The following is a 72,089-nucleotide window of genomic DNA, read 5'->3' as shown; positions in this document are numbered from 1 at the left end:
TTCAAAAGAAGACATTTATGTGGCCAACATACGTATGCAAAAAAGCTCATCATCACTGGTCATTAGAGAAATGCAAATCAAAACCACAGTGGAATATCATCTTAAGCAAGTTAGAATGGTAATCATTAAACAGTCGGGAAACAATAGATGCTGGTGAGGATACAGAGAAATAGGAACACTTTTACACTGTTGTTAGGAGTGTAAATTAGTTCAACCATTGTGGTAAACAGTATGGCGATTCCTCAAGGATCTAAACCAGAAATACCGTTTGACCCAGTAATCCCATTACTGGGTGTATACCCAAAGGATTATAAATCATTCTACCATAAATACATGTGCACGCAATATGTTTATTGCAGCACTATTTGCAATATCAAAGACTTGGAACTAACATGAATGCCCATCAATGATAGACTTGATAAAGAAAATTTGGCACATATACACCATGGAATACTATGCAGTCATAAAAAATAATGAGTTCATGTCCTTTGCAGGGACCTGGATGAAGCTGGAAAACATCATTCTCAGCAAACTAACACAGGAACAGAAAACCGAACACTGCATGTTCTCATTCATAAGTGGGAGCTGAACAATAAGAATACATGGGCAGAAGGAGGGGAACATCACACACCAGGGCCTGTTGGTAGGTGGGGAAAAGCGGGAGGGAGAGTATTAGGAGAAATACCTAATGCATGCAGGGCTTAAAACTTAGATGATGGGTTGATAGGTGCAGAAAATCACCATGGCTCAAGTATACCTATGTAACAAACCTGCCCGTTCTGCACATGTATCCCAGAACTTAAAATTAAAAAAAAAAACAACAACAGAGAAAATTAAAAAAGAAATGGAATGGGGATTCTAGAAATAAACGCTTTATTTATGGCCAATTGATTTTATACAGGGAGTCAAGGTAATCGATAGGGTAAAGAAAATCCTCTTCAACAACTGATTCTGAACATTCTGATAACTGAATATCTACATTTAAATAATGAAAGTATATGCTTACCTAGCATCTCACACAAAACACAACTTAAAGTGGATGCTAGATTCAACATATATGATGTCTAAAACTATAAAACTCTGAGAAGAAAGCATAGAAGTAAACCTTCAAGATGATGCATTAGATGATGTTGTCTTAGATATGACACCAAAAGCAAAAGAAACAGAAGAAAAAAATAGATAAAGTGAACTTCATCACATTAAGGAACCTTTGTACATTAAAGGATACCACCAAGAAAATGAAAAGACAACTCACAAAATGGAACACAATATTTACTAATTATATGTTTGATAAATGACTTGTATCCAGACAGTATATACTATTTTACAACTGAACTTTAAAAATTTGGGCAAAGTATTTGAATGGAAATTTCCTAAGAAAAATACACCAGTAAGCTCATAAAAGATGTTCAACATCATTAGTCATTATGGAAATATGAATTAAAGCCACAATGATACAAGATTCAAGTTCATTAGGATTGCTACAATCAAAAGGTCAGGCAATAACATGTATTACCAAGAATATTGACAAATTGTAACCCTTGCAAATAGTTGGTGGGAAAGTAAAATGTTGCAGTCACTTTGAAAAAGAGTATTACAGTTTTTCAAAGCATTATACATAGAATTAATATATAATGCAAAAGGGGTGCTCATACATATATGCCCATACAAGAACTTGTGCACAAATGTTCATAATAGTATTGTTTATATCAAGGAAGTGTAAAAATCTCAAAATTTCATGGACTGAATAAACAAACAAAACGTGGTTATTCAGATGATGAAACATTACTCAGTTAGAGAAGGGATGCAGTAATAGCACATGCTATGACATGAATTAACCTTGAAAACTTTTATGCTAAGTGAATAAAGCCAGACACAAAAAGTCATATCAAAATGATACATTGATATCAATCAAGAGTATGTAAATAAATAAAAACAATAAAAACAATAATAGATTAAGGGGTTGGTGAAGTGGAGAAAGTAGAGTGACTGTTTGATTTTGGGGTGATAAATGGTCTACAATTAGAAACTGTTGATTGATACACATCTTTGTGAATATACTAAAAATCACTGCATTGTACGTTTTAAGGAGGTGTGTTTTATGAACGTGAATTTTATCTCAATTAAAATAATAGAAAAAATGGCTTCCAAATGATAGTTGTTGAGTTAGCTGATTGAATAATTTGAATTTTAAAAGATGCCGACTGCTATTATCTAAATGTTCATGTCCCTCCAAATTTCATATGTTAAAATCCTAACCCCCAAGATGATGATATCAGGAGGTGGGGTATTTGGGAGGTGATTAGGTCATATTAGGTCATATGGGATCAGAACCCTTACAAAATACACCTGAGCTGATATAATTTGGATGTGTGTCCCTACCCAAATCTCATATTGAAATGTAATCCTCAATGCTGGAGGTGGGTCATGGTGGGAGTTAATTGGATCATGGGGCAGGTTTCTAGTAAGTGGTTTAGCATCATCCTCCTTAATACTGGCCTCATGATAGTGAGTTAGTTCTTGTGAGATGTGGTCATTTAAAAGTTTGCAGCACCTCCCCTTTTGCTCTCTTGCTCACACTTTTACCACGTGAGATGCCTGCCTCCGCTTCACTTTCCACCATGAGTAAAAGCTCCCTGAGGCCTCCTCAGAAGCAGATGCTACCATGCTTCCTGTACCACCTGCAGAACCATGAGTCGATTAAACCTCTTCTCTTTATAACTTACCCAGTTTCAGGGGTTTTTTTAAGGCAATGCGAGAACAGTGTAATACAGGAACTCATTGGTCCCTTCTACAATGTGAGGACAAAGATAGAAGACATTGTGAACCGGAGTATGCCCTCCCCGGCACCAAATCTTCCAGTGCCTGAATCTTGGACTTCCCAGCTTTCAGAACTGTGAGAAATAAGTTTCTGTTGTTTATAAGCCACTCAAATTTTGGTATTTTGTTATAGCAGCCTGAAGAGACTATGACACTTACCTATCTTACAGTTAACATAGGTATGAAGAAACCACCTGAGAATTTGAAAGTCAACACATTCATTAAATTCTTGTACAACCAGAGACTGGGCCAAACTAAGCTATGCAGCATACCTAGGCTTATGCTTGAAGCTGTCTCCAGGTCATCGTACCATATTGACTGCTCTTGCTTTGTTTTGTTTCGTTTTCACAGCATTTTGGATTTGTACTTTAACTATTTGTCTTCTACAAGGGGGGTTGCACCCTAGAGGAGCATAATATAATACAAAATAGAAAGATAAATTTAAAACATATCTTTACATGTGTTTAATTAAAATTTAAAAGTATGGTTTAATAATATTTAACATGTAGTTAGCACTAGCACCTTTCTTATGTCTATATCTGAGAAAACTTATGGGTACTGTGAGAGATTAGTGATATTTCTACAAAGATGAGAAAATGGCAGTTACACTCCCAGGTTTTATTTTGATCTCAGAGTTTTCTGACACGCTGTAACATGTATGTGGATGTTGAGTAGAGTCACGATTTATATTACCTAGTTTTTAATTAAATATTTTCAAGTAGAAAATAGCAAAGAAATAGCTAAACAAAAACACAGATGAAAAAATTGTTAACAATGCAAGCAAAAGAAAACAATGAAAAAGGCAAAACAGAAAGAATCCTTGGTCAACCAAGATTACAATTATAAATGATGAAAACACAACATAACATTTTTTAAAAATTAACAAAATACTTGCAACTGCTCTTCAACATAAATGTGGTATCTTAACAAGAGAGACTGGAAATCATTTTTCAAAAACAGCCCTCATATTTTGAATATAATATTTTGGAAATATTTTGGAAACTGTCATTATCATATGTTAGCATTGGCCAAGGAAATATAAGGAGGTCACCATTTCAGGAAATTTAAAATTAAAAATTTGAAAGATACTAAAAATATTTTCTAATCTTTAAAAAAGTCTCAATTAAGTAGATTATTAGTTTCAAATTATTTTTAATTATAAAAAACAAAAATAGAGAAGTAGGACCTAATTAAACTTAACTAAAGAGCTTCTGCACAGAAAAGAAACTATCAACAGAAAAAAGAGACAACCAAAGAATGAGAGAAGATATTTGCAGACTATGCATCCAACAAAGCCATAATACCCAGAATGTATCAACAAGCAAAAAACAAAACCCTATTTTTTAAAAATGGGCATTTTGCATGAATAAACACTTAAAAGAAGACATACAAGTGGTCAAGAAACATATGAAAAAATGCTCAGCATCATTAATCATGAGATAAATGCAAGTCAACACCATAATGAGATACCACCTCACACCAGTCAGAATGGTTATTATTAAATAGTCAAAAAATAACAGATGCTGGCAAGGCTGTGAAGAAAAGGAAATGCTTATACACTCTTGATGGGAATATAAATTAGTCTAGATACTGTGGAAAGTAGTTGGGAGATGTCTTAAAGAACTTTAAATGGCGTTATCATTTGGTCCAGCAATCCAATAACTGGGTATATAGCTAAAGGAAAATAAACAAAAAGACACATGCACTTGTATGTTCAATGATGTGCTATTTACAACAGCAAAGACATGAAATCAACCCTGGTGACCATCAGTGCTGGATTGGATAAACAAAATGTGGTGCATATACACTATAGAATACTACGCAGCCGTAAAAATAATGAAACCATGACCTTTGCAGCAACATGGATGGAGCTGGAGGCCATTACCCTAAGCAAATTAATGCAGGAATAGAAATACTACTTATTCTCACTTATAAGTGGGAGTTAAATATTGAACACATGTGGACCCAAATATGGAAACAATAGACAGTGCAGGCTACTAGATGGTGAGGGGTGGGTTGAAAAACTACCTATTGGGTACTATGCTCACTATCTAAGTGATAGGATCTGTATCCCAAACTTCATCATCAGGTAAAATTCCCAGGTAACAAGCTTGTACATGTACCTCCTGTTTCCAAAATATAAGTTGAAATTTTAAAATAAATAAGTAAACAAACAAAAGAAAATGCTAAAAAAAAAAACCCAACTCTTATTAATTAGTTTTAAAATATTGCTGATTTACTTTGGAGAAGTAGATAATGACAGCTAAGTTTCAGTAACTACAAAAGTCAGCAACTGTTAGCACAAATGAAAAAGGAAAAAAAAAAAGAGCATCATAAGTACTCAGGAGAATAATGTCCCATAACAATTTGGCCCCCTCTGGAAAAATGTCATTTTCATTTATGACAAATTTAAGAATCAGGTGAATTTAGACTTAAACCTTCTAATTGCTATTGAGTGAAGAGATAAGAAGGGAAACAAAGAAGGGAAATTTATAATTTGCTGTCATCATAACCATTCATAAGCATGGATATTATTCTTGTTTTTCAGGGGGAAATCTAAGCTTCAGGTATCTTGAATAACTTTCCCAAATTAAAACAGAGATTCATTGATTTAGGATTCAAATCCATTCTCCCTGACTCCTCAGTCAGCCTACCTGTACTTCCCTTGGAAGTTATTGTTTCTTTTAGCAGAAAATATTTAACCTTATTATATTAGATAGAATTATTTTTTCCCAATTTGTGATTCATCCTGTAAGAGATGTGTGAATGTCTGTCTCATTTACTTTAGGCTTGGTTATGTGTCATGCTGTATCCAATGAGATGGGAGTACAATAACATTGCCCCATCATAGCAGAAGCTTTAAATAGGATAGTGTGATCCTCTCTGGCTCTCTTGTGCTTCTCTCCTCTACCTCCAGCATGGTACCCTGAACAAGTTGCTCTGGACCCAGCTGGAAAGTCATGGATTCCAGCTGAGTTCAGTGGAACTCCAGCCAATGAGCAGTTCTCATGTAATATGAGCACAAAATAAAAGTTATTTTGTAAAACAACTAGGTTATGTGGGTTATTTAAATTGTTAATATTACTGCAAAAACTGAAAACACATATTCTGTTCAACTTCAACCTTTATTGGGTCCTGCAACTATTTTATCAATATTTTTAAATAATGCACATATAATGAGACCCACTTCCTATTATTCTCAGACAAGGCAGATTCTGCCTTTATAGACAAATAATATGATCTTGCAATTATGCAATAGTAGGAATGAATTTAGGGCACTGCAGAGAGTAATTATCTTATGTTCCTGTTATCTCCTTTTCGTTGTGCAGCAAGATTTTTTCTAAGAAAAATCTCTCCTCTCCGGCAACTCTCAAGAATTGAGTGAGCATGTATCCAAAGAAAACTCTTATATGCACCCGTTGTAACTGAGATGACAAAAAAGAGTAATATCAAAACAGTATTCAAAGAAATTGTTTTTTTTGTTTGTTTTTTGTTTTTTTTTTTTTTTTGAGACGGAGTCTCGCTCTGTCGCCCAGGCTGGAGTGCAGTGGCCAGATCTCAGCTCACTGCAAGCTCCGCCTCCCGGGTTCACGCCATTCTCCTGCCTCAGCCTCCCGAGTAGCTGGGACCACAGGCGCCGCCACCTCGCCCGGCTAATTTTTTGTGTTTTTAGTAGAGACGGGGTTTCGCCGTGTTAGCCAGGATGGTCTCGATCTCCTGACCTTGTGATCCGCCCGTCTCGGCCTCCCAAAGTGCTGGGATTACAGGCTTGAGCCACCGCGCCCGGCCTTCAAAGAAATTGTTTTCCATAAAATATTCTATAGCTGAAATTTACTTACTCATTGATTGCAGTCAAAGTAGGCAAAAGCTGGTTATTCAGATCTCACTGGCCCACTAACAGAACTGTTTACCTAAAATGTAATTCTACATGATATTGCCAATTCATATTAAGTGCCATTATAAAAAAATACAGTCTCGTGGTGCTCATTTCTGAGTCTCTTTTAAGAATAATTTGATAATATTGTTTATTACACAGCAGAGAAATTTCTGTCTGCAATTTGTACAAGAATAATGTATTTTTTATTAGCGAATGTTTGTTTTGATCTTATCTTTGCTGTAAATTTGTCTAAGTAACCAGGTTCCTTTTATTCTTTTCAATATTAAAAAGACAAAGCTAAATTTGACATTTTTCTTACATGTATTTTCCTCTTATATGTATTATATTACCTTCTTGGTTGTTATTTTATTTCAATTTGTATCATTTCATATCCTATGTGCCATTGTAAATCCCCTAAAACTTGTAAATCCCCTAGAACAAATTGTGGCATCATTTTAGAGATACAAATGTTATAAATGTTTTATATATATATATATATATATATATATATATACAAATTATATATACAAATGTTATATATACAATTATATATACAAATGTTATAAATGTTATATATATATATATATAATTATAATTCTTACATGAGTCTATACACATCTTTAACTGCTTTCCCAAAATACCAATGTGATAACACAATATATCTTTGGTTTCTTCATGTAAAAATTACTTTCTGTGTAATATCCAGGATCTGTTTAAGCTCAAATAATATAATTCTATAAACTCGTCCTCTTAAAACTAACACTTAGGCAGTCATTTTCTTCTGCACTGCCAATAAGAGTAATATAGAAATAAACCTCCCCTTTACAATACCTACTTCCTTCACCTGACTCTTAATTAAAAGACCATGGTTCTCACACTTTCATGTGCATGTTAATCACCGTAGAATCTTGTTAAAATGCAGCTTCTGATTTAGTAATTACAGTGAGTCTGAGATTCCGCATTTCTTACAAGATGCTGCTGATGCTGCTTGTATTCAAATAACTAGTGAAAGGGATTAGACTCAGCTAAATGCTGTAGTAAATAATTTGTTAGCCACCTACACAGGAAATATTTTAAGGTGATCTCAAAATTTTAAATTATAGCAGGAACCTGAAAGCACATTTGAGGCCTGATATTCCAAAAACTAGTTAAAACACTATATTTAACCTACCATTGACCTAAAATTTCCCTACTTTCAATAATGTGGATATTTGCATAATGTAATCTATAAAACCAAAACAGTAAGCAGGAAAATGATTTAAAGAATAATAAATGAGTAAACATTCTTCACCTTCAGGAAAAAGCAATTCTCTAACACCAGAATTAAAATTTGAGTTACTGAATTTCAGCATATTACAAAAATAAATTCTGGAATGTAAGTTGTATAGTTAGCTTAGAGAAAATGTGATTGTTTATGCATTTTGTTTTGGTTTAAACAAATCTGTTGGCATTCTGCAGAGAGAAACAGAGACAAATGGTTTAAACAGACCTTCTTTCTGTGTTTCAGTACACTGCCATAAAACAAGCAAGATGGAAAATTTTTGCTGGCGTTATCACAAGTGCTTACCATAAATATATTATAGTACATGCAGAAAGACTGCAGGGAAACTAGTGCTATCAAACTGTGGATTGATTTCATTCCTACTTTTTATACTGACTGCTTTTGTTTGTTTACTTTGATTTGCTTTGTTTTGCGTGATTATCATACACAACTGAAAAATGCAGGAAAACACACCATTGATTTTCTCCATTATTTGCAAAACATTAATGAGGAATTATGTAAACATTGATATTTTTAATGAAGACAGCTTTTGTTTTCATGAACTTATGGGTCTAGGAGGATATGAGTGTTTCATGTTATTAAAAACAAATCTGCTTTGACACTACACTGTGATCTTCTTAGGGGATTTTCATTTATTCATCTTTGGACCCTCAGAACCTATCATAACTGTTGGAAAATAATTATTTGCCAAAACATGGCTTCCTCATGCTGTATCATAAGATAATAAGAAAAATCTTATTAGCTAAAATTAATGCTATATTAAACTCAGGTTTCTGTTACTTAGAATAGCATTTAAGCCTAATTATAGAGGGATATAACAATGATAAAGGAGGTTAGGAGAGACATGTCACCATATGATGTTATTTTATTACAGACAAAAGTAAATAAGGGAAGAATCGAGCTCTTTGTTTCTCTCTTTTTAATTTCATAAAAGATATGGGACCACTTTTGGCTTATAAAAAGTATTTTGTATCATCATTATGCTTGGGTTTAAATTTTGACCTTTTGTTTAATCAACAGAAAGCTTATAGGTATAGGAATCTGAGACTGTCCTAATAGTCATCCACTCAAAAATATTGGCTCCTTCTCTTCAATTTGATCATTTAATTTTCCTTCTCTCTTAATGATTAGTGGTCAGATAGCCACGATATTTCTCGTATTGTACAACTGAATATTTTTTATATATTGAGTACCTATTTGTATCAATTATTTACCAGTGAATAACCTGATTGATGCACACAGGCATGATATCAATATAAAATCATGAGTGACATATGTTTTAACTCTTTTAAAATAAGAAAAACATCATACATATAAAAATGCTCTAGTTAAATTAATAATAATAAAATGACACCCATCGAATGATCATTAAAAAAATAAAACATTATTAATACTTATACCACTTATGTTCTACTCTTTTTTTTTCTTTCTAAGTCCCTATTCCAGATTGAAATGCTAGCTGAGATGTATCATTTGATTTTTAAAATGTAGTTTATTAGCTAACATGTGTGTTATAGGAGTTATTAAGAAATTATTGTAGGCAGGAAGAGAGGAAAAGGGGGTCTTGGGAAGGTTTTGTCTCTTTAAAGCAGCTCCAGAAATGTTTCCTGTCTATCAGGAAAGCCTCAGCTCTTCGAGCCAGGCCAGCACCCTTTGATATGCAAATACTGGCCATTAGAAACTGGGTCCACCCAAACATGGCGATTCCAGACCTCTTCTTCCTTCCCCTCACAGGTGCCTGGCAACATGGCCACCCCCATATAGCCCCACGTGTGTAGAAGATCATGGCACCCTGCATTTGTCTATTTAAAAGCTAGAGTAGGGAGGGCCAGTATTTTCACAAGTCAAGTGATTGACGTGCCTGGTCAAACCAATCCCCTGAGCCCTATGCAAATCAGACACCACCTCCTTCAACCTCCTCGTATAAGCAGCCACATTTCCGCTGCACAAAGGGCTTCATCTCTCAGCTTTGGAGCCCCCAACTCATTCAGTCTCGGTACAGGGGAGCTGTTTTCTTCTTCTGTCCTTTTTTCTTGCCTAATAACTTTTCATTCCTTAAAACCACTCCATGAGTGTCCATGTCATTTTATCCAAACTGGCACAAGGACAAAGAACGCTGGTGTTCCTCCATTTATCGGAGCCATGTCATAGCATATGTATGCCTAAACTAATGTTGTTTAATTTTACATTTTTCAAACTTAAAATTTAATTAAAAAATAAACATTGTATGTGTTTTCTGATTTGCTTCTTTGGTTCAAAATTATTATTTGAGATTTATTTTTGGGAATGCATACATAGTAGTTTATCCGTTGCCACTGCTGCATAAAATTACATTTTATAATTATGCCCTGATCTATAGATTTATTATATTACTTTTGGACGTACAACCTGATTTGAGTATATTTGTGTTAAGGCAAATTTGCTATGGAAGTTATTACACTTGGGCTCCAAAGCACAGGCACATCAAGTTTTTTTAAGGAATATGTCCAGTAGTTGAAATGCTGAGCTGTAGAGCAAGAGAACATACAAATTACTGGAAAATGACAAATTGTCTTCTAAACTGTTATGTTAATTGAACTTCCACCAGCAAACTATAAGAATCATTTTTACTTCATAACTGTGCTGTTAAATGTGTTGATCTCTAGTTACATATTGCTATAAAGTTAATCTTTATAATAGTATAACATTAAAACCTCATTTTCTCGGTCTTATTAGTCACATTGCAAGAATTCAATAAACGCATATAGAATTGGGGAACTGAACTGGTGTTGTACAACATAAGATAGAACATTTGTATCATTGTAGAAAGTTTCTGTTATGTGCACATCTAATTGTAGAGACTACCCAAACAGGCTAAGTGTGAGCAACAAGGCTGTTTATTCACTTGGGTGCCAGCGGGATGAGCTAGAAAAGTCAGCGGAGGGTGGTGGGATTGGAGTTAGTTTTATAAGCAAGGGGTAAGCAGCGGAATGTTACAGTTAGGGGCCATTTATTGCAGGCAGGTGAAGAATGTCACAAAGTACAGTATCACAAGGTGGGGGAGGTCACAGGGCACAATGTTACAAGGTTGACTGATCAGTTAGAGTAAGACAGGAACATGTCACAGTGGTGGAATGTGGCAAAGTCGATTAATCAGTTGAAACAGAACCAATGTCTTTCTTATTTTGTGGCTTTCCTGTCCTACCAGACTTTCTGGCTCCAGGAGGCCTTCTGGTCATGTAAGTGTGGGTCACAGGGGTCACCATGACTTGACCGTGATGCAGCCTGGTCAGAAGACCTTACAGTTTCATCACACAGCTCTGCTCTATGGCCCTGACTAAAGTAGGTATGGATCAAAGTTTGAATTTTGTTTGTGAATTGTTACATAATTATGATATTAATTTGTATTTCTGTAGTATTAATAAACATTTTCTCATGTCAAATATCTATATGTTCATAATTTTTGCCTTTTTTTAGTGAGTGATCTTTATTCCTTATAAATACATAGACATGTTTACATATAATTAGGCTAATAATTATTTGTCAGTCATATGCACAGCAAACATTTGTCACTGTGGCTTCTTTTTTTATTCTCTTTGTGGTATTTTCTGATATGGGGTCCTAATTTGAATGTAATGTATAAACATTTCCTTTATGACTAACATGTTTTATGGCTCAAGAAATTATTTCATACATCAAATTATAGCAATATTTTGCTTATATTTTATTCTTAATTAAAATTTTTATGGAATTAATATTTATTTACATTTAACCTCATAATTACCATTTATTAAAATATCAAATTTCTTCCTTCTGGTATAATATTGTATCTTCTTCAGATATTACTTTAGAGAAGAATTATACATAAACATCTTTCTACTTTTTTATTTTATAAAAATATCTCATTTCCTTCTCATTTAGAAAAAAAAAATTGAATTGACAGTGTTTTGGTTTCCCTCTCCAGGATTTTTGGAAAGCAGAGCATGTTGGCTTATACCCATATTCTTAGCACTTTGGGAGGCTGAGGTGAGAGGATCATGTAAGGCCAGGAATTTGAGGCTGCAATTAGCTATAATTGTGCCACTGCAGTTTAGTATGGGCAACAGAGGGAGATTTTTTATATCTAAAAAATAAATAAACAAACAAATAAATAAATAAATAAGGCATTCCACTGTCTTCTGACTTCCATTGTTAACATTGAGTAGTCTCCTGTAATTTCTAACTAATCTTTCTTTTCACGTGTTTTAAATATTTTCAGTCTTCTTCTTTAATTATGTAACCATATTAAAGAAACTTGTGTTGTGTCCTGCACTTGTAATTTTTGTGTCTTCCTTTTTTGAACATTTCATTGCTGCAGTTTTTTCTGTTTTGACGTAAGAAAGAGGGAGAGAGAGGAAACAGAGAGAGCATGAGAGCACTTTTGTTTTTGGAACATTATCTTGGAGAATATATTGAAATTTTCATATGAAGTAAATTTATCCAGAGGGAGTTTCTTTTAACTCTGTCTACTGTCTAAGGATATATACCTACACTTCAAATCATATTATTTTTCCTTAAAGCTAGAAAGCTGTATGAACTACATATCATAGCTAAAACATGTAAATGTCAATGTTGATGAGGAATTACGAATTTCCAGGAGAAACATTCTCTATAGTTGTCATCAAGTTCAAGATAAGTTTATATACCCAGTGTCTACCCCAGTGGAATATGTTTTATTTTCCCCAGCTGAGAATTTTGCCAGTTAGGCATTCCAGTTTCTAGATTTTTGTTCCCCATAGTATATGTATTTCACATTTCTATCAATGAATTATACACACACACACACACACACACACACACACACACACACGGTCTTTAAAATTTTCATGGTAAATGCATATTATAAAAAAAGAATGAATTTTGAAATATTTTTTGCACCAAAAATAAACTGGTGCTAACTTGTTATAACATTCTAATTTGAGGTGCTAAGAAGGACAAGATATCAGTTTGAAAAAAATTCTTATCATAGCAGCATGAATTCTTCTAAAAGTGAGTCAAGAACAAACATCAAATTTATGGTGAAACTTGCATGGGAGAATGGTGAAATCATTGATACTTTATAAAAAGTTAATGGAGACAATCCCCCCACAAAAAAATTAGCAAATAGTTACAAATGGTTAACTCGTTTTAAGAAGGCAGGAGACTATGTTGAAGATGAAGTCTGCAGTGGCAGACTATCCAGATCAATTTACAAGGAAAAAGTTAGTCTTATTCATGTCCTAATTAAAAAGAACCAATGATTGACAGCACAAGCAACAGCCAACACCATAAACATCACAATTGGTTCAGTTTGCACAATTCTTACTGAATAAAGTTGAGCAGACTTGTAACTCAGATGTCAAAACCTTTGCTCCCAAATCATCTGCAGACAAGAACAGCGCTTTCAATGAAAATTTTAAACAAGTGCAATCAAGATCCTAATGCATTTTTTCAAAGAATTATAACAGAAGATGAAATTGGCTCTACCAGTATGATCCTGAAGATAAAGCAAAATCAAAGCAATGGCTACCAAGAAATGAAAGTGATCCAGTCAAAGGAGTGTACTGGTCAACAGCAAAGGTCATGGCAACAGTTTTTATTTTTTTATTTTTGGTTGGGGGTTGCTCAGGGCATTTTGCTTGTTGACTTTCTGGAAGACCAAATAAAGATAACATCTGCGTATTATAGGCAGAAAAACACTCAGAAAATCTTCACCAGAGAGTCCTTCTCCACTACAGCAATGCCCCTGTTCACTCCTTTCATCCAACAAAGGCAATTTCGCAAGGGTTTTGATGACAAACTATTAGACATCCACATTAACAGCTTGATTTGGGTCTGTCTGATTATGTTTGTTTTTCAATAAAAAAAATCCATAAAGGGTATGCATTTTTCTTCAGGAAATAGTGTAAAAAAGACTACATTGACATGACTAAATTCCCGGTACACTCAGTTCTTGAATAAAGTTAATGACTGATATCATCATTTACAGGAAAATGTTGAACTTTATGTATATAACTTATGTTGAAAAATGAAGTTTATATTTTTTATTTTTATATTTTAATTCCATTTTTCCAGAAACTTTATAATGTCCTCTTGTGTGTATATATATGTGTGAATATATGTTTCTGTATAAATATACATTAAATATATTCAACTTTTTGAGCCAAAATTTTTTGCCAAAGTCATATGCATATGAATATGGTAAGTATATTAACATATATTTAACTATAGAAAAACATTTCTGAGACTATAGTTTACCATATTGTCAAAGTAAATTTCTCCTTTCACAATTTACTAAACTTTTTAATTTTATTAAAATGCCATAGGCCTGTATTAGCACTTTTAACAATCTAATTTAACAAATTTGCACTTAAAAGTGTAACTATTTTTACACTTCTAATTTACACTGGGCTTCAATAGTTATTAGACATTTTGATATTAAGCACAAAATTTGATATAATACAAAAATACAATAAACTGGTGTTTGAGTGTGTTTCATTATAAGCTATAACCAGACTCACTCAGAGAGGATTTAAAATTATGTATACATAACAAACTTAACAAATATCCAAAGTTTATATTAAAACTATAAAACACTTCTGAAAGATAAAAAAGTAGACAGGAAAAGTAAAAAATCTTACTCTCTTCTTGAATAATGATAAATATAAAAGATATTAAAATATTTTATAGCCTTTTTCATCACCTTTTTATGCATTTTTTCATAAACAGAGTAATTTAATACAAATACAAATACAAAAGTATATTCAAGTATATTTAAACATTTTATGTATGATAAGGTACCAAATAAATCAATGGGAAGTGATAAATGATTTGAGAAAGATACTGAGAAAACTGGATAATAAAGCGGAAAAAATAAAATTTGATCAGGTTCTGATGCCATGTATAAGAAAATAGGATATTTATAAGTGAATTAGAGATTTACAAATGAAAGTAAAAATTTTATTATGGTTAGAAAAATTTGAGCAACTTCATTTTATAAAGACTAAAGGGAAATGTTCTTAAATAAGGCTCAAATACAGTAGTATTAATACAAATAATTAAAAGATATGACTACATAGAAACAAAAAAATCACGTGTAGAAATATACCATGATAAAAGTACAAAATGAATGGAATATCAAGGTAAATTTGATGCCACACAAAGAATTAATACACTGACGATATTAAACATTTCTAACATGATTTGAAAAAAATCACTTATAATAAATGGATAAGATAAAAACAACTTACAGAAATTATCATTTATAATTAGGAAAAATACACATTAATATTACATAAAATGCTACATCTCACCATTGAGACATTTGACATTTAATAACAAACTCTCTTGAAGAATGAATAGAAAACAAGTATGCTTCTACTTTAATGATAACACAAAATGCTATACCTCTGGAGGTTAATTTGGCTACATCTAACAAAATTGCACCTCTGTTCACCTTTTAACCCGGTAAACTTACCTCTAGGAATTAATTCCCAAAAAATTCAAAATGCTTTATGCCCATTGCACTGCTATTTAAAATAGCGAGAGACTGGAAGTAATACAAATATTCATCAATAGCAGAATTTATAAGAAAGTACTGTACATGCACACCATGGTAACAGTTTTCAAAAACACAATCAATATGCTATGGTGGGTTGATATCTATAAAAATGCAAATAATATCATATATTTTAATCTAAGAAATTGACAGAATGCAAATATATCCAAGTATGTGTATATGAGTTCAAATAATTAAATTGATAAATAAACTCAACATTAATAAATATTAATTAATTGAGGAGGTGGTGAGAACAGTTTGGGTGAGATAGATTGGAAGCTAGACTTCCTGAATATGTCTTATATAATATTGATCTTGGGATCACATAGATATTGTCAATATTAAAATATATTAAGGCAAAATGCAAACAAGAAAAAGAAAAACCACATTAAAATATCATTGTGATTCTGCGCATTCAATTGATGATTTAACCACAGAGAGAATTACTTTCTGTATCTTTAAAGTACTTCTGTATCTTTAAAGTGCTTGAATATCCCTGGTGAGATATATCCTAAGGAAAATTAATAACTGCAAATAATCATAGCCTGTATACAAATTTATATTTAATAATATTACAATTTTGTGTTTATTAATGTATATATATTGTGCATAATATGTAGTAGACATATTCATATATATATACATTGCATATCAAGTATATAAGTAATTATACTTTTTGTAGAACAAAGATTTTGAACATAAAAATTCAAATTTGAATTACAATAAGCACAAACTAGGATTATAAATCATGCTGCTATAAAGAGCACATGCACACGTGTGTTTATTGTGGCACTATTCACAATAGCAAAGACTTGGAATCAACCCAAATGTCCATCAGTGACAGACTGGATTAAGAAAATGTGGCACATATACACCATGGAATACTATGCAGCCATAAAAAGGGATGAGTTCGTGTCCTTTGTAGGGACATGGATGCAGCTGGAAACCATCATTCTCAGCAAACTATTGCAAGAACAGAAAACCAAATACCGCATGTTCTCACTCATAGGTGGGAACTGAACAATGAGATCACTTGGACACAGGAAGGGGAACATTACATACCAGGGCCTGTTGTGGGATGGTAGGAGAGGGGAAGGATAGCATTAGGAGATACACCTAATGTAAATGACGAGTTAATGGGTGCAGCACACCAACACGGCACATGTATACATATGTAACAAACCTGCACTTTGTGTACATGTACCCTAGAACATAAAGTATAATTAAAAAATAATAATAAATAAAAAATAAAATAAAATAAGCACAACTGTAATCCTAAATTAGATTTTGAAATATTAATATGTATTCATGCAATATTATTCTCTTTCAATTTTTTTTTTATTTTTGTTTCCTCTGTAAGGGCTCAGATGCAGCGACTAACCTTTTAGCAATGAACCCCCTTAGTGTTCAGATTACAATCTCTATTTACAATTTATTTATACAACAAACAAGGTTCTATAGAGAAATGGTAGGATATGTACAATATGAAATTGGAAATTTGTATTAAACTAGAAACCAAGAAACTACTAATCACTACTGGTTTTGTGCCATCAGGAGACAGATATCAATGTGAACTGGCTTCCATTAGCCATATGGATGCCACAAAATCATCTATGGAATATTGTTAACAGAAAATAGAATCTAATCTAGTTTCTAGATAATTCACTATAGAGACATCAGTTGGAAAAAATCTTAAATGACACAACAGGGATAAAATCAGCAAAATTAGAATGTGAGAGATGTTCTCTGAGGTGAATAAATGAGAAGAAAAAACAAAGAAAGGGGTTTCTCATAAAGTAAAAGAAAAAATGCATGCAATATATGAAACACGTTTGACTTCTGATTTGAACAAATATACTTTAAAATGTATATCTAAAAAATTCAAGGATAAGTGACATTGATAGAATATTTGAATATTTTGAAAAGTTGTTAAAAGCTTAGGTGCTATGCTATTATGGTAGCTTTAAAATATATTTCAATATATCAATATGTACTAAATTATTTATGGATGAAATGACATCGTTTCTAAGGTTTGCTTTAACTCTTATTTGTGGGAGGGTGATGGGTGGAGAAAGGAGATAAAGATAAAATAATATGATGACGTATTAATGGCTGTTAGAGAGTAGTCCTTGGTGTTACTATACTATTCTTTCTACTCATGTGTGCATGTTTCCACAATGACAAGTTAAAAATAAATAAGCAAACTTCCTATTGAACACTATAAACCAAACACACAAACAAAACAACACAACAACCAATTGAATAAGAATCCTTACAAGTTGAGTCTAAGTGTTTCAGGAGTTCCTTGAGTAATTTAAGTGTTCAGGCAAAGGTAAGGACCACTGCTAAGGAACTACAAGGTGGGCAAAGTTAATATAACCACAAGCAACTCTAAAATATCTATTGATGGAAGCAGTTTCGACACACTTTAGCTTTTTTGTGATTATAGATAGTAAATGAGATTTTTCCTGTTGTGTGAGTTTTAGGAACTCAAAGCTGTTAATAAAGTAATATCTTCTAAGGAAAGCTATTTTTTTTTTTTTTGCATCAATGAAATAACTTAGCCAAAATCAATTTTGTTACACTTAACTCATCATTTTTAGGACTTTTTGAAAGAACTGAAAATTCTATGTAGTAAGGAAAAATTAAAAGTAAGAGCCTTAGAAAGAGTTAATGGGGTATGTGGTGCTTTTCCTTAAAAGTGGGTAGAAAAGAGGTGTGCTTCTTTTCAAAACAACTAAAGGAATCTTTATGGAAAATTAGGAGATACTGCCTGGTGTTATTTGAAGTTTATGGGACATGCGGATTGATTTTCAGATTGTGCATGGACAAGTGTAAATACAAATGACTATGGCTATAATGGCTTCAGGTGGCCAAAATTTAAAGAAAAAAAAAAAAAAAAGGAAAAGAAAGTCACTACTACTAGGAGCTGGTACTGTCCAAGTGGACCAAAGACGTTTCTGTTTACCAGGAACCAGATGTGAACTTGCTGGGAGATATTAAGAGGAATTCTGTTTAGAAGTCTCACTTAGAAGGCAAGGAGATCTCAGTGAAACGGTAAACTGCTGAATTTCCAGGACTAAGGAAGTATTAAAGAGCAATTGGCTAAAGAAAGTATGAAAGCCATATAATTGCAGGTCTCAGGAGCTTTGTCAAGAGCTGTAATAACTAGAAAAAAAAAAAAAAAATCCCACAGACGAAAACTCAGCAACTGAACATCTTCTACCCAGAGACACCAACACCCAGAGTTGGAGACTTCTGCTTCTTTCCTAATTCATCCAAGAGAGACTAAGATCTATGGCTGCCACAGTGTTCTGGAGTGAAGGCATAGCAACCAGTTTATAAAGTCCCCCTATCCAGCTTCGCCTTCCAGCTTAGATTAGGTTTGAGCTGCAGAAGTGTCGGAGGCATCCAATATGAGCGCCACTCCATCTTGGGCGAGGGCTAGGAAAATGAGACCGAGACTTACTGGGCTGCATACCCAGAAAGTCAGGCATTCCTAGCTTCTAAATGTTTAAGGTTAAGGGAACAAATTAATAATATTTACTAAACAGACCCAGACTTTGGAGTGTCCTAATATCCCAATATCTTAAGAACAAAAGAATTCTTAATTTTGGTTTAAAAATAATATTGAATCTTGCAAAATATAGCAATTGAGAAAATTAATCATTTATCACAAACCCTTGTAGCAGAGCACATCTGTCCACGATCTTTTTTTATTCTATATATGCATGCATTATATCTAGGGTGGATGTTCCTCCTCTTACTTTTGGGAAAGCCCCACTCTGTCTGTGGAGTAGCTGTACTTTCACCACTTCACTTTCTTAATAACCTTGCTTTTACTTTGCATTGTGGACTAGCCCTGAATTATTTCTTGCATGAGATCCAAGAACCCTCTCTTGGAGTCTGAATTGGGACCCCTTTCCTATAACAGAAGGAGATAAACCTTAAGATTTTTAAGTGTTTGGAGCATTGAACAATGGACCTAAACAAGATACGTCTTTTTGCTTATTAACCTGAGACTATTTGTGACTCAATAATACCTGAAGAGCAATTGGTCCTGTACAAGATTTCATTCAAGTTTGGAGAAAATGAAGACAAGAAAGAAAATATGTTGTGTTTGCTATCTATTTAGAACAGCTCATTTAAAATTTTTTATAGGAAGTTACAAATATGTAAGAGAAAAAGATACCACATTTATCTAAGATCTATTTATGTAATGTATAAAAGAACTAAAACAATTAAAAAATAGTTTTATTATTATCTTCATTTGCCAAAATATAAAATTGTATATCCACTAAAATGTCTAAAAATTTTCATTATGAAAACATTATATCCACTTCTGTGAGGCTCTCTGTGTGGATATGAGCGAGAGAGAAATAGACTGCATGAGGCTGCATGATTCATTGAAGAAGAGAAAAATGTGGAAGAATATAAAGCACACCTGGACCTGAATCTCATGGAGTTACATAGAATGAGTTTTCGGCCTCTCATCATGAAAATTCACAAAGGGTGATGGTGGGTCCGATCTCATATATATGAATCTCTAAACGACTGTTCCACAAAGACACAGCAAAGGATCAACCAAAGAACAGCAGAGGAGCCATGCTGGCATTCAATGAATGCACTAACTGCTTTTTTACAGTGTTCTTCAATGTGTTACTTCTGTCATGCTGAGACCTGCATAAAAATGAAATGTCATACTTCACTACCCTTCCAGCCAGTGGTACAGTTTATTTTCTTGTCTTCTGATAGAGTTCACAAATTTAATAACTGCCTTTTATCCTGGTCTCTATATTCCCTTTCAGCTTCCTATTCAGTCTTCTCTCTCTCTGCAGGCTTGCAGGAAATGCCTCATTTTAGGTTTTCTATAAGGGACATAATAGACAAGAGAAGCAAAAGCGAAGAGGTTATTATCTATCATTTAGAAATGGACAAGGGGCAATCAGACCATTTTAATGGAGGCAGAGTGGAAAAAAAAAGGAAAAAAAAAAAAAACCTCTTTGCTATTGTGATATGTACCGTGTTCTTTCGGTTGAAACAATTTGTGCCAGAATAAATTGAGTAGTTAATGTTGAAAAGTGTATTATGGTTCTTTTAATCAGTGTCCACTTTGAAAAAAAATTTATACTTAATAAAAAAATAATAATGGAGTTATTTTCAGGGAAATGGCGATAAAATGAGACTGACTTTTTAAGCTAATTAACAAATACAGTGATGAATTTGAGTTTTTCTGCTTTGATGCATGTGTCTATAATTAATAATGACTTTGCAGGTCTCCACATGTTTCCTAAATGACAATGACAATATCATTAATGAGATACATTATTGTACAGGATTTTTGGAAGTTGGAAAATAATAGAGAAAGGTTCAGGCAATATTTCTAAAGAAATATCATCTGCTGGTGGAACCAATAATCCTTCATTTACATTCTCATTAAGGATTGAATAGACAACGCATCACATTCTTCTGAGTTGCTTTTAAACATGCAGGCAAGCACATTACTAGCAACTTGCAAGAGTGAGTTTGTAACTAGACATCTTTGTTCCTGTCCCATGCTCTATAACTCTCACCTCTTTGATTAAAAACACAGCATGTGAGAATGAATCATTGTTAATCTCAGAGAAAATAGTTTCTAACATTGAATTATTTAAATGCTAATTGCAGTGCTTTGCCTACAAATAATCAACCTCAACCGAAACTTTTAACTAGATGATGTTTAATTTTCTTTCAAAATACCAAGTGGCTCTCAATGCTTCGATAGTTCTTGCACCCCAATAAGTAAATATCAAAGGATGTACTTTAGAAGAAGCATGAGATTGAACATGCTTAAATTAATTTTCTATCACATTCTATTCTTACTCTATAGCATTAGCTTGCAGGATCACAGTTATCCTATGTACTTCTAAAAATTCTAGTACTAGATACATTTGGCATGATACTGCTCTAATTATAATCAGAATTTCATCTGAATTCATTTCATGCCATTTTTTTCTTACAACACTAAAGACATAGGAGCTTTGTGAGAAAACTGTGAGCTGATATGTAGTTAAATTATTCTCTCAGTGAAAATTTTCAGAGTTTATAAAAAGAGGTCTTTTTAGGTTAGAACATTCAGGAGTTATTCTTAAATTTTGGAGTGCATAAGAATGATCTGAGGTGTCTATTAAACATATAGTTTCCTGGGCTGTGGCTCTAGAGATTTATAGTAAACACTTTGGGCAGGAGACCTAAGTTTTTGCATATATTGTCATGCCTTGTGTGATTCTTTTAAACTCTATGAAAGCACATTTTGAGAATTTGTTTTTCTCATTATATTATCAACCCTGAGATATCCTTATTATTTTTAATGCCATAATCACATTTCCAATTCTTCTGAATTTGACAAAACACTTTATTGAATTTTATCCTTCTTTCCTCCAGTCTTTCTTAACACTCTTCTTTCTCTCCGTAAAATAAACTTTCTTTGATTTATTGTCTGTTTTCTTTTATATTACTACAACATCTACCTAACTGGCTTTCCTATGCCTTTTTAGTTTATTTTAATACATTACAAATATTGCCATTAAAATAATTCTCAAATTTAGTTATCTGTTGAAATACATTACTGTCAAAGTGATTATACATATACTAAGACAGTAGCTGCAGTAGCTTTCAAAATGTTGTGACTATGACACAAGCAATGCTTTTTACACTGCAATGGTTTGTGCATACATATGTAACTGAAACACACACACACGTGCAAAAGATGTTTTACAAACCAGGACTTATCCTATTGCGTGGAACTCAATTCTTTTCTATAATGTTTTGGTGTATTCTAGTCTACGATTTTTTAAATTATTGATAAAAAGTCACTAAATTGACCCACAAATGGATTCTGACTTGCATTTTGATTATTGGCCCTAGACTTCAGTTATCCACTGTAAGATTCACGCTATTTTGATTATTTTAAATTGCTGCTTATTGTCCAGAAAGTCATCACAGAGAAATGTAAATTTACTTGATGATGAAATAGAAGACATGGAATTGCTCCCATCTTGCTGAAAACTGGACCATTACAAATATGCAATACCAGTTTATACTTCCTAAGATATTATTCTGTAAATACATTACTCATAATAATCACATTTTTAAAAATATGCAGGGTCTTGCTCTATCTCCCAAGCTGGAGTTCAGTGACATGATCATGGCTCATTCCAGCCTCAACCTCCTGGACCCAAGTGATCTTCCTTTCTCAGCCTTCCAAGTAGCTAGGACTGCAGGAGCGCACCACTCTGCCTGGCTAATTTTTATTTTTTATTTTTACAGAGATGGGGTCTAACTATGTTGTATAGGCTGATCTTGAACACTTGGCCTCAGGAGATCTTCCTGCCTTAGCCTACCAAAGTGTTGGGATTACAAGTGTGAATTACAACATCTGGCCCAGATTTAAATCCTCAAATATGGTACTGGCATAAAAACAGACACCTGGATTAATGGAACAGAGTAGGGAACCCTGAAATAAATCCACTCATCTACAGTGAACTTATTTTTGACAAAGTTGCCAAGAACATACACCAGGGGAAAAACAGTCTTTTCAATAAATGATGCTGAAAAAACTGGATATTCACCTGCAAAAGAATGAAACTAGATTCCTATCTCTCACCATATACAAAAACCAAATCAAAAATGGATTAGAGACTTAAATCAAAGACCTCAAACTATGAAACTACTACAAGAAAACACTAAGGAAAACCTTCAGAACACTGGTCTCTGCAAAAATTTCTTGAGCAACGTCCCACAAGCACAGGCAACCAAAGCAAAACTGGATAAATGAGATCACATCAAGTTAACAAGCTTCTGCACAGCAAAGGAAAAAAACAGCAAAGTGAAGAGACAACCCACAGATTCAGAGAAAATATTTGCAAACTACCCCTCTGTAAAAGGAGTAAGAACCAGAATATGTAAGAAACTCAAACAACTCTATGGGAGAAATTCTAATAATCTGATCAAAAGATGGGCAAAATGTTTGAATACACATTTCCCAAAAGAAGAAAAAAAAGGCAAACCATCATGTTAAAAAGTGCTCAACATCATTGATCATCAGATAAATGCAAATCAAAACTACAATGAGATATCATCTCCCTCCTGTTAAAATAGCTTTTGTCCAAAAGACAGGCAATAACAAATCCCGGAGAGATTTGTGGTGAAAAGGAAACCTTTGTACACTTGTGGTGGGAATGTAAATTAGTATAATTACTGTGGAGAACAGTTTGGAGGCTCCTCAAAATGCTGAAAATAGAATTACCATATGATCCAGCAATCCTGCTGCTGGGTATATACCAAAAAGAATAGGTATCAGTATATTGCAGCAATAACTGCAATTTTGTTTGTTGCCACACTGTTCTCAACAGCTAGGATTTTGAAGCAACATGAGTTTCCATCAATAGATTAACGGATAAAGTAAATATGGTACATGTACACAATGGAATACCATTCAGGCAAAAAAAATAGTGAGATTTAGTCATTTTCAACAACATCAGTGAAACTGGAGATCATTGTTTTTACTGAAATAAGCCAGGCATAGAAAGACAAACATCGCCTGTTCTTACTTATTTGTGGGATCTAAAGTTAAAACAACTGAAATTTTGGAGATAAATACTAGAAGTAAGCATACCAGGGGCTGAGAAGGGCAGTGAATGGCTGAGGAGGAAGTGAAGATGGTTAATAGATACAAAAGAAAGAATGAATAAGACCTAGTATTTGCTAGGATATCAGGGTAATTATACTCAATAACTTAACTGTACATTTAAAATAACTGAAAGAGTGTGACTGGATTTTTTGTAACACAAGGGATAAATATTTGAGAGAATGGATGCCCCATTCTTCTTGATGTGATTGTTTGACATTGCATGCCTGCATCAAAATATCTCATATACCTCATTAATATATGTACCCAGAAAAATTAAAAATGTAAATTAAAAAAATTCACAATAAATCTTCAAATAGATTATGATTTTCTTTCTCATCAATAACCCTCAATCCTTTAGTTGTTACTATTCTCACCACCTTACTTTGCCAAAATGAGCACTATTTTTACTAATAAATGCTTAGCCCCAAGAAATCAGTATTATAGATGAACTATAATATATATTTTATATAATATTAGAGTTTGGGGCACCTGAGCAGCTTATTCCTCTGACTCAGGAAATTTCTCAACAATGTCTCTAATAGACATTGATTGGGGTTAGAAAACTTCCAGGAAAAAGGGATACATTGATCATAGCAGGAAAAGAAATGGAAGTTACCTAAAAGAAATTGAAAAGGTAAAATAGAACAACACTTATCTGAAAATAATTAATAATTAAATGTTAAAAGTAGGTTTTAAATAGAAACTACAAATTTAGAAAAATAAATAACAGATAAATGAAAACAATGATGTGGTTTTGGTGTCAATATTCTCCTTTTAATCTTCCCTTGTTGGTTCCCTGGCCTCATCATAGGGTAGAGTTCATATTATTTACCCTTTGGTTAACTTGCAACTTTTATGTTTAAATATGATCCCTTGAAGGACATTGCAGTAATAAATACACTGATCTACTCTTAGTAAAAACACTATCTCTTATGTAAAAATCAGTTTACTCTATCTGCTGAAATACACTAAACTGGCAATAGACTTTACATTTGTAATTCTTGGAATTTGATAGGCATGGTTTACCTTTTGTTTCTTGCTTTTAATTTGTCTTTAAATGCTTTTTAATTTGTGTCAGAAACTGGTGAAATTAGTTTCTTAATGTTGATTCTTTGGGTCTCTTGGGTTTTATTTTGTTTATCTGTTTGTTTATTTTGAGACGATGTCTTACTCGTACTGTCCCCTGGCTAATATTTGTTTTTCAGTAGAGATGGCGTTTCACCATGTTGGCAGGCTAGTCTTAAACTCCTGACCTGAGGTGATCTGTCCACCTCAGCCTTGCAAAGGTCTAGGATTACAGGCATGAGCCACTGTGCCTGGCCATCTCTTGGGCTTTAATGCCTTTCTGTCTTCTACCTGAACTTCCTAGGTTGATCCTTTTTAAACCAGTATTTTCAGGATCTGGATTAACTGTCAATGTTAAGTGTCAACATCACTGTGAATTCGACTGAAGAACTTTTCATATGATGAAGATACTCAGTTCCTTTTCTGTGTAATTTTATCTTTCAGCATTTGAAAATGAATTATAGGACATGATAAGTGCTGGCATTTCCACTGGTTGAAGATATAATTCTTTCCATGTTAATTAGTTTAGGTAATATGTTGTTGACATTTACTTCAGTGAACAAAACAAACAATAAAGAGGCAACGTTAGAAGTATGGAATAAGCCTATATAAAATAATTTGAATATGTCTTAACACAACATTTGCAAATAAATTATTTGTTTACCTTATTATTGTCCTCATAAGGCAAGTATAATTTGTCTGCAATTAAATTAAAATCTATAATTCTTATTAATAAAATAGAGTTGCTAAGAAAAAATGGCTTCTAGAAAATTGTCTAATAAATTATTATCTTTATATTTTGATAATATTATAATTTAACATATTACTCGGCAGCTAGACTGCATTTTTAAAAAGTGATGCCTCAGTGAGTAGTTTGTGAATCAGATATATGGATTCCCTTTGCATTTATATACTGACCTGATATAAAATACATTTTTCCATTAGGCAAAACATTAACAGGGATTTTGATTAACCTACCAATGTGTATTAAGGCGATATAACTAGAATTTGTTTTACATTTTAATATAGGTATTAACAACTGAGTCTTACCACTAAGTAAATTTCTAATAGATCACTACAATTCTTTGCAATATCAAGCCTTCAAATCATCTCTTACAACACACAAAGAAAACACATTTGCATTTCATGCATTAAAAGTTTTAGAATCGTTCATTATTAAAGTTTCAGAAGGCTGAGTAATATTATGAATTTTTCAGATTAATACATATGCATATACGATTGATGAATTATGCTTTCATAACAACCCTTTCAAGTTTAACTTTTTCTTCTAATGGGATGGGTGGACTTCAAGCTCAACAACATTGTGAGCGTAAATAAATATGAATTCATTCTTAATACCACGCATCCAGCACAGTCATTTACATGACGTCTTCTCATTCAGTTAAAAATGTCTCCAGTGAAGAGTAAACAAACAGGATAGCAAACCACTATGAAATAATTCTAAATTGAATTTTTAGTTACTCAGCTGTTACACTCATGGATTTTGATGATTTCAGTTGGAAACTGTATTTATGTGCATATGATTTTCGTTAAGCAAAAATAAATTCAACTTGTAGGCTTTTTCAAAGTAACCATTTTACTTTTTATAAAAAGAAGTCAAAAAGTTTAGTTTCTGTCTGATACTTTAATTGATGTTGGTTTATCATATATTTATCATCTCATTTTTTTTTCCCGCAAAATGGATTGTACTCATCAGTGGTATCTGAGAGAAGAGCAGCAGAAGCAGTCTGCCGGATGCAGTATTTTATCAATGTCATTGTTTAAAATCAACAAGCCAACTGTCTTTTAGTTGGTTTTATCATTGTTTTAAAGATTTTTACCATAAAACACACCCTTTTTACACATATCCTTGGTACTTCTTCACCTCACCTGTATTGCATGATTGTTAAGATTAAGTAAAACTTGTGTGGACCTGGCTATGGACCTGGCTATTTTGATATTGTATGCATTTTCCTCGTCTTAAAAAATAAGTAAGCGGCCAGGTGCAATGGCTCAGGCTTGTAATCCTAGCACTTTGGGGAGGCAGAAGCAGGCAATCACTAGAACTCATGAGTTCGAGACCAGTCTGGACAACATGGTGAAATCCTGTCTCTACAAAAATTAGCTGAATGTGGTGGTGCATACCTGTAGTCCCAGCTACTTGGGAAGCTGAGATGAGAGGATGGCTTGAGCCTAGGAGGTAGATAGAGGCTGCAGTGAACTGAGATCGGGCCACTGCACTCCAGCCTGGGCAATAATGCCAAACATTTTCTCCAAATAATAATAATGATAATAATAAATAATTCTATAAGTAAGTGCAATTTAAATATTTGGAATAGCATTTCTTCTTTTATACATATACGTGTGTGTGTATGTGTGTATATATACACACACATATATGTATATATATACACACATATATATACACACACACACACAAATATATAAAGTAAAATCCCAAGACTGTCTCCATTTATTTTATTTAAGCTATAAAAGTGAAGTGATTATTCAAAACACTTTCACAAGATAACTGAAAATCAAATATATTTGCCAAATTTTTGACATAAAAATACTCTGTTCTAAACTTCCTAGATAATTAGCTCTGAACTAATACATGGGTGGATTATGGTTAGATGATAACTATAGAAGACTACTTCATATTTCAAAATTTTTGAAATATTTCACGTGTATAATCACAAAATTTTTAAATATATAAATTGTAGTAAAATAGTTACATAAAATAGAATTTATTAGTTTATTTTAGATACTTCCTATCTCTACTGAATTATGTAGCATTAGATTATACTTTACATATGGACAGATCATGTGACTAAGTAGTAGATATATAATGCCTAGGTTTTACAAAGGCACCTCTATATCTGCTGATGACTAATCATATTGAGCACGATTTCATATGATTATTGGCAATTTAGTTATTTTCCCCTGCTAAGTGTCAAAAATTAGGTTGTAGCCCAGGGTGGTGGTATATGCTTATACTCCTAGCTACATAGGAGGCTGAAGTGGGAGGATCCCTTGAGCCCAGGAATTCAAATCTAGCCTTGGCAGCATAGTGAGATCTTGTCTCTTAAAAAAAAAAAAAGTTGTTGAAATTCTTATTAATTTATAAAAGTTCTTTATATATGTCCTAGATGTGAGTCCTTTGTCTTAGTTACATATTGAAAATATCTTCTCCCATCTGTTGCCTTGCATCCTTGCTTTCTTAGTGGTGACTTTTGAGGAACATAAATTTTAGCAAAGTACAACGTATCAGTCAATTTCTTGATAATTATGTTTCAAATGTGTTCTTCCAGTGTATCAACAAAAATCTGACTTAGTTCAAAACTACAAAAGTATTCCATTCATCATCAAGAAGCTTGTTTTATAATTCAAATTAATTTTATAATCCATGTGCATTTATTTCTTGTGTATGGTATTAGATAGAGTCAAAGTTACCTTGGTAACTTGGTATCTATTTGATCTAGAAACGTTACCTTTCTCCACAGTTACTTGAGTAAAATCTCAATCAGAATTTAGTGACCATATATGCATCAGACTATTTTTGGCCTCCCCATTTTGCTGAATCAGTTTTTTTTTTTTTTTTTTTGCATCTCCTTGCACCAATATCTCTTGATATTTGCTGTTGTATGACCTCTATACAAGAACCTCCACTGTTCTTCCTCAAATGTGTCTTTGATCTTTTCTTCCTTTTTTGCCTTTCATTTTGGAATCACCTTATTGAATTCAATTAAAAATCTTCTGAGATTTTTATTGGAATTGAATTATATCTATAGATCATTCGGGAGGAAATATTCATCTTAACAATATAGAGACTTCTAATTGATGAACATAGTGTAATTTCCCCATGAATTTGTTACTTTAACTAACACGATTTTTTTTAAAAAATCATTTTATTGTAGAATGTACAACCTGCATTTTGATTAATTGGTATCTAACTTCAAGTAGAATTTTAGGGGACTCCAAGATGACCAAATAGGAAGAGCTTCAGTCTACAGCTCCCAGTCTGATTGATGCAGAAGACAGGTGATTTCTGCATTTCCAGCAAAGGTACCTGGTTCATCTTATTGGGACTGGTTGGACAGTGGTTGCAGCCCATGAAGGGTGAGCTGAAGCAGGGCAGGACATCACTTCACCTGGGAAGCACTAGGGATAAGGGGATTTCCCTTTCCCAGCCAAGGGAAGTAGTGACAGACTGTACCTGGAAAAATGGGACACTCTCACCCAAATACTGTGCTTTTCCCAAGGTCTCAGCTACCAAAAGACCAGGAGATTCTCTCCCATGCCTGGCTTAGCAGGTCCCATGCCCATGGAGCCTTGCTCACTGCTAATGCAGCAGTCTGAGATTGAGTTGCAAGACTGCAGCCTGGCAGAGAGAGGGGTGTCTGCCATTGCTGAGGCTTGAGTAGGTAAATAAAGCAGCCAGGAAGCTTGAACTGGGTGGAGCCCAGCGCAGCTCAGCAAGGCCTACTGCCTCTATAGACTTCATCTCTGTTGGCAGGGCATAGTAGAACAAAATGCAGCAGAAAGTTCTGCAGACTTAAACGTCCCTGTCTGACAGCTCTGAAGAGAACAGTGGTTCTCCCAGCATGGCGTTTGAGCTCTGAGAATGGACAGACTGCCTCCTCAAGTGAGTCCCTGACCCCCATGTAGCCTAACTGGCCCCTACCCTTCCCAGTAGGGGCCGACAGACACCTCATACAGGCAGGTGCCCCTCTGGGATAAAGCTTCCAGAGAAAGGATCAGTCAGCAATATTTGCTGTTCTGTAGCCTCTGCTGGTGATACCTAGGCAAAGAAGATCTGGAGTAGACCTAGAGCAAATATGAACAGACCTGCAGCTGAGGGACATGACTGTTAGAAGAAAAACTAACACACCGAAAGGCATAGCATCAACATCAACAAAAAGGACATCCACACCAAAACCCATTTGTAGGTCACCAACATCAAAGACCAAAGGTAGATAAAACCACTAAGATGGGGAGAAACCAGAGCAGAAAAGCTGAAAATGCTAAAAACCAGAGCACCTCTTCTCCTCCAAAAGATCACAGATCCTCACCAGTAATGGAACAAAGCTGGACAGAGAATGACTTTGACGAATAGACAGAAGTAGGCTTCAGAAGGTTGGTAATAACAAACTTCTCCAAACTAAAAGAGCATGTTTTAACCCATTGCAAGGAAGCTTAAAGCCTTGAAAAAAGGTTAAACGAATGCCTAACTATAATAAACAGTGTAGAGAAGACCGTAAATGACCTGATGGAGCTAAAACCACAGCACAAGAACTTTGTGACACATGCACAAGCTTCAATAGCCAATTCTATCAAGTGGAAGAAAAGATATCAGTGATCAAAGATCAAATTAATAAAATAAAGTGGTAAGACAAGATTAGAGAAAAAAAAGTAAAAAGAAATGAACAAAGCCTCCAAGAAATATGGGACCATATGAAAAGACCAAATGTACGTTTGATTGGTGTACCTGAAAGTGATGGAGAGAATGGAACCAAGATGGAAAACACTCTTCAGGATATTATCCAGGAAAACATCCCCAATCTAGCAAGGCAGGCCAACATTCAAATTCAGGAAATACAGAAACACCACAAAGATATTCCTCGAGAAGAACAACCCCAAGACATATAATTGTCAGATTCACCAAGGTTGAAATGAAGGAAAAAATGTTAAGGGCAGCCAGACAGAAAGGTCGGGTTATGCACAAAGGGGAGCCCATCAGACTAACAGAAGATCTCACAGCAGAAACCCTACAAGCCAGAAGAGAGTGGGGGCCAATATTCACCATTCTTAAGGAAAAGAATTTTCAACCCAGAATTTCATATCCAGCCAAATTAAGCTTCATGAGTGAAGGAGAAATAAAATCCTTTACAGACAAGCAAATGCTGAGAGATTTTGTCACCACCAGGTCTGCCTTAGAAGACCTCCTGAAGGAAGCACTAAACATGGAAAGGAACAACTGGTACCAGCCACTGCAGAAACATGCCAAATTGTAAAGACCATTGACGCTATGAAGAAACTGCATAAATTAATGGGCAAAATAACTAGCTAACATCATAATGACGGGATCGAATTCACACATAACAATATTAACCTTAAATGTAAATGTGCTAAATGCCTCAATTAAAAGACACAGACTGGCAAATTCGGTAAGAGTCAAATGATAAAGGGGATATCAGCACAAATCCAAAAGAAATACAAACTACCTACAGAGAATACTATAAACACCTCTATGCAAATAAACTAGAAAATTTAGAAGAAATGGATAAATTCCTGGACACATATACCCTCCCAAGACTAAACTAGGAAGAAGTTGAATCCCTGAATAGACCAATAAGAGGTTCTGAAATTAAGGCAATAATTAATAGCCTACCAACCAAAAAAAGTCCAGGACCAGACAGATTCACAACCAAATTCTACCAGAGGTACAAAGAAGAGCTAGTACCATTCCTTCTGAAATTATTCCAATCAATAGAAAAAGAGGGAATTGTCCCTAACTCATTTAATGAGGCCAGCATCATCTGGATACCAAAGCCTAATAGAAACACAACAAAGAAAGGAGAATTTTAGACCAATATTCCTGATGAACATCAATGCGAAAATCCTCAATAAAATACTGGCAAACCAAATCCAGCAGCACATCAAAAAGCTTATCTACCACGATCAAGTTGCCTTCATCCCTGGGATGCAAGGCTAGTTCAACATAAGCAAATCAATAAATGTAATCCATCACATAAACAGAACTGATGACAAAAACCACATGATTACCTCAATAGGTGCAGAAAAGACCTTTGACCAAATTCAACAGCCCTTCATACTAAAAACTCTCAATAAACTAGGTATTGATGGAACGTATCTCAAAATAGTAAGAGCTATTTATGATAAACCCACAGCCAATATCACACTGAATGGCCAAAAACTGGAAGCATTCCCTTTGAAAACCTGCACAAGAAAAGGATGTCTTATCTCACCACTCCTATTCAACATAGTGTTGGAATTTCTGGCCAGGGCAATCAGGCAAGAGAAAGAAATAAAGGATATTCAGTTAAGAAAACAGGAAGTCAACTTGTCCCTGTTTGCAGATGACATGATTGTATATAAAGAAAACCACATTGTCTCAGCCCAAAATCTCCTTAAGCTGATAAGCAACTTCAGCAAAGTCTCAGGATACAAAATCAATGTGCAAAAATCACAAGCATGCCTATACACCAGTAATAAACAAACAGAGAGCCAAATTATGAGTGAACTCCTGTTCACAATTGCTACAAAGAGAATAAAATACCTTGGAATCCAAGAGATGTGAAGGACCTCTTCAAAGAGAACTACACATCACTGCTCAACGAAATAAAAGAGAACACAAACAAATGGAAGAACATTCCATGGTCATGGATAGGAAGAATCAATATCGTGAAAAATGGCCATACTACCCAAGGTAATTTACAGATTCAATGCCATCCCCATTAAGCTTCCAATGACTTTCTTCACAGAATTGGAAAAAAAAAAAAAAACTAATTTAAAGTTTATATGGAATGAAAAAAGAGACCACATAGCCAAGACATTCCTAAGCAAAAAGAACAAAGCTGGAGACATCAAGCTACCTGACTTCAAACTATACTACAAGGCTACAGTAACCAAAACAGCATGGTACTGGTACCAGACAGATAAATAGACCAATGAAACAGAACAGAGACCTCAGAAATAACACCATACATCTATAACCATCTGATCTTGGACAAACCTGATAAAAATAAGCAATGGGGAAAGGATTCTCTATTTAATAAATGGTGCTAGCCATATGTAGAAAGCTGAAACTAGATCCTTTCCTTACACCTTATCAAAAATTAATTCAAGATAGATTAGAGACTTAAATGTTAGACCTAAAACCATAAAAACTCTAGAAGAAAACCTAGGCAATACCATTCAGGACATAGGCATGGGCAAAGACTTCATGTCTAAAACAGCAAAAAGCAAAGGCCACAAAAGCCAAAAAAGACAAATTGGATCTAATTAAACTAAAGAGCTTCTGCACAGCAAAAAAAAAATCTACCATCAGAGTGAACAGGCAACCTACAGAACGGGAGAAAATGTTTGCAATCTACCCATCTGACAAAGGGTTAATATCCAGAATCTACAGAGAACTTAAACAAATTTACAAGAAAAAAAAAAACAAGCAACCCCATCAAAAAGGTGGCAAGTGATATGAACAGACACTTCTCAAAAGAAGACATTTATGCAGCCAACAGACACATGAAAAAATGCTCATCGTCACTGGTCATCAGAGAAATGCCAATCAAAACCACAATGAGATACCACCTCAGGTCAGTTCAAATGGCGGTCATTAAAGTCAGGAAACAACAGATGCTGGAGAGGATGTGGAGAAATACAACACTTTTACACTGTTGGTGGGAGTGTAAATTAGTTCAACCATTGTGGAAGACAGTGTGACGATTCCTCAAGGATCTAAAACTAGAAATACCATTTGCCCCAGCGATCCCATTACTGGGTATATACCTAAAGGATTATTAATCATGCTACTATAAAGACACATGCACACGTATGTTTATTGCGGCACTACTCACAGTAGCAAAGACTTGGAACCAACTCATTTGCCCATCAATGATAGACTGGATAAAGAAAATATGGCACATATACACCATGGAATGCTATGCAACCAAAAAAAAGAATGAGTTCATGTCCTTTGTTGGGACATGGATGAAGCTAGAAACCATCATTCTCACCAACTATCACAAAGACAGAAAACCAAACACTGCATGCTCTCACTCATAAGTGGGAATTGAACAATGAGAACACTTGGACACAGGATGGGGACCATCACACACCAGGGCCTGTTGGGGGTGAGGGGCTGGGGGAGGGATAGCATTAGGAGAAATACCTAATGTAAATGACGAGTTAATGGGGGCAGCAAACCAACATGGCACATATATACCTATGTAACAAACCTGCACGTTGTGCACACGTACCCTAGAACTTAAAGTATATTTTTTTAAAAAGTAGAATTTTAAGTTCAGCTTAAAACATTAAAATCGTTTAAAAATTTCCCTCACACTTTCCTTTTGTAGTAGTATCATAAAATATACTTTCACATATATTCTGAATCCCAGAAACAACTAAATCATGTATTTATCGAAATAAATGCTTGTTGATTTGTTTGTTTTTAGATGAAGTCTCACTATGTTGCCCAAGTTTTATTCAAACTCCTGGGCTCAAGTGATCCTGCCACCTCAGCCTCCTGAGTAGCTGAGACTACCAGCATGCATCAGTGTACTCAATTCCATGTTGAATTCTTAATTTCATCCAAGGTCAAAAAATCTAATATACATGTGATTGGAATCTTAGGCAGAGAGAAAATAGAGGACAGAGATGAAAGAGAAAGTACATAAACCATATCAAAAGAAATATTGACCATGTTTGTTCCCAAGTGTCAGAAGACATTAAATTACAGAATCCAAGAGGTCTTCTGAATCCTACTGATATCTTAAAGCTTAATTGAAGTTAAATTCTAGAACTTCCTGTATAAGCCAGTTATATACAAGGTACATACAACATAAACCACACCTATGGCATACCCTAGAAAAACCAGTGACAAAGAGTAATTACTAAATACAGTCAGTAAAATGGACATTTAAACTTTAAAGGACATCTTAAAATAAATATATTTTAATATGTTATGCTTAAAAACAAATATAATAAAATGTCTGAATTCTATATAATTTCCTCATCAATGTTTGAGATATTTAATTTTTTATATATATAAATATATATGTCAATAAATTCTAGAGTAGATAAGGTATCATAAACAAATACATAAAAATATTTTTTAAAAAATATTGTGTGCCAAGATAATCTTTGTTTTGCTACAGTAATAAATACCACTCCTATCTCAAACACTAATGGCTTACAAACAAACGTGTGTGTCGATGGTTCTAGAATGATAGAGAGTACACAATTTGAAGCATTATTGGTCACCATGACAAAGTAAAAGAGAGCATGATGATTTACTTGTTAGACCTTACAATGTCTACCAAGAAGAAATTATGAAATTTTACTGTCAATGGAAATCATATGGTCACATAGTCGGTGAGTTGAGATGTTGTCTAGAGGAAAACCATAGATAACGCAGAACAATGAGCAAAGGCCTCACATTTTTCTTTTCTCTATCTCACTATTGTATGTAGTTGCGGAGGAGAGGGGAGGAGACCACTTGTGTTTTCATTTTATATTGCTTCCATTTTGTTTTTCTGTTTATAAGTATATAAACATTGGAGCTGATTATAATTACTCTGAATATCCTTTTTCTGGGAAAATCATAAGTTTGCATGTTTCTGCTGTATTGGTGCATATCTTGTCAGGAAAACAGTCATCTAAGTATTCTGAATATAAATTACTATAGGAATTGAGGTTCATATGAATGTGAAGGAAAGGGGGAAGCAAAGCACAGGGAAGGCCTTTTGAAAAGGCAGGAAGCTGCCACCATAAGGTTAGAGAAACAGAGTGAACACCTCGGCATGACATATTGAAGAATATGTTTGTCAAAAGCTACCAAGAAATCATTGACTTTTAAAAGGAAATTCTAAACAAGTTTCCTACACTTATCTCAGTAGGCAGCATCATAGCGGTGCTTCTCGATTCTCACCAACGGGCAGCTGTAAATCCCACATCTGCTCACGTGTCTGCTGATAATCACTTCCAGGGAATAATGACTTCTGTTTCTCTCCTGCTTTCTGAGAGAAGATTTTAGGAAATATAGTTCCAAGCTTCTCCACTGTTATATAGAGGAAATTTTAAAAGTGTATGGTGATTATACTGAATTGCTAACAGATAATTCAGACGTCGTACTAATTTGAAGTTAGATATAGTTGTATAACTTCTTTGGGACAATGAAATATGAGAAGTATTGTATCACTTCCTAACAACCTATTATTATAAGAGTACAAGAGTTGTTGCAGGTTTCTCCTACACATAGAGATGATGGAAGCATGTATCTAGATGAATCTCCATCAGCCTGTGTCTCCGAGTGATTATAATGAACAGAATTGCCCTTCAAACCCACCTTGGATGGGTAATAAACTGAAGAAATAAACTTTTGTCACATTAAGTCACTGAAATTTTGTTAGTGCAGCCTGACTATCCTAATGCACAACAACAAAATCACACACATAACACACAAACACAATCTTGCTGGCCTAAAGTAAGACAGTATTATTTCTCTATATATCACATCACATCAATCTAAGGTTTGTACAAGGTCACTGTTTTGGTCATTCTCACTCCAGGACCAAGCTGTTGAAACAGCTATCATATTTGATGCTCCCATCACAGTGACAGAGGGAAAAATAACTAGTTCTTGTTGGTTATTTGCAGAAATGGTCTAATTTACCTAAATTTATTGGGCAAAGCAGATCACAAAAATGTACTTAATTTCTGGAATGCAGGTAAGTACAACCTTTTCATGTGCCTGAATAAAAAAATGAACTAAAATACTTACTAATATTCCTGATGACTGCCTCCTTGGCAAGAAACTCAAAGAGATAATGAAAGACAATTAAAGGTTATGAAAGGATTTTCACAAGCTAAAAATTTAAGTTCAATTACAAGATATAAAATCCAAGAGGAATATAAATAAAATTCTATATTCAAATCCCTAAAAATCAACTCAGAAAGCAAAATCTGTCAGGAGTTATAGTTAAAAATAAACAAATTAAAAACCAAAATACTGATACTATTTTTTTAAAAAAGATTCAATTCCTTGTAGCAAATAATTTTTAAAGAGGGAAATTTATCCCTTAATCTTAAGTATTTCTGGAGCACACTTGTGATTTTTGAGAATCATATTGGAATGAGTATAAAAAATTCCACACTAGTATTAAACTAAAGCTATTCAAATATATTTTAGGGAGAATGAGGGAATGAATTGTTGAAAACTCTGGAAATTATTATTCTTTAGAACAAATGTCATTATTTAATAATATCGATTTTGATATGTTTTGAAGAGAATTATACCAGCTCTTTATTCAAAGAGAGAAAAAAGTGTTGAAATAATAGGAGAGATTTTAATCTAATATAAGGAAGAATTTTATGACATCTTTTGGAGAAAAAACAAGAGACAATAATAGCAATAACAACAACAAAACAATGAATCAGGGAAATACTGTAGAAAATTCCATCCATAAATAACAAAGAATGTATTAAGCACTGTCTTGTTGATGTTGTTAAAATGTTCTTATTGTATGAGAGGTTGGTTATGTTTGAGATGGTTAGAGATTGTATTTCATCATATACTCAAAGAAGGAAATTACAGGTAAAGCAGAATATATAGCAGCATTTTGAAAAACGAGCTAATTTTGAATTTCAGATAATTTCAGTATGATATCCAAAAAAATTACTTTCTTGAAGTAGTTTTATGTAAACTTATTACTTCATCTAGGTAAGAAGCATGGTTATCATGTTTTCAAATAGAAATAATCAGGGTAGGGGGCCAGGCAAGGTGGCTCACGCCTATAATGCTAGCACTTTGGGAGGCCAAGGCAGGCAGATCACCTGAGATCAGGAGTTCAAACCAGCCTGACCAGCATGGCAAAATCCCACCTCTACTAAAAAATACAAAAATTAGCCAGGCATGGTGGCACGTACCTGTAACCTCAGCTACTCGGGAGGCTGAGATAGGAGAATAGCTTGAATCCAGGAGTCCAAGGTTGTGGTGAGCCAAGATTGCGCCACTTCGCTTCAGCCTGGGAGACACAACAAGACTCTGTCTCAAGAAAAAAAAAAAAAAAGAAAGAAAAAGAAAGAAATAATCAGGCTAAAACAAAAATGAATTAGATTTTAAGTAAGTAAAAGTATTGGCAATAGTTTGTGTTCACTTTGGTGTGAGAGTATATGTGAAAATTAGAGATCAATGTTTTAACACTTGTAAATATGTTTTAAAGTTGACATAAACATCTCTTCTCAAATGTGTTTTTAATATGGAATATCAGAAAAACAATCATGAATTTTACATAGAATATACTTTAAACAATGAAAAGTAAATAATGCAGACATACTATTGTCTTAGAAGAAATAAAAAGATTCGTCTTTTATAAAAGTAAAAAAAAGTATTATAATAAGTAGAGTCACACTCACATTGTTGTGTTCTCACATGACAGAATTAATTTTATATTTGCTTTTTAAATAAGAGTGCATGACGGTTTCTGAACATACATCATTGAGAAGTTCCTTAAAAAGGAATTATACTTTTGCTATATAAAAGATCTCTATCCTGTGGGTCAAGGTTGAGGATAATCTATTTCTTTACACAATCACAAAGGAGTTATGGAGTCAGTCTTAAAAAGTCAAATACTCAGGAAATAAATAAAGTCTACACAGCTTATGTAGCATTGATAAAAAGGCTGTTTTTGTTGACAGTTATATGCACAGTACTGAACACAAAACTATTCTTTAGACTCTCTAGCAGATCTGAATTAAGCTAAAAAATGTTTGTTCCAGAATACATTTGTGTCCATTAGAGGGATAATGAAATTTTAAGTTTTGTAATTAGTAAAGGCAATAGACCATACAAAGGTGACTGATTTTATGTTATATCTAGTACCAGTATATACTCTAATTCTAAAAAATAAAACGGAAGAGTATTTGAATATACTCATGATTCAACCTAAAAGTAAACCTTTAATGAGATACTTTGAAAAATACCATTTTATTGTTTAAAAATAAATGCAATTCAAGAAGCCAATACTTACCCAGGCATAACATATGCATAGCATTATAACAATATGGTCAAATTTTTGAAAGTTCAAGAATTCACAGATCACATGATAGTGAAATTTAGACTAAACCTTGTGCCAGATGAATAATTATATCCCATAACTTCAAAACTGGATTTGTGAAGTAAATTAGTAATAGGCTTCTTATCCCAGACTTGCTGTTTGGTGTCTACTAATTAATGAATGAAGTAATTAAAAAACAGAAAAATTGTTTCAGACCCGATGAAGACTTGAAATTATTTAAATGAATATAATCTCATGTCAGTTCTTCAGTTTACAACATTTTTATTCCTTTTCTTTACCTTTATAGTTACTACTTATTTCTAATTTAGACAAAAATCTTTAGATGTGTTTACAAAGTCAACATACAATATATATTTTAAAGTGGAAAACTTTCATTTCTGGTTATAATGAGATCTAAAAAGCCATAATTTGATTTATTAATTAGAAACTGAGTTTTGTTATATATATTGGTGGAATGAAAAAGTGAGATTTGGTTTTCCTCCCTAAGGAGTCTACAATGTAATTAGGGAATAGAGATTTAGCAGGGATCGGGGGCGGTGCAGGGGAGAATATGCGATTTTACCAAAGAATGTTAAATCTGCAAGATTCCTTAAATACAATAGAATTTGTCTCCCTCATACTGCACAATGAATAGGAGCAAAACAAAACAAAACAAAAAAAGTTTAGAATCTTTCTCAAAGCCCTTCAAAAATTAGTGACCAATGCAACGATAGAACTCAGGTGAAAGGCTGAATGGGGTAGGCAATGTTAATGACTTCCTACCCAGAAAATTTCTGAAGCAGCCGCCTGACTTTATGCATATGACTCACCTTTAAACTCACAGAACCTCAGTTCCCTGGTATATAAAACCCTCCTGTTATGGGCTGAATTGTCTCCCCTATAATATTTATATGTTGAAATCCTAACCCCTAGTATCCCAGAATGTGACTGTATTTGAAGGTAGGGCTTTTAGAGAGATAATTAAGGTAAAATGAGGTAATTTGAGTGAGCCATGATTTAATGTGACTGCTGTCTGTGTAATAAGAGGCAATTAGGATACAGACACACAGAAATTCATGCAAAAACCGTGGAAGAAGATAGCCAAGGAGAGAGACTCTCAGAAGAAACCAACCTTGCCAACCCCTTAAACCGTTAACCTCCAAAACTGTGAGGAAATACATTGTTGTTTAAATCACAGTCTGTGGTACTTTGTTAGGGCAGCTCTAACAACTAATATACCTACGAAAGCATAGAGTTCACATAAAGATTAAACAGGATTATATACACAAGTTGTTTTGTGTACAAAAGGTACTCAGTTCTAGTTACTTTTCCTTTTTTAATCCTGCTTTCTCCCTCAGTCAAAGACCAAGATGAAGAATACCCAGCATATCTGAAAAACTCAACACGCAGAACGTTTATAGATGAGATGTTCCACTGATTCAAACCTGTAAAGAAGAAAAATAAGAAAACCAAAAAGGGAATACTTATTATCTCAGAATAAAGTGCTATTATTTCAAAAAGGAGCTGAACTAACATCTCCCAGTTCATCTGGAAATGGCAGAAGTGAACTTAAATATTCTTAAAGATACACTCAAAGAGGCACGAAAGAGTTAAATAAGGATCCACAAAGCTCCTTCTTCTTATTGTCTATAATTACTAGCTAGAAGGAAAGACCATTGTTTGTCAAAACATGTCATGTTTGTGTATAGTTAAGCATCTCCAAAGCATATAAGCTGCAAAAGTGAGCGACAAGTAATCTAATTTTAACTTTTTCTGGTTTCAAAAAGAGTTCACGACTTTTGTCCAATCAATCTACTCATTGACTAATTATTATTGACTAGAGATAATTACCTTTAAAAAATCCTTTATTCCTTATATGCTTATTCTAGGGCCCCTCAAGGAGCTTTGTGAATTAACTAGGCAAACAACTTGAGACATTGCCTTAAGATAGATTTATTTAAAATAAACGAATATCATTAATCTCATTCAGACACTTGGCCAGACAGGCATTTCTGCTTAAGTGTGCAATTGCACACTGCTGAGCTGTCATGCTGGGATGCAGAATAGAACTCTGACATTTGAGTTTAGTAAACTATATCCCCCCAGGTCTCCAAAAGATAAAAAGGTAAAGTTGACATATGGAACACTTTGTCTTTGTGTCCCATTAGCACCTTCAACATCATAGTGCAATGCCTGAGGGTCCATGAAATGTGTTGAGGAACGGTGTCCTTTGTTTATAGCGTGACTTTTTCTTGTGAAAAAACAAAGAGTAAAATAGTACATAATAACAATTTTTAAAGTTGCCTTATTTTTTAAATAAAGCATTTTTTTTTTTTTTATATCGTGTCATACAAATAGACTATAATCAGTTGGCTGTGCTCCTCTCTGGAAAAAATCGATGAAGACGAACCAAATTTTAAAAAATAAACAAAACAAGATCAAACACATAAAGCTATGAAGCTAATTAAAAATTAGACAAACCTTTCTTCACAGACTATTGTACGATGGGATGGAATACTTGGAAAGGACAGGACATTTGATAGCCTTACACTCTGGACCAATGAATACCACCAATTGATTTGTCAGAGTTATCTAGTTCTCTTGGACAAGAACAAACAACAATGACCCGTTACAACTTCACCCTATGTATCTTGAACTTTACGGATACGGCGGTGTTTAATGAGACTAACCTCTCTTGGCTCTTGTCAGTGAAACTGGGAAGAAGAATTTGGAGGTTTCCAAGAAAGATGTCTTATCTAACGGAAAATTAGTGTCTATTTCCCAAATCATGTGTTGATTTTAAACATAAAGAATGTAAAACCTCTTTCTCAATACATTTATATACTTGTTGTTTGTTGTCATTTATATATGTATGTTAAATTATTTCAAAAAATTGTCATGGTAGCTTAAAACAATACTTTTGAAAATGATTTTGATACAAGTATAATAGAAAATCAGAAGCACAAAAATACATTTGCTGACTTAATTCACTGGATACAATTTCTTACTGAGCAATTGACTGTTTTTTTATGGACCTATTACACAAAATAACCAGATATGCATAAAATATAGAGATAATTGCTAATTAAAAATACCATTTCTTGATTCCTGATTATGTGCAAGACATTGTATCCCAAAACCTAAAACTGTATTTTTTGTTAAAATTTCATAGATGAGGAAACTTAGATAGATGAGACTTAGTGGGGATGAATAATTTACCTGCAATTGTACAGATAATAAGTGTTAGGACCTAAATTTCAGGATCCTAATTGGATGCTGATTTGAAAGCTGGGTTTGTCAGACTGCAGAGCTAATGTTCTTAACCAAGATAGTTTAAGTCAAAACCTACAGAAAGAGGGGGAAAAAAGGTTTGAATAAAAATTAGCCAACCTATAATGGACAAAATGGAAATTGTTACTTAGTGAAAGGTATTTTTCTTGAATGTCCTCAAACTCTTCTTTTCATTATATTTATAAAGGCCAAGAAAAGTTAGTGTAAGTAGTGGTTTATATATATGATTATTCTTAATTTAGCAATATGTGCACGCACACACACACGTATTCACACGTGTGTGTGTGTGTGTGTGTGTATATATATATATATATATACACACACAATGAACAGGTGGATAAATAGGTAATAAGCATTAGAATTCTCCAGAGAAATCAATGGAAAAATAGACCAGTTGGAAATCTATAGCTCTAGTTATAGCTGTATCAATTATAGAGGCTGAAAAGTCCCAAGACCTGCAATTGTAAGTTGGAGATGCAGGGTTGTCAATCATGTAGCTCTAGTTCAAAGGCTAGCAGGCTGGAGACTCAGTGAAAGCTGATGTTTCAGTTTGTGTTCTAAGGCAGGGAAAAAAAAAACCGAGCCTAGCTAAAAGACAGGCAAGAGAAATTATCTCTTAATTTTAGCAAGGTAGGCATGTTGTTCTATTCAGGCCTTGATTGATTGGATGAGGCTTACTCAAATAAGGGGAGAGCAATATCCCATACTCAATTGATTTAATATTAAAGTCACCCCAAATCACTCTCACAGAAACACACAGAATATTGGTTGACCAAATATCTGAGTGCCTTCTATCCCGCTTAAATTAGCACATAAAATTCACCAGCACAAGTCCATCTTTTGTTAATTTGTCATACATGGGCATCTCCTTAAATCATACTTAATCTCCAAATGAAGATAATACACAAGGTCATAATTCCACCTAACATGATACAATTATCCTGCATACAACTGAATAGACATTAATTCCATTCCCGGAAAGGGAAGTAAAATCCTTGAGAGAGGTTACTCTTTTCATTGATACAATTATGACATAAAATTAACCACTGTTAAATTATATGATGTAGAGTTAATACATCTTATGGTACATTATAAGAAAATGAGAAGAAGGAAGAAAAAGATATTTGATGTACACACACAAATATATATTTTAACAAAATGAGAAAATACTCATGACAGTTATAGTCCTCATTTCTATAAGTGGTTATGTTATCATAGCTCATACTTATAAGTACATTCTTCCACTATCCATTCTGTATTACCTTTGATTTCAGCAAAAAACTTTGCTGGCTGTCATTATTTACCTAATGATAAGTGACCCCAACCTTTATTTCTAAAAGATCTGGGCCCTTAGTAGTCCTGACTGAATTGAGTTGCAGTTTTTAATTGACCTTAATAATCATGGAAATACTAACAGGCACTCTAGAGGATCTTCTATACTCCAACGCACTCTTCCTAACCTCTATTGTGAAGATGTAGTGTAATTTCCCCTTGGTAGTCAGGATCAAACTGCAGTCAAAACAGTAACTGCCTTCCTTGCCTTTAATTCAGAGGCACGTGGAGTCTACAGTAGCCCAACATTAGCTTTAACTTCCAGTTCAATGGTATCACTGTAGGGTCTGCTAGTGAAAGCATTTCTCCTTTTGGAGCTAAGACCTCTAGACCAGCAAAACATAAGACTGTAGAAACAGGAAGTAAAATATTGCTAGTGAGTCACTGGGGGTTATAGTGAATGATGCCACTTCCATTTCTACTCCTGATTCCAGGACTCATGAATCCTGGCTATGGGAGAAACAACACCATATAATGAATGCTAGTACAGAGCATCCACAGCCTCCTGTAGAATCCTGCTCCAGCTCTGCAAGGTATTGCCACCTAGTTGACACTGTAAGTGAGTCTTCAAAAGGCCATCCCCCTGTTGTAATAAGTCATTTGCATCAGGATGGTAAGAAAAGTGGTAAGATCAGTCAATTCCATGATCATGATCCTATTGCCATACTTCAATTGCTATGAAGTGAGTTCTTTAATCAGAAGCAATGCTGCGTGAAATGATATAACAGTGTATGAGACATTCTGTACATTCTGTACATCTATGGATGGTAGTTTTGGTAGGAACATTGCATGCAGGAATGACAAGCCCATATATGCAGTAAGTGTCTATTCCACTAAGAAAAAAATGCTGTCTCTTCCATGATGGTGATCCAATGGAATCAACCATCAAGCTGGGTGATCACACCAGAAAAAGGTGCCCTATGTGGATCTATGCTACTGGAAGACTGGGTACTCAGCAGTGGCCATAGCCAGGTCAACCTTAGTGACTGGAAGTCCATGTTATCGAACCCATGCATAATCTCTATTTCTATCACCATGGCTACTTTGCTTATGAGCCGCTTGGGCAATGGCAAACATGTATGGGGATAGAAGCTGACTAGTATCCACAGAATGAATTATTATCCACCTGATTATTAAAATCCTCCTCTGCTAAGGCCACCCTGTGGTTAGTATTCACCTTGGATACAAATATTGTCACATTTTGATCCATTCTTAGAGGTCTATCTACATATTTTTTCCCCCAGATTTCCAATCATGTTCTTTCCTGACCATCCAGCCAAAACATTGGCTATGGCCCATGAGTCAGAATACAGTTACAAGTATAGCTATTGGCCATTTCTCCTTGCAAGTAAAATGAATAACCACTGGAAGTTCTGCCCACTGAGAGGATTTTCCTTTACCACTGTTCTTCAGGGAAGTCACAAAAAGAGGCTGCTGTGCTACAACTGTCCACTTCCAGGCAGTGCCTACATATGGTAAAAAAGATCAACTATAAATCAGGTGTCAGGATTTACTTCTGTCAATTGACAGTAGAAGATTCCCATGAGACTATAGATGCAGGCTGGGAAAGAGAAGGTAGTGCCACAGGAGTTGAGATCATGGGCATTTGGGCTACTTCTTCATGTACCTTACTTGTGTTTTCCAGAGCCTGCTCAGGACTGGTCATGTACATACCATTTTCTTTCTTTTTTTTTTTTTTTTTTTTTGAGACGGAGTCTCACGCTGTTGCCCAGGCTGGAGTGCAGTGGCGCAATCTCGGCTCACTGCAAGCTCCGCCTCCCGGGTTCCCGCCATTCTCCTGCCTCAGCCTCCTGAGTAGCTGGGACTACAGGCGCCCGCCACCGCGCCCGGCTAATTTTTTGTATTTTTAGTAGAGACGGGGTTTCACTGTGGTCTCGATCTCCTGCCCTTGTGATCCGCCCGCCTCGGCCTCCCAAAGTGCTGGGATTACAGGCTTGAGCCACCGCGCCCGGCCTACATACCATTTTCATTTGATAATGGAGTGCTGTTGTGCATGCCCTATTTTATGGTTCAGTAGGTCAAATAATACCCAATTCATCATGGGCAGTTTAGGTCACATGGTTACTTGGTGGCCCTTAGCTAATTACACAGTCTCTACTAAGGCCCAGCATCCAGTCAAGAACTATTTCTCATGAGATGAGTAGTTATCTGCATAAAGTAGCAGAATTTTGCTCCAAAATCCTAAGGGTTTGAACTGTGATTCACCTCTAGAGGCCTTCATGAATCCTTATCTGCTACTGACACTTCAAACTACGTTGGATCTGCTGAATCATGTTGTCCAAGAGGCAGAGCAGCTTGCACAGCAACCTAGATCTATTGCAGAGCCTTCTCTTGTTTTGAGTCCCACTCAAAAGTAACAGCTTTTCAGATCTCTTGGTAAATGGCTCAGATCCTGTGACATGCAAACATCTTACCATTACATCTAGATAATTTATTACTTCTTGTTCACTAGATCGTATTGGCATATTTTAAGCAATGTAATAGAACAGCATGCTATCTTGTGGAAGAATCGAGATCACTGTGAGGAAATCTATAACAGGGCTGGAGAATTTATATATCACTGAAATACAAAGGTGAAGGTATATTGCTGGCCTTGCCAGCTGAAAGCAAATTGCTTCTTGTGGTTCTTATTGACAGGTACAAAAATAGAGCATTTGTGAGATTGATAGCTGAATATCAGGTATAAAGAGATGTGTTCAGTTACTCAAACATTAAAACCAAAACTAATACAACAGCTGCAAATGAAGTTACTATCTGGTTAATCCTTCAAGAATCAATTGTCATTCTCTAACATCCATTTTTCTTCTCCACAGGCCAAATAGCTGAGTTGAATGTGAATGTGATGAGAATCACCACTACTGTATCTTTCCAGTCCTTAATGGTGGTACTAATCTCTCTAATCCCTCCAGGAATGTAGTAGTGTTTTGGATTACTATTTTCCTTGGTAGAGTCCATTGTTACATCCCCCACCATAATGCCCTCCACAGGTCAAAGAATCAATGTGGAAATTCTACCAACCTGTGAAATACATCTGTTTAATTTAGGCATTAAAGGACTCTCATTCATTCAAGGGGTTCTGGGTCTGCAAACTGGGAATGGGTAATCCTGGCCTCTCAATCAATTCCCAGTTACGATTCAGGATAGACTTCTGTTCATTTGCCCTAGAAATGTTTTGCATATACAGACCAAGAAAAATATCTATCTATTTCACTTCTAGGAACACCATGATCAACTAGTCAATGTCATAGGTTTATGTGAGTAGGTCTCAAATAACAAATCTATTCCATCATGCTAATCTCCCTAAGACCTGAATTCCTTCCTCTGCATTAAACCAAAGCAGATCTGACATTTTCAGCTCACTCACTCTAGGGTACCTTTTGGTCCATGCTGTAGCCAACTAATCAAATTAACTGGTGAAGTCTTTTCAAATGCTCTGAGACACAACAGTAAATAAACAATCTCTGCTTATGTGAGCCGATTAATAAATGTGACCTGATTAAACTTTATTTTCCTTCCAGCATTATGTCACAACCTTAATAGCCAATCACACACATGTTCCCCAGATTTCTGTCTGTATAAAGTAGAAAACTCAAATAGCTCTTTTGGACTGTGGCACATCTCCTCATGGTTTGTACTTTGTAGCTTACCTTTGGGAGCTTGCTAGTACTTAAGCCTAGTTACAGGCCTAGAAGAAAAGAGGAGTGGTGTGGATGTGTCTTGAGGAGACCCAACATTGTTTTGCATGGCCACTCCCTTGCCATTAGAGTTTGCTCAGGCAATGCAGTGTTAATCCCCTCTGATGTGGATGGAGGAGTTGCTTCTATTGCAGGTGAAGGTGTCTCTTCCCCTGGCAAAGAAGACTCATGAGAATTTAGGAGCTCAATGCTACCAGCTTCGTCAGGGTCCTCCCACACATCCACATTCCAACCTCAGGATTCCATTCCTTCCCAATCAATGTTCTCACTTTAACAGTAGACATTCTTCAAGGCTGTCAGTTCAACTTGCATTGTAATTCAGTCAGTCACAGGATAAGGATCTGTCTTTGAATTTTCAGAAATCTCAGTCGTGCAGCTATGGGAGATAAGGAATTCATTCAGGAGTAACTTAGAAGATTTGACATTATTTATCTGCACTTGATATGGGAATTTGAATCCCTGAATTCATCCTTTTGCCCCCTAAATTGTCCAGCAATATTATGAGTAACTAGTAAGTCTCATTATATTTATTAGCTTGACAAAAATGTTCAAAAGTATCATGTATCACCACCTAGATCCTGGTTTCTTATAAATGGCTAATTATTAGATTGGTGCAAAAATAATTGCAGTTTTTGAGATTTTTTTTTCTTTTAATTGCAAAAAATGGCAATTGTTTTTTTTCACCAGTCTAATAGAAGTATCTGACAGTGATATTTTGCATATCCCTATCACCAGATAATGCCATGGACAGTCAGTGCTCTCTTTACTACTGGAATTAGGGCCATTACTATCTTTAAATCTAATCAGATCAGAGTGCAAATTCCAGGAACCCTAAAACCAATTCATAAAACCCATTTTTAAAATTATCTTCCTTTAAAACCACTCTTAGCATGAAAATATTTATTTTTCAGGGATCTCTAGATAAACAGAATGAATATATATATATACACACACACACATATATTTTCTATATACATATACATATATATTCTCTCTCTCTCTCTCTCTCTCTATTGAGAGACACTCTATTGGGAGAGAGACAGAGAGAGAGAGGGGACAGTTTTTGGAATATAACTGTAACTAGGACACAAATAATGAAAGAGATAGATAGATAGATAGATAGATAGATAGATAGATAGATAGATAGATATTTTTAGTATAAAAAGTTGGCTCACATGATTATGGTGGCTGCTTTGTTTTACCTCCCCAAGTTCATATGTTCAAATTCTAACCCCAAAAATGATGGTATGGCGGGAGAGAGGCCTTTGGACCCTCATGAGGGGCCATCATGATTGGTTGTTAATAAACGAGGTCTTAAAGAGCTACCTAGTCCCTCCCAGCATGTGAGGACACAGAAAGGTGTCATCTATGAAGAATGAAACTTTGTTAGACATTGAACATATTGGTACTTTGATCTTTGACTTCCCAGCCTCCAGAATTATGAGAAATAAGTATTTGTTTTTTATAAACCACTTAGTTTATGGTATTTTTTTGTCGTAGCAGTCCGAATGGGTAAGACAGAGATCAAATCCCAAAATCTGCAGTCAGCAAGCTGGAGACCAAGAAGGGTTGATAGTGTCGTTCTAGTCTGAGTCTGAAAGCCTGAGAAAACCAGGAGAGCCAAAGGTGTGGATTCAGTCTGAATGTGAACAGGCTCAAGACCCAGAAAGTGCTGATTTTTCAGCTTGAGTCTGAATGCAGAAAAAAACCTATCGCCCACATTGAAAGTGATCAGGCAGAAGAAATTTTATCTTATTTTGGGAAGAATCAGTCTTTTGTTCTCTTCAGGCCTTCAGTTGACTAAATGAGGACTACAAATTAGGAAGTGCTTTACTCAATATTTTAAAATGCTAGTCATTCAAAAACACTCCCAGGGAAGCACCCAGAATAATATTTGACCAAACATCTGAGAACTCCATGGCCTGGTTAAAACACAGAATTAACCATTACAGATAACTAGATACATAAGTGGGTACAGATCAGATACAGAACAGAAGAAAGGAAGAATGGAAGCGGGGAAAAAGGAAGGATGGGAGACACATCTAAAGTTGTCTTCAAAATTCAGAGAAAACAAAATGTAGCAAACAGATTGATAGCGATCATTCCTTAGAAACATTACCGGAAGTATAAACCATGAATAGACAACAGGTCAGTATAATAAATAACATCTCCAATCTATCTTTATTTGTAAATCTATAACTATTTTCATTCTGATTTTAATATTTTTATTATATTTAATTGAAGATTATATGACATTGAAAATATTTCTCACAAATCAAAGCTTTTCTGTGTAGTTCAGGAGACATCTTTAGGGCCTATCCTATTGAAAAGATGAAAGGTTTCATGTATTGAATTGCATTCCCTTTGACATTAGATCCATTGATTTTTCTTAAAAGATGTTTATACACATCAATTTTACGGCTTTCTAGAGTGGAGTGTATAATTAAGTATTGACATTCTGAAATACACGTATTAAAATAGAAGATTTATAACTTCTATTTTGAAAATGGTCAAAAATAAAAGGTTTGGAATATTTCTTGCAATGTATGATGATGTTCGTTTTCTCCTATGTTCTGCTTCAAAGCAGATCATGATTAATTCATTCCAAAAATCCACGAAGGATTTCTTGCAATTATAATTAAACATTTTTTGTCTTTATCACATTCTAAGGAAAAAAGATGATTGATTTTCAAACCAGGGAATTGCCTTACATGTCAAACATCAAGACACATTTCTTTATTGAAAAAGACACTATCCAATGTATATTTGAATAAAAAATTATGGATCTCCTATAACAATTTTTATTAAGGATTTTTTCCCTTCTTGTCTTTCTTTATGAATTTTAGTATTACTTTTTTATATAGGCAAGACTTAATTATTTGATATAAGATAGAAGAGAGAAGCCAATTTACCTGCCAGTAAAAAAAAGCTTTAATTAGTTTCATCTTTGTCTTGCCCTTCTCCCTCACAGCAACAAGAATTCGATGTAAGGATTTATCATTTAATTCCATGGAATCAAAAATTAATTAATATTTTTCAGATCCCCCTTCTCTCTATGTATTTCCCTAGGAGCTTCAACTGTGAAATGCACTATTCTCGTATCAATCCCAAGAGAAATAGGAAGAAATTGTGCACTATGAATATAATTTTCCTTGATAACATAATCCATCTTGTTATTTGAAGGAATAGTAAAATATATATATATAAATGTATATAAATATTATATATTATAGTGGAGCATAGAATTAGGGGCAAACTGCTTGGGATTGATCCTGTTTTTGTCAGTTGCTAGCTGTGTGACCTCTTTTCACCTCTTTTTTGTCATCATTATAATATGAATAAAAATAGCAACTCAATTGTATCAGTTGCAGAATTAATAAGAGGCTTAAATGAGTTAATAGAAGTAAGGCACTAACAGTGTGGCTGATATATAGAAAAATACATTTTATTGCTTATTATTTTAAGCCATGAATTCATTCTTGTAAAATGTTTGTTTTTGCATATGACCAATGTGTTTCTATTGAGGCCAGATTTTGGAAAGTTACCATTTCCATGCATTATCTCATTTTAAAGAATAGAAAAAGGAACTGTTACTCCTACAGAAGATTTAAAATTCTGTCACAGTTATTTGACTTGCCCCATTATTTAACTCTGATTTCATGGACAAAAGTACATTTCCTCTGATTACAAAAATTGTTATCAAGTGATGAATAATAATTTTATTGATTTGCAAGGATTTGTAAATTTATTTCAGCCCAGTTGCCATTAGTATAAAAAGCATGACTGTGTTTATTTATCATGTTTTATGGTGAAATGTATATATATGACAGAAAGTAAAAAGACTTTTTGCAGATATTAGTATAAAAATTAACAGATTTGTTGTTTAACCATCTGAGTAAACTTTTATATACTCCTAAAATGTTAAGACATTTTACAAAAGTCAAAACAACATAATATTTTCATATGTAATTACAGGTAGATTAAAAATATGGCATGTTACATCTTGTTACAAGTATTTAGTTTACATTTTAAATTATCTATTAATACTCCTAATTAAATGGTATCCAAATGTGGCTTCTCTTTTTTGCATAAATTTGATGATTTACTAAAGAAACATGTAGAGTTTAGGTTAAATGACCTGAACTAGTTTTTTCTCCTTAATCATGGAAATTGTAAAAGCAATGTTTGTATAAATATACTGTAAAAATGAGGCTTCGACTCTAAACCTCTAACCAAACAGAATTTAATTTAGTGTTGGTCCAGAGAGATTAGATTATAACTTCCTTACACTTTGTGACACATAAACTCATTTAGTTAAAATAAAATTTCAACTTGGATTTTTGAAATTACCATTCGTTATATCTCTACTGTACTTTATAAAATACAAAGCATCACTAAGAGTAATCTACCACAAACAAAAATATGTCATTAGTAGGTATATGGGAAATGTTCTGAAATTCTACTCTCAAATATTAAAAGTACCATTGAATTTTAGATCACATACAACAGAAATTACATCTCAAATTATGCTTGAATCAATGTAATTAGGATCAAATAATATACACTCTGACCTGGGAAAATTCACGTTTCCTGGCTATTGAATAGAGTTTCTTGCCAATAGGGTAAATAGAAATTACTCTTGATGCATCTCAAAACTAAGCATGAAGTTCAAGGGCTTCACTTCAAGATTTTCTTCTGCTTTTTCTGGGAAATACAGCAAGACTGCATTGACTACTAAGTAAATGATTGAACACCCAGGCCTACTGTGATAGTCCAAATATAAGCACAATAGCTTGATGCTTAAAATCAGGTCAATGGACTTAGAATTCCACATCTGTACTATAACACTGGATGTTTTGTTGGATAAAGATTGACTTTGAAAAAAGAGAAATGAATTTATATATCTAATTCTGGCCCAACTCTTAGTCAGGTCTTTATGCTACCTATAGACATTTTTTAAATATAAAATAAGTGAAAATACATCATATGGCTATATTAATTCTGTTTTTCAAAAGTATAATTTATATAAATGTCACCTTTTAAATTTTTAGGGCATTTATATGGACATCTCTTAAGTTGTTGGATCTGATTTTAAAATATAAGAGGCAAAACCCCCGATGCAGTGATGTGAGTGGGTTACCATTATTTTCCCTAAAACCAACTACAAATACTCGACAAAACACTTGTCAAAAACATATATATCAGAGTTTTAGAAATTGACCAGATAGGAAGAAGTGCATTCTTGGGAAATCATGGAACGTTGAGCAAAAACAATGGAAGGCTGTGGCATACTCCCCTGGGGCCATTCTCATCCACCCAGACTTGCAGTGCTGTAGTTCCACCAGGATGAAGAAAAATCCAGACACCATTAGCTTCCCTGTCAGAGGTGATTCTCTTAACTTGGAGTGGAAGGCAGAAAAACCCATGTCCACACTGTCAGTAAAAGCAGCAATAGCAGTAGCAAGTGAATGGAGAAGATCAGCAGTTCTGATTGCTTGAGGTTGCATTTCTGGTTAGAGAAAGCGAGGGATCAGCTAACTAGCCAGAGTTCTAATAGCTTTATATAAGGTCTCCATACATCACTGGCTACCTTCTGCACGCATATGCCAGAGACCGGTGGGATTCCAAGATAAACACATATCTCTGGATGGCCATGTGACTAGGAGACTGATCACTTATGTAGACGAGATGCAAAGAGGCCCAAAGACAAGCCTGGCACATCTGAAAACTGCCAGATGTTTGAAGGCACACTCCAGCCTGCTTCTGCCCAGTCTCTAGCCAGTTGTTGCCTGACCACTAAGCAAGGCAGACAAAAAGGTGACCTCTAAGATTCAAGCTTTAGAAATGGAAAGAATAGGTAAATCAAACTGAGCACAAACGTGAATATTTACACACTGCTATGGAGACAGATTTTACAGATTTATCACAGGAAAATCACTAAGCAGTAAGCAAAGAGAACAATGGCACATCTCATGGAGGGAAATCAGAATCCAAAGTTGATAAAATAAATTATCTGCGACCAGTTTTCAACAACAACAAAAAAGCATGAGATATGCAAAGAAAGAGGAAAGCATAGCACATCTCAGGGAAAGTTAATAAAAGCTCTTTTTTTTTTTTTTATGGGCACTAATGCTGGATTTAGCAGACAAATATTGTAAAGCATATGTTTTATATACATATTCAAAGGGCTAAAGAACACAATGTTTAAAAAGTTGAAAGTATAATGTCAATGTTTCCATAATGTAAGAATTTTAATAAAGAAACTGAAATATTAGGCCGGGCGCAGTGGCTCACGCCTGTAATCCCAGCACTTTGGGAGGCCGAGGCGGGTGGATCACCCGAGGTCAGGAGTTCAAGACCAGCCTGACCAACATGGAGAAACCTCGTCTCTACTAAAAATACAAAATTAGCTGGGCGTGGTGGCGCATGCCTATAATCCCAGCTACTAGGGAGGCTGAGGCAGGAGAATTGCTTGAGCCTGGGAGGAGGAGGTTGTGGTGAGCCGAGATCATGCCATTGCACTCCAGCCTGGGCAACAAGAGTGAAACTCCGCCTCAAAAAAAAAAAAAAAAAAAAAAAAGGAAATTGAAATATTAAAAATGGGAATTCTTTTGTTAAAAGTTCAATTTTGAAGAATATATATTGCTAAGTATACATTTTTCTGATCTCAAGATTTATGTAAAGATACTGAAATGAGCATAACATTGTATTAGACAAATCGATCAATGGAACAAAATAAAGTCTAAAAGCAGACCTCACATACATGATCAATTCATTTTCCTCAAAGGTACTATGGTAATTCAATAGTGAATTTTCAGTAACTGCTGCTGGAATAACAACAATGATGAGAGAGAAAAACAAAAAGTGATCCCTACTTCATAACACACACATTGAATTAATTTGACATGGGCCATAGATCTAATAATAAAAGTCACAACTATTATTTCTTCTCAAAATTACAGGACAGTATTTTAGACTCTTCGGGGTAGGCAAAGCTTTTTTTAATGTGCCAATACACACTAGTTAGTCAAGAAAAATATTATCAAATAAACCCATCTGCCATAAAAATACCTACTCTCTGAATGAGAACTTGGAGAAAAATTTTACAACACATTTTAAACTTTATTGTAAGATTAGTAAAATATTACCTAATTTTTTTTCCAGGTTTAATTTTTAATTATTGTTCGTACATGGTGTATATACTCATAAGGTATACGAGATATTTTAATACAGACATACAATGCCTAATAATCACATCAAGTTAAGTGTAGTATTCATCACCTCAAGCATTTATCCTTTGTTTATGTTACAAACAATGTAATTATACTCTTTTAGTTATTTTTAAAAGTACAATAAATTATTGTTGACTGTTGTCATCCTGTTGTGGTACCAAATACTTGATCATATTCATTACAATTAGCTATATTTTTGCACACTTTAACCATCCCCACTTTCCCCTCCACCCGTTCCTACAGTTCCCAGCCTCTAGTAACCATCATTCTGTTCTCTACCTCCAAAAGTTATGATTTAACTTTTAGCTTCCATAAATAAGTGAGAACGTGGGAAGTCGGTTTTTCTGTGCCTGGCTCATTCCACTTAATATAATGACCTCCAGTTCCATCCATGATGTGGCAAGTGACAGAATCTTATTCTCTTTCATGGCTGAATAGTACTGCATTGTGTATATGTACCACATTTGTTTTTTATCCATTCATCTATTGACGGACACTTATGTTGCTTCCAAATCTTGGCTATTGTGAATAATGTTGCAATAAATATGGGGGTGAAGCTATCTCTTCCATATATACTGATTTCCTTTCTTTTCAGTATATACCTACATGTGGAATTGCTGGATTATATGGTAGTTCTAATTGGGGGGAATCCCTAACCTGTTTCCCATAGTGGTGATACTAATTTACATTCACACCAACAGTGTTTGAGTGTTTCCTTTACTCCACATCCTCACTAGGATTTGTTATTCCCTGTCTTTTGGATAAAAGTCATTTTAACGGGAGTGAGATAATATTTTATTGTAGTATTGATTTACATTTCTCTGATGATCAATGATGTGGAACCTTTTTCAATACCTATTTGCCATTTATATGTCTCCTTTTGAGAACTGTCTATTCGAATATTTTGCCCATTTTTAAACCAGATTATTAAATTTTTTCCTATAGAATGGTTTGAGCTCCTTATGTATTCTGTTTATTAGTCCCTTGTCAGTTGGATAGTTTGCAAATATTTTCTATTCTGTAGGTTGCCTATTCACTTTGTTGATTGTTTTCTTTGATTTGCAAAAATATTTTAACTTGAGGTGATCACATTTGTCCATTTTTCTTAGGTTGCCAGTGGCTGGGGGCTATTACTTAAAAAATCTTTGCTGAGACCAACATCCTGAAGATTTTGTTTATTGTTTCCTTGAAGTAGATTTATAGTATGAGGCCTTAGATTTAAGTCTTTAATCTATTTTGATTTTATTTTTGTACATGGTGAGATATAGGATTCTAGTTTCGTTTTTCTGCATAAGGATATCCAGTTTTCCCAGTACCATTTATTAAACAGACTCTCTTTTCCTCAATGTATGTTCTCAGCACCTTCGTTGAAAAAGAGTATACTAGGGATGTATGAGTTTGTTTCTGGGTTCTCTATCATATTCCATTGGTTTATATGTCTGTTTTTATGCCACCACCATGCATGCTGTTTTGCTTATTACAGCTTTGTAATATCATTTGAAGTTAGGTAACATGATTCCTCCAGATTTAGTACCGATTTTCCTATTTCTGTAAAAAAAAAAAAAAAAAGTAAATGGTATTTTGATAGAAACTGTGTTGAATCTGTGGATTTTTTTTTTTTTTAGAGAATATGGACATTTTTAAGATATTAATTCTTTTAATCTATGAACATGAAATATCTTCCCATTTGTTAGTGTTCCCTTCAATTATAGCTTTCATTGTCGAGACCTTTCACTCCTTTGGTTAAGTTTATTCCTAGGTAGTTTTTAAAAATTATTATTATTATTGTACTTTAAGTTCTGGGATACATGTACAGAACGTGCAAGTTTGTTACAAAGGTAAACACGTGCCATGATGGTTTTCTGCACCCATCAACCTCTCATCTACATTAGGTATTTCTTCTAATGCTCTCCCTCCCCTAGTTCCCCACCCCCCAACATGCCCCAGTGTGTGATGTTCCTCTCCCTGTGTCCATGTGTTCTCATTGTTCAACTCCCACTTATAAGCGAGAACGCGTGCTCACTCATAAGTTTGGTGTCTGTTCCTGTTAGTTTGCTGAGAATGATTGTTTCCAGGTTCATCCATGTACCTGCAAAGGACATGAACTCATTCTTTTTATGGCTGCATGGTATTCCGTGGTGTATATGTGTCATATTTTGTTTATCCAATCTATCATTGATGGGCATTTGGGTTGTTTCCAAGTCTTTGCTATCATGAACAGTGCCGCAATAAACACACGTGTGCATGTGTCTTTATATTAGAATGATTTATAATCCTTTGGGTATATACCCAGTAATGGGATTGCTGGGTCCAATGGTATTTCTGGTTCTAGATCATTGAGGAATCACCACACTGTCTTCCACAATGGTTGAACTAATTTGCTCTCCCACCAATATGTAAAAGTGTTCCTATTTCTCCACATCCTCTGCAGATCTGTTGTTTCTTGACTTTTTAATGATCGCCATTCTAACTGGTGTGAGATGGTATCTCACTGTGGTTTTGATTTGCTTTTCACGAATGATCAGTGATGATGAACCTTTTTTCATATGTTTGTTGGCCATATAAATGTCTTCTTTTAAGAAGTGTCTGTTCATTCCTTTGCCCACTGTTTAATGGTGTCGTTTGTTTTTTTCTTGTACATTTGTTTAAGTTCTTTGTAGATTCTAGATATTAGCCCTTTGTCAGATGAATAGATTGCAAAAATTTCCTTGCATTCTGTAGGTTGCTTGTTTACTCTGATGATAGTTTCTTTTGCTGTGCAGAGCTCTTTATTTGAATTAGATCCCACTTGTCAATTTTGGCTTTTGTTGCCCTTGCTTTTGGTGTTTTAGTCATGAAGTCTTTGCCCGTGGCTATGTCCTGAATGATATTGCCTAGGTTTTCTTCTGGGGTTTTCATGGTTTTAGGTCTTATGTTTAAGTCTGTAATTCATCTTGAGTTAATTGTTGATAAGGTGTAAGGAAGGGGTCCAGTTTCAGTTTTCTCCATATGGCTAGTCAGTTTACCCAACACCATTTATTAAATAGGGAATCATTTCCTCATTGCTTGTTTTTATCAGGTTGGTTAAAGATCAGATGCTTGTAGATGTGTGGCATTATTTCTGAGGGGTCTGTTCTGTTCCACTGGTCTAAAATATCTGTTTTGGTACCAGCACCATGCTGTGTTGGTTACTGTAGCCTTGTAGTATAGGTTGAAATCAGGTAGTATGATGGCTCCAGCTTTGTTCTTTTAATTCTGTGAAGAAAGTCACTGGTAGCTCGATGGGGATAGCATTGAATATATAAATTACTTTGGGCAATATGGCCACTTTCGCAATATTGATTCTTCCTATTCATGAGCATGGAATGTTTTTCCTTTTGTTTGTGTCCTCTCTTATTTCCTTGAGCAGTGGTTTGTACTTCTCCTTGAAGAGGTCCTTCACATCCCTTGTAAGTTGTATTCCTATGTATTTTATTCTCTTTGTAGCAAATGGGGATGGGAATTCTATTATGATTTAGCTCTCTGTTTTTCTGTTATTGGTGTATAGGAATGCTTGTGATTTTTGCACATTGAGTTTATATCCTGAGACATTGCTGAAATTGCTTATCAGCTTAAGGAGATTTTGGGCTGAGAAAATGGGGTTTCCCAAATATAAAATCATGTCATCTTCAAACAGAGACAATCTGACTTCCTCTCTTCCTATTTGAACACGCTTTATTTCTTGCTCTTGCCTGATTGCCTGGGTCAGAACTTCAAATTCTATGTTGAATAGAAGTGGTGACAGAGGGCATTCTTGTCTTGTGCAGGTTTTCAAAGGGAATGCTTCCAGCTTTTGCCCATTCCGTATGATATTAGTTGTGGGTTTGTCATAAATAGCTCTTATTATTTTGAGATATGTTCCATCAATACCGAGTTTATTCAGAGTTTTTACCATGAAGGGGTGTTGAATTTTATCAAAGTCCTTTTCTGCATCTATTGGTATAATCATGAGGTTTTTGTCATTGGTTCTGATTATGTGATGCATTATGTTTATTCATTTGTGTATGTTGAACCAGCTTTGCATCCCAGATATGATGCCATCTTGATCGTGGGGGATAAGCTTTGTGATGTGCTGCTGGATTCAGTTTACGAATATTTTATTGAGGATTTTCAAATCACTGTTCATCAGAGATATTGGTCTGAAATTTTCTTTTTTTGTTGTGCTTCTGCCAGGTTTTGGTATCAGGATGATTCTGGCCTCATAAAATGAGTTAGAGAGGAGTCTCTCTTTTTCTACTCTTTGGAATAATTTCATAAGAAATGGTATCAACACCTCTTTGTACCTCTGGTAGAAAAAAGAATGAAAAGGAATAAACAAAGCCTCCAAGAAATACGGAACTATGTGAAAACACCAAACCTACATTTGATTGGTGTACCTGAAAGTGACAGGGAGAATGGATCCAAATTGGAAAACACTCTTCAGGATATTATGAAGGAGAACTTCCCCAACCTAGCAAGACAGGCCAACATTCAAATTCAGGAAATACAGAGAACACCACTAAGATACTCCTTAAGAAGAGCAACCCCAAGACTAATTGCCAGATTCACCAAGGTTGAAATGAAGGACAAAATGTTAAGGGTAGCCAGAGAGAAAGGTTGGGTTACCCACAAAGGGAAGCCCATCAGACTAACAGTGGATCTCTCTTCAGAAAACCTACAAGCCTGAAGAGAATGGGGGACAATATTCAACATTCTTAAAGAAAATGGTTTTCAACCCAGAATTTCATATGCAGCCAAACTAAGCTTCATAAGCAAAGGAGAAACAAAATCCTTTACAGACAAGCAAATGCTGAGAGGTTTTGTCACCACAGGTCTGCCTTACAAGAGTTTCTGAAGGAAGCACTAAATAGGGAAAGCAAAAACCAGTGCCAGCCACTACAAAAACACACCAATTGTAAAGATTATCACCACTATGAAGAAACTGCATCAAGTATCAGACAAAATAACCAGCTAGCATCATAATAACAGGATCAAATTCACACATAACAATATTAACCTGAAATGTAAATGAGATAAATGACCCAATTAAAAGACACAGACTGGCAAATTGGATAAAGGATCACCACCCGGCTGGGCGCGGTGGCTCAAGCCTGTAATCCCAGCACTTTGGGAGGCCGAGACGGGTGGATCACGAGGTCAGGAGATCGAGACCATCCTGGCTAACACGGTGAAACCCCGTCTCTACTACAAAATACAAAAAAATAGCCGGGCGAGGTGGCGGGCGCCTGTAGTCCCAGCTACTTGGAAGGCTGAGGCAGGAGAATGGCGTAAACCTGGGAGGCGGAGCTTGCAGTGAGCTGAGATCTGGCCACTGCACTTCAGCCTGGGCGACAGAGCGAGACTCCGTCTCAAAAAAAAAAAAAAAAAAAATCAACACCCATCAGTGTGCTGTATTCAGGAGACCCATCTCATGTGCAAAGACACCCATAGGCTCAAAATAAATGAATGGAGGAATATTTACTAAGCAAATGAAAAACAAAAAGAAAAAGCAGGGGTTGCAATCCTAGTCTCTGATAAGACAGACTTTAAACCAACAAAGATATAAAAAAAGGGCATTACATAATGGTAAAGAGATCAATGCAACAAGAAGAGCTAATTATGTTAAATATATATGCAATTATTACAGGAGCACCCAGGTTCATAAAGCAAGTTCTTAGAGAAGTACGAAGAGACTTAGACTCCCACACAATAATAGTGGGAGACTTTAATACTGTACTCTCAATATTAGACAGATCAACGAGGCAGAGAATTAAAAAGGATAGTAAGGACTTCAACTCAACTCTGGACCAAGGAGGCCTAATAGACATCTACAGAACTCTCCACCCCAAATCAACAGAATATACATTCTTCTCAGCACCACATCTCACTTATTCTAAAATTGACCACATAATTGGAAGGAAAACACTCCTCAGCAAATGCAAAAGAACAGAAACCATAACAAATAGTCTCTCAGATGATAGTGCAATCCAATTAGAACTCCAGATTAAGAAACTCACTCAAAACTTCACAACTACATGAAAACTGGACAACCTGCTCCTGAATGACTACTGGGTAAATAATGAAATTAAGGCAGAAAGAAATAAATTATTTGAAACCAACAAGAACAAAGACACAACATACCAGAATCTCTGGGACACAGTTAAAGCAATGTGTAGAGGGAAATTTACCGCACTAAATGCCCACAGGAGAAAGCGAGAAAGATCTAAAGTCAACACCCTAACATCACAATTAAAAGAACTGGAGAAGCAAGAGCAAACAAATTCAACAGCTAGCAGAAGACAAGAAATAACTAAGATCAGAGCAGAACTGAAGGAGATAGAGATACGCAAAACCCTTCAAAAAATCTATGAATCCAGGAGCTGTTTTTTTGAAAAGATTAACAAAATAGACAGACTGCTAGCAGACTAATAAAAAAGAAAAGAGAGAAGAAAAATACAGACACAATAAAAAATAATAAAAGGGAATATCATCATTGATCCCACAGAAACACAAACTACCATCAGAGAATACCATAAACACCTCTACACAAATAAACTAGAAAATCTAGAAGAAATGGATAAATTCCTGGACACATACACCCTCCCAAGATCAAACCAGGAAGAAGTCGAATCCCTGAATAGACCAATAACAAGTTCTGAGGCAGTAATTAATAGCCTACCAACCAAAGAAAAGCCCAGGACCAGACGGATTCACAGCTGAATTTTACCAGAGGTAATTAATTTTATTTGTAGCTATTGTAAATGAGATTACTTTCTTGATTTCTTTTTCAGATTGTTCACAGTTGGCATATAGAAATGCTGATATTTTTTGTGTGTTGATTTTATTTACTGCCACTATAATATGCTTTGTTTTTGAGTTTCAATAGATTTTTGGTGGAGTCTTTAGGTTTTTACAAATGTAAGATTATGTCATCTCAAAATAAGGATAATTTGACTGCTTCCTTTTCAGTTTAATTGCCCTATATTTCTTTCTCTGATATGATTGTTCTAGCTAGGACTTCCAGTACTGTGTCAAAAGTGGACGACCTTGTTGTATTCCCAATCTTAGAGGAAATATTTTCAGTTTTTCCCACTCAGTATCATACTAGCTGTGGGTCTGTTGTATATGGCTTTTATTGTGTTGAGGTATATTCCCTCTATACCCAGTTCTTTGAGGGTTTATTTTTTTAAATCATGGAGGGATGTTGCATTTTAACAAATGATTTTCAGCAGCAATTGAAATGATCATGTGGTTTGTTTCCTTCATGCTGTTGATACGATGTTCACATTGCTTGATTTGTCTATGTTGTATCATGCTTGCATTCCTGGGACAAATCCCATTTGGTCATAATAAATGATCTTTTTAATGTGTTGTTGGATTCAGTTTGGTGTTTTGCAGAAGATTTTTTGCATCAATATTCATCAGGGATATTGGTCTATAGTGTTCTTTCTTTGATATGTCTTTTTCTGGTTTTGGTATAAGGGCTTAGGGCAGGGGACCAGCATTCTAACATATGAAAATGTCTTAAAAGGAGGTGGTCGGGGGTACAAGCTCTGGATTGATTAGTTTATATATAAAAAGAGTGCTCACAGGCAAGTAATTTTATATACTAGGAATTAGCTAATTTTAGGAGGCACAGTTCCTCCTGGGTCAGCAAGGCATCAGATATCAGAGCCTGGAGATTTAAGAAAATATAGTTAATACATGTTTTTTAAAAAATTCCTGTAAGCTTATTTTTACTTATTTTTATGTTTGTCTCTGTTTTCTGTCTCTATCACAACACCATAGTCTCCTTGAAGGTGGGGATCATATTTCTTGTTGTATCTGTCAGCTCACATATGGCCTATGCACAATAATGCCCAACTTGGACATATATTCATGTATCATACTTACACAAATAAAAAATTAATTTTATTTTGTGACATAAATCGTTTATGCTCTTTTTTCTAATTTTCTGAAAACTGACAAATGCTGGATTTAAGAATGTCTCTTTTTAACTATTTAACTAAATGAAGTTTTGAATTATCTCTTTTGAAACTGAAATTAAATGGATTTTGCTAAGCCAACACTGTCTATAAAACTTGCATTGGAAGACAAAGCTGAAAGAAAAACAGAATAAATATATTAAACCCATTCCCAAAATGCCTCTTTTCTTGAGAGGAGCTAGTATGAAAATATTTTTTTTTAACTGAGGGAAAGGGGATATATCTCTTTTTATTTCCGAAATCCCATCCTCAAATGTAAGTTTAAAGACAGGATTGAAATCATTATGTTTGTCAAATCAGCGTTACTTGCATTTTATAGTGTTGAGACATCTTTGTCCCTATAAAAACCTTGCCTATTTCCAGGGCCTTACAAGAATAATGTAGTATTATTCTTAATTATCACTGCCATTTAAGTGTATTGCTTCCATTTTAATAGGAAAATATGTAGATTTGTGTAGAGTAGTACAAACCATATTTCACATTATTGATGTTTTTATAATTATTGGTTTGTTGTATTTTTTCTTTAAAAAGTCTAAGTTTTTTAGAAATTATAACTAAGCATTTATTGACAATATAAGATGCTTTTTGCATTTCTTTTAAACTACAAACTTTATTTTTAAGACATGGGGTTATCTAACAGACAAAGCAGCTCTGTCCTTCAGGATGGAGGTAACCTAAAATGCAGCTGATTGAGAAGCTATAGAATTTTGATAGCAAATGAGTATGATTCTTCCTAACCTATGAAATTATAAATAATTTTCATTTTCAGAAGAAAAGTTAGAACTACTGTCCTGCATATGGAAAGTGTAAAACTTGATATGCCTGAGAGAATAATAGTTTCCCCTGTTGCATAAGCCTTACTGTGCATTTTATTAATGGCCTTGCTTTATTAGTTCCTGTATTAGCCTGTTCTCATGCTAAGACATGCCTGAGACTGGGTCATTTGTTTGAAAAGAAAAAAAAGAGTTTTAACTGACTCACAGTTCCACAGAGCTGGGGAGGCCTCAGGAAGCTTACAATCATGGCAAACACATGCTTCTTCACATGGGAGCGGGAAAGAGAAGAATGAGAGTGCAAGCAGGGGAAATGCCAAATCTCTCTCTCTCTCTCTCTCTCTCTATATATATATATATAGATATATAGATATATATATATATTTGCTGTTCTCATGATAATGAGTGAGTTTTATGAGATCTGATGCATACATGTGTGTATATATATATGTACGTGTGTGTGTGTGTGTGTGTGTGTGTGTGTGTATGAGATGCATATATCTGCAGAGGAAACTGCCCCCATGATTCAATTACCTCCATCTGGTCCCACCGTTGACACATGGGGATTAAAATTCAAGGTAAGATTTGGGTGGGAAAACAGAACCAGACCTTATCAGTTCCTGATACAATTTATACTTGTAAGAGGAAAAAGTAATCCCTGTGGACAAGGCAGGGTGGTTAAAGGGAACAATCCATTCTTCTTTAAAATGGGAAAAACACAGATCTTTTGTAGAAATATTGTCTTATTATTCTATTATCTATCTCATCATACACCATACATAATGCTGCTAAGAATAGATCTTAGTTGAAGTAATTTACAAATGTCAGCAAACATATACACTTCCTTTTTTGCAAGTATCTTTGCAATTACACTAGTCTTTAAGATTCTCAGAATATTTAAAGTTTAGAAAGTTAGCACGTATCATTACTTTGTATCTCTTTTTGGAGTAAATGTATGCAATAAACTCTCCTTTCATATTCAGCTCTTTACTGCGTTGTATATGCAGCACTTTCCATTCCTTTTTGGAGGAATGGAAACTGAAGGGGTTAGCCAAATTTAAGTCATTGCTTCACCATTGAATTGTTCAAGTATTTCTAATTTATATCAGCTGCAGTGAGTTTTTCAACGTGTAAATTTGGATTCAAAAGGATAAAGAAGCATATGGTACCAAGACATAGTTCTGGATAACTACAGGTTTAATTGCATGAATTTAATATAAGCAGGATAGTTGTTTATCTACAAAATTTTACAACAGAGGTTAGCGAAACTGTATAGTCAATAAATATTTGGAAAACACATTTCCTCTTCCTAGGTATCTTCTTTTAATTTGTATTTAAACTTTAATATGAATTCACATGTTTGTCCATTTCTTTAGCTATGTCTCTAAAAATATGCTCACTAAAGACATCTTGGAACTTTTTCTATAGTTGCATGTATCACTTTCCTGACTATCTGATGTTGTTTCCTTCAAAGATATCTTTCTATTCTTTCATCACTAGCCCAACCGTTACTGTGTTATGAATTAATCTACTAGCTTTCTCTTCCTACCCATATCTTCCACACACTTAAAAAATTTTGTATATTTAATGCATTCTTGTCATCAGATTTACATTCTTCTTGAAACATAATTCCTCCCTTTCCTTGTTTCTCAAACTGGGATATTGTATACCCTAAAATAGACCAGAAGGTCCTTGAAACTAAAGTACAGATACACATGGTACATGGACATTGTCAGGCGTTTTGTTGTTGTTTGCTTTTTAATATTTGTGGAGAAAAACATTGTTAGCTTATGAAATTATACCAATTAATATAAAATACAACATAAAATTGGGATTTATTTAAAGGTGATTATAAACCTGTAATTTACACTTGACTTACAATGTGTATGATGGGTTTTCATATTCTTATTATTCATTAAAGAACTTCCATATTTTAGCTACTACTATTTTACTCATGTAATAAACAAGGCATGTATCAAGGATACACTTTCACTAAACTCTGGATTCAGGATTGTAATACAGGCACTAGGACTGAGGAAGCTCAGCTCTTAAGCAGTGATATATTGCCTCATGGAAATTTTATTCTTGCCTTATAGTATTGTGCAGCAGACATTTGAAAGCACTACTTCATTTCACGACATAAAAAAGATTTATTAGATGGCCCTACACATGTCCAATATCATCTTCAGTCTCCCATGTTTATGCACTCTAATTCTACTGAGTCTTCTTGCCATATTTTCTTGTACTTCTATTATCATTGCCCATACTGTTCCTGCTGTTTGAAACCTCTCCCTTTCTCCTTTGTTTTCTTTGTCACTGCCCAACTTTCAAATCAAATGGTACCTTTTCTGTGAATTTCTCACTCTTGAAAAACAATTTTTTATTTCATTTTCATTTTTAATTTAATTTTTATTTTTTTGAGATACAGTCTCACTCTATAGCCCAGGCTGCAGTGCAATGGCACTCTCTTGGCCCACTGCAACCTCTGTTTCCCGGGTTCAGGTGATTCTCCTGCCTCAGCCTCCTGAGTAGCTGAGGCTACAGGTGTGAGCCAACATGCCCGGCTAATTTTTGTATTTTTAGTAGAGATAGGGTTTCACCATGTTGTTCAGGCTGGTTTCGAACTCCTGATCTCAAGTGATCCACCCGCCTCAGCCTCCCAAAGTGCTGAGATTACGGGCGTGAGGCACTGTGCCCAGTCAATTTTCTATTTCATCTTTAATCCATGGCATCTCATATATACTTTCATTATAACACTTATCATATATTAGTACGTTATTTTTTCTGTCAAGGCTGAAACTTTTGGAAGGAAAAAACCAACGCAAGTTCTCTTTTTTAATTCTAGTGCTAATACAGTATCTACTTCAGTGAAAGTGTTAAATGAAAATTAGATGAGTTAATGAAGGATTTTATTCAGCTACTGGAACTTTCTTAGTATCCGACGCAAAGTTCTTCATCTCAAACTGCATTTTAAAATTTGGTTTCCATATCCCAGGATACAATTCAAGATTTATGGCCCTTTTAGAAACCCAATCTTTGATTATATGGTACATTTAGTGACTTAATTATTATGTCATAGAAATTATTTCACTGACTCGAGTTGTACTGAAGTACTTCTCAGGCAGGCTCTCATGCTCAGAACTATGTACTCATTATTCTCTCTCTGTCTGAATTGATGTTTCTCTTGATTTCTCTAGTGGTGATGCCTTCTCTTAAGAATCTTTGCTCAAATGTTACCTATTTACTGAGGTCCAAATGACCACCTGTACTTAAAATTACAGACTATGTCTCCCACCTAGAAACTTCTACACTGCTCTACTTTGTTTTCTGTAGAACACACATATTTTTATACCTTATATAATTTAATTATTAATGGTATCTATGGTTTCATGCATCTCTTCTCCCAATCATAATACAAGTCCCACAAGGGAAGGGAGGAATCTCTGTTTTGTGCAGTCACTTATTCTATATCCCTAGAAAAATTTCTCAAACAACGTGGCAGCTTAGTACACATTGGATGAATGAATGAGTGACTGCATGCATGCATTTTCTGTCCTTTTTTCTCTGTCCCAACCAAAAGCCATGTAATTATCTTCTTTTCCTCATGGAATTTCTATGATGGTTCTGGTAAAACATTTGGCTTTACTTGTCATAGGATCAGTGCATTCAGAAGATACATCAAGAATTGTAAATGTACTAGGAAAAAAAATTGGTCTAAGGCTCAGTAATAAGTAATTAATTGAGTACGTTTTGTTCTTATATTTTAGTGGAGAAGACATGATTTAGTTTGTCCCATAAAAGTAATGCTCCCTCTAGTTAATGATGAATTTTACTGTTGTTTAGGTTACATTTTGGGGAAAACCATGGTTTTATGTAACTCTCATTTTTTATAAACATATGCAATTTTAAATTATCCTAACAAGAATTTGCTTAATTTGTCTTTGTCATTACTGTATTTTACAACTGTCTTAGCATGTTTAATCCTAACAATACTACATGTGGTAGACATTAGTTTTTTTGCATTTTACCTGTAAGAGAAATATGAATCTTATATTGTTGGTTACCCAAGGTCACCTGCTTAATTATGTGCCTTTTCTTCTGGATATGTTTGAGATTTTCTCTTTATCACTGATTTAAGCAACTTGATTATGATGTGCTGTGGATGGTTTTCTTTGCAATTCTTCTGCTTGTTTCTCTAGCTACTTGGGTCTCTGGAACTATAGTTTTTAATTAAATTCTATCATATTTGTTCTGTTTGGATTCATGTATACCTACAAATTTTTCTTTCTGTATGGTTTGAATTTTCTTGATTTTGTGCATGTTAAATAATGTTTGATTTATGTTGGATATTTCATATTTTGTGTTTTTGAATGATGTAATCTGTATTTTGTTTTTTCCTCTTTAAAGGAATTTTGTTTAGATTTGCAGTTAAGTTACTTGCTGATCTGCTCCACTGCTTTTTGCTTATCTTAACTTTGTTAGAGAGGGATAGGTTAGCCTTACTATGGGGACCTCTTACTCTTCATAGCTTTCTTCTCTTCCATAATCTTCTCCATGGATTTACTTACCAACTTCTCACTAAACTCCATATTCTTTCTTTTCAATTCACTAAACCTGCTGTGCACACTTTGGGATTCTTTTTCCTGCCTCATAGCCTGGCAGGTGCCACCAAGCAGAAACGGAGAGAGATTGTAGGACTCAGCTCATTACGTTCTTTTTTCCCTCAGATTTCAGTTCTGTACTGCTTTGTTTTATTATGCTTGAAAATCATTGTTGTATATTTTGCATAATTTTCTATGTTACTTATTTTGAAGAGTAAGTTTGGATCCAGTTACTACAACATGATTGAAAATATAATTCCTCCTTTCTTTCTCTTAAAACACACTGCCTCAAGTATGTACTGTCTCTAATGTAGTTTCTTTCACAGTATAAATGGTGGTTATTTCCTTTAGATGTTTTTGTTTATTTGGGAGATAAGGCGTGCATAAATGAAAAATAAAATCACATCAAAAGTCTTTCCCTTTTATTATTTCTTTTGGTTTTATTTTTTAATTAAAATACACTGAAATGGTTGGCAACAATATGAATTAGAAAACATAAATGGCACATATTTGAGAAGAATCTGTAAAATATCTGTAAATTTTAGCTAATCACAATACACTATAATAGAAATTTGAACTTTGAAATCTTGTTAACCAAAGGACGTCATTGGAAAGCATCTGGAACAATGGAATAATGAAGAAGATTTAATAATATCTTTATCAAGAACATTTCCAAGAAGTACAACTGGTTTGTTTGGTAGGTCAGAATGGGATAAAGAAAGTTCAATAAATTTTTATCTTGAGTAAGTGTAAAAATTTTGCACAATTACTAAAGAAAGGGGTCTAGAATTAGGCAAGATAGAAATAACAATGAAAGAAAAAAGGTATAAGACGTTGTAGGATGGAGAAAGTGATCTGAGAAGAGAACCAAAATAATTCAATATACGAAAAATTAACTGTAATGTACCTCCAGATGATAGGATGCAATAGCATCCATAATCTTGCCAAAATAATTAAACCTTAGTATGATAAAAGGCTCTGGTTCTAGCTGATTATTTTCAGGTGAAAGAGAGAAGATAAAATTATGTCAAATTTCACTGTGGGTATGAGATCAGCAAACATTAGACTGTGGAAAACTCTGCAGGTCAAACAGCCCAGTTTTTCAACATGTACATTCTAAAGAAATAAAGGAATAAATGGGAAAAGGGTAGATTAGAAGAAACCTGCAATATATATTGAGTTTAGATTGAGCAAAACTAAACTACAGTGTCCTAGAATGCACATTTGTATAATAAAACAATAAAAAAAGAAATAATTTCTAAAATACTGAAGATGGTGGATACTTTGGCAGTGGGGGTCAGCAGAGAAAGAAGTTGAGATTGAAAATAAGCACATGAAGGGTATTAAACATGCAATAATTTATTAAGGTATATTTGCTTTCTGTGGTTTTCTGGCTAGGAGAATGTGAGTTCCACTTCTTGAGCAGATGATTAACTTCACACTCCAACCATTTACCTTATCTGGCTCCTACACTATGAGGCCACTGTGCACCGGCCTTCATCATCCAGAGCCAGGTACCAGATAACTAGAGAGAGCTCCTATTCCCCAGAGCCTGGGAAATTTTTCAAATTAGCCAATCCACAGGGAGTTGGATGATTAGTTAAGTAAAATTTAGCTAACCACCTCCTGCACATATAAACTGCCCCCTACAGTCCCAGCTAACTGGTACTCCATCTCTAGATGCAACCCCTGTGTGTGGCCGCTGTATAGTAGCCTTCACTCATTCAGAGCTGTAAGTAACAAAGTGTCTTCCCTTTCCTTTATTCAAGTGTCATTGTATTGTGTCCTGTCATAAAGAGAATCTTTATATCTAGAAAGAATGTGTAAGCTTATAAACTTTACCTAGGTGCATTCTTCCTTAGGAAGAAAGTAGAGGATATGTGTCACACAGTGAGGACAAACACTAAGATGGAAAAGCAAGGCCTAACACAAGAGAAAGGTGAAGAGAAGAGCAAGGTATGATTTATAAAATAAGATTACAGAGTACTTGTCAAGATGGTAGAAGAGTCAAGAACTATATAGGATGGTAATCGCTTGGGCAAAAGAAGGTGAAGTAATAATGCAACATAATATTTTGAAAATACATTGATAATTTCTTTACAGATCTGTTGAAGTGGGGAGCATCAGGAAGAAGTGAGCCAAAGTAAATCAAATGAAACAATTATTAACCGTGAGGGGAAAAATATAGAAAAGAAAAAAAACAAATTATAATTTTTGTTTCAGTTGTAACAATATTTAGATATAAAGCATAATATAACATTGACTGACTCATAGCCAATAGATACAGTTACACTGGGAAAATGGAAGTAAGGGTGGTAATGGTGTAAGAATAGGAACCTCAAGCATAGTAAAAGGAATTCAATGGAAAATTTAATCAAGAAAAAGAATTATATTGCCATTATATCGAATTAGGGAGGCAAATACTGTACTAGAGAAAACAACGTGTTTGACTCCAGGAGTAGGAATACAAACTCAAAAACAAAACAAAACATTTCCACTTGCATTAAAACAGCAACATGTTTAGGAATTAATAGCCAAGCCACTATTTAAAGTCATTGAGATACTTTTCTAATATTCTGACTCCTAAACTTCCTAATCAATAACTGGCTTATATATGACATTTTTCATATTTAGTTTTAAGTCACTTTTTTTTGTGCTACAGACCCTATAGTCATGCCTGGATTAGCCCGCACTGAAGCCATTAGATAAGCCTACATGACGTGACCTAATTGAAGAATATAAAGAAGATTTTCACTTTTGAACTTGTTTCAGTGTTTCATATTTCTGTTTTCTGAATAAAAAGAAAGTAAATATATTTTTGGGGGGGATCAAATAAATCCTAAACGCTACTTTCTCCTATCAGTTTGGTAAGTAGAAGTAGATACATGCAATTGAGCAAAACTATCTCCATGTAGGCTTGTTATTAGCAGTGAATCCATATGGATCTGCAGCAACTTCAATTCTTGCTTCTGCACAAGAAAGAATTCAACTCATGGACACAAGGCAGAGTGAGAGGCTGAGGCAAGTTTTAGAGCAGGAGTGAAAATTTATTAAAAAGTTTTAGAGCAGGAACACAAAAAGGTAAAGTACACTCGCAACAGAGCCAAGCTGGCGACTTGAGAGATCAAGTGCCCAGTTTGACCTTTGATTTGGGGTCCTATACATTGGCATGCTTCCGGGGTTGCGTTCCTTTTCCCGATTCTTTACTTCGGGTGGGCGCCCACATGCACAGTGTTTACTGGAGTTGGACTCATGCCCATTTGAGGTGTTCTTCCCTTACCAGTCGAGTATTCCTATAAGGTCATGCACCAGTTAAACTCCACCATTTTGCCATTTAGTGCATGTGCTTGAGCCCACACTTGCCCAACTCTTAAGATCTTTTCAGGAGGCTGCTGATGATCAGCTTTAGGTGCTTCCATCTATTGAGAGACTGCCTTTCCCTGGTGCAGGCTGTAACTGATTACTATTTTAGAGAGAGAGTTAGCGACCGCGTGATCATCACCTGATGGTCCCCTAACATTCCTGGTGAAGAGAAATCCCTCTCCCACCCTGCTTATATCTGCCTGACTACCTACTGTAATAGGCTTAAGAATCACAATAAACCATAGGTTTACAAACCAACACAAATGTTTTAGAAACACCCATCCTCTGGTTGCACCATCCTGAGAGGAGAGCCAAGGGCTGACTTTTTCCACTACCAACAAATAAGATGTTTGTGCTTAAAATATTGAATGTGTATTTTGCCCATAGACTGAGAGTCCCAGAGGTAATTAAGACATTTTAAGAAAATCAAATCAAATAAATAGAAGTATGGTATTTCATAATTGGAAATAGCACACCATCCTCTGGAAAAAAAATTGACAAAGAGGAAGAAAAAAGAGGCTAAAAGCATGGAATATAATTATTCCTAGTATTCTGTTCACTTTATTTTTAGTCAACAACCCAAAACAGATCTTCAAGACTGAAATCTTTATTTTCTAGTATGCTCATAAAACAAAAGTTAATAAGAATATATATTAAATGTAGTATATAATACATATGTTAATTTATTTGAATAAGCTCAAAATATCTATAAGCTGGAACAACAATCTAG

The 72,089-nt window shown here is 34.6% G+C and overlaps 1 long non-coding RNA gene across 2 annotated transcripts; it reads left to right on the top strand.

Annotated features, from left to right (window-relative positions):
• Window positions 1–35,256: 35,256 nt before the first annotated feature.
• Window positions 35,257–46,765, top strand: LOC105477902 (uncharacterized). Of its 2 annotated transcripts, XR_984989.1 has the most exons (4): window positions 35,257–35,386; window positions 36,671–36,741; window positions 44,127–44,225; window positions 46,527–46,765. It is a non-coding gene; the product is annotated as an uncharacterized lncRNA (long non-coding RNA). The 2 variants fall into 2 exon arrangements; XR_984990.1 differs by lacking the exon at window positions 36,671–36,741.
• The last annotated feature ends 25,324 nt before the right edge of the window (window positions 46,766–72,089 follow it).

Source organism: Macaca nemestrina, chromosome 7, assembly GCF_043159975.1.
Source record: "Macaca nemestrina isolate mMacNem1 chromosome 7, mMacNem.hap1, whole genome shotgun sequence".
Classification (NCBI taxonomy): Eukaryota; Metazoa; Chordata; class Mammalia; order Primates; family Cercopithecidae; genus Macaca; species Macaca nemestrina.
This window is presented reverse-complemented; position numbering and strand designations above follow the sequence as displayed.